Source organism: Rutidosis leptorrhynchoides, chromosome 3, assembly GCF_046630445.1.
Source record: "Rutidosis leptorrhynchoides isolate AG116_Rl617_1_P2 chromosome 3, CSIRO_AGI_Rlap_v1, whole genome shotgun sequence".
Classification (NCBI taxonomy): Eukaryota; Viridiplantae; Streptophyta; class Magnoliopsida; order Asterales; family Asteraceae; genus Rutidosis; species Rutidosis leptorrhynchoides.
The window spans coordinates 310,261,504-310,333,592 of NC_092335.1; the positions used below are offsets into that span (position 1 = coordinate 310,261,504).

General features: G+C 30.0%; 1 protein-coding gene across 1 annotated transcript; it reads left to right on the forward strand.

Moving 5' to 3' along the window:
- The first annotated feature begins 12,697 nt into the window (after nucleotides 1–12,697).
- On the forward strand, nucleotides 12,698–26,427 carry LOC139901071 (uncharacterized). The gene is made up of 8 exons (XM_071883809.1): nucleotides 12,698–12,831; nucleotides 23,328–24,007; nucleotides 24,089–24,135; nucleotides 24,758–24,780; nucleotides 24,918–25,111; nucleotides 25,309–25,504; nucleotides 25,604–25,662; nucleotides 25,916–26,427. Exons 1-8 carry the CDS (start codon nucleotides 12,698–12,700, stop codon nucleotides 26,425–26,427), a joined length of 1,845 nt encoding a protein of 614 aa, XP_071739910.1.
- The last annotated feature ends 45,662 nt before the right edge of the window (nucleotides 26,428–72,089 follow it).

The following is a 72,089-nucleotide window of genomic DNA, read 5'->3' on the forward strand; positions in this document are numbered from 1 at the left end:
CAATCTTCTGCTAAGACAATTTGGTGTGGATCCTGGTGCCCATCTTACTCCAGAGGTTGCTGAGTGGAACAATTTTGCCTTCTCTGCTTCTCAGTCAGACAGTGATCTTGATGCTACAGTCTCCCCTACTATTCACCCTACTGCCCGTGCTGATGACAAAAAGGGGGAGAAAAAGTCCAAAAAGAAATCTAAAAAGAGAAAACAGTATGAGGGGGAGCATGAACATGAAAAGGCTCCTAAACACCCCAGGAGAGATGGAGATGGTGATGGTGATGGTCAAGATACTGGCCCTAAGCCCAGCAACGCTCATACTGAAGCTGGTGGTGCACAGGCAACTGGTGGTACTCAACCCAGTGTGTCTGCCACACCAGTGGATGATATTGGTTCTGGCAGTAAGCCCAGTGATGTTTCTGATATGGCTGTAGCTGAAGCTTTTGTGCTGTCTCAATCTATTGAACGTAAAATGAAGAGGAAGTTAGAGAGACATCAAAAGCGACAGCAGGAACTAGATGATGCCTTCAATGCCAAGTTTGAGGCCTTTGCTGAACTTAAACGTCGTAAGATTATGCACAGAAGATGGCTGAGTCCAAAAGCAATGGCAATCGATGATGACCTGACTGCCTTTGATAAACACAGAAAAGACGCAAGAAAAAGAAATGCCAAGTTCATGGTCAAATACGACAAACAGAGGGCAAAGCTGTATGCACAGAGAGCAGAAAGAATCAGGAACATGACTCCTGCTGAGATGAAGGATTACCTTGATTCTATTGAGTCAACTGGTGGAGTTAGAGCTGATATTTTCATGAAATGGGTTGATGCTATGTTAGAAGCCAGCTCTACTCCTCAACCAGCATCTGCTGCTCAGCCAACTACACAACAAACACAGCCAACAGAAACAATCATCCTTGATGATGATGATGTTATTAGTCAGGGGGAGCATCTTACTATTGTTCCTTACCTGCCTCCTATTCAACCAGTATCGACACAAGAACCATCAGCTGAACCCAGGCCTATTGACAAACACAGGGTGAAATCTGCTCCTAGGGACAATCAGCCCCTGAGGAAAGGACCCCTATTCGAGGCAGCTGAAGAAGGTACTGAAGTGGTTGAGCCAGCTGATACTAATCAGTCAGCTGGCATTGAAGACACAGCATGGAGTGCTGTAATAGAAGACCCAGCCAGAAGTGTGCTGCTGGGTAGTACAAGTGTTGAAGACCCAACAAAGTCAGTTGAGCTGGGTGATAAACAAGTAGATGATGAAACGGTTGATCCTGCTGACTTCACAGTCTGGGGAAGAGACGGCCAAACATTTGTACTATCTCCTCTTCCTCCCCAGATTCTAGCTTACTTTGACAGAACACAGGATAACCGGGTCAATCAGCATCCGGTTAGTTCATCTGGCAGCTATGAATCATCTATGTATCCTCCATCTTCCCCAAGGGTTCATGACAAACATATCACTTGGGAAGATGACTCAGTAACCCATGGTGAGCCGAACATCAGAAAAATGAACCCAGATGAAAGAGAAGCCTACAGACTTCAGATCACTGTTCCAGAGTTGATTGAACAAAGACAAATTGAGCTTAATGAAAGAATTCGTCAAGTCAGGCTGCTGCATCATCCTCTTGATCAGCCACACTATATTGCTGCACTAACCTCTGGCATTGACATTAGGGTGTACTGATGAAAGAATTCATTTTGAAGATGCTCTCCAGCTGGGTATGGATATAAGGGAGTATTGTGCTGCCCTTAGTACTGAAGAGGGTAGAAAGATGGTTGAAGCAGTAAGATCCCTGAACATTTCTTATGATGATTATCTGTTGGGTTTAGCTGCTGAAAGGGAAGCCAGAGAAGCTGCTGATGCTGAACTTGCTGAACGATCAAGGCTTCAGGATATTGAAGATAGATTGGCTGCTGACAGAAAGCAACAGGCTGAGTCCCTCAAACTAGCCAGAGCCATTGTCAAAGAACAGGATACGGTTTTTGATAAGATAGAAGCTGCTGAGAAAGTACCTACCACTGCTCCTGTAGTACCTGATCACAATATTGAGTTTCCTGATACTTATTATAAGAGCAGGTATGGTAATGTGATGAATAGAAGATCTAATCCCTGCAGAATTATCAAGGTAAACAGAGGGACAAAAAGGGCTTTCAATGTTGTCAGGGATAACAATGTTCAAGAAAGGATTAGTTTTGATGACTTAAGAACTCTTGGATTCAGTGAATGGATAGAAATCTTGGAGTATTTCATTGGTAAAGGTGAGAGTGCTATCAAGAGTGCTCTTAAGACTGAACTCCAACAGCTGTTCAAGAAGGCAACTAAGTTTGGGAATGCACCAGTAGTTGATGTTGATGAATTTCTTGCTCAAAAGCCTAAAGGGAAGCAACCTACTGGTGAAGGACCAACTGGGAGAAGCCGAATTGTTCTATCTCCTTTCATCCCTGTTTATGACCTTGCTGAATTACCTCTCCTGTTCCCTGAAGCCTGGAAGATTAAACAAGAGGAGCTATCTGATGAAGAAAGAGAAAGAGAAAGGGATAAAGATAGATAGTCTCCTATGTGCTTAACTTGTATCTTTTGTAATTTACTTTTCATTACGAATTATCTTGTAATTATTGTATATATCTGATGTAATGAAAGTAAAGTGAGTTTATCTTCAAAATCATATCAAATTATAAGATATAGATAACTCAGCAAAAGATCCCAAAATAAACTTAAAGGGACGAATTTACTGTCTACTCTCACTAGGTCCCTAAGTGCTGGCTTTAGTGTTTTCTCTTCAAGTCATAGGTTTTGTCATCATCAAATAGGGGGAGATTGTTGAGTCCCCAAAATAATTAAGGATTTAATTATGACAAAACAATATTTATTTGCACTAAAGTGTTATGTGCAGCCAGCACAAGTTTGTTTATGTATAGTCAGCTAATATAGCTGTGTCGAGTGTTTAGTATGCTGCCTAGTCTATCAGCACAAGGTAGAAATGTATTCTTTGAATCAGCACAGGATGTGCACCCAGCAAATCAAGAATATCAAGTGACTCAGCATATGAAGGACCAGTAAGTCTGGATATCAGCATACAACACAAGACAGCCATGCTCCATTACAAGCATGATAAGTTTCCCTGAGTGGTCTACATCAAATGTACTATTCAACAGAAGTCAAAGACAAAGTTGAACAGAGAAGGACACGCGTCGGCGGCTGACAAGTGACCTTACAAGACCGCATGGGAATGCAGAAGTTTAACTTATGTGCAGACATAAGTTATCTGTTGTCAACACCTAGGGAACACAACATTCTATTTGTTTAATCAAATAATGGTGCCAAACCGAATTGGGGTGTTCCTGCAAATAGCTACTAAAGAGGAAAGAAAGGGAGCACGCCTCCTTACACAATTGTCCCCTCAAGTACAGACATCCTATGTACCAGTGGATAATAGATCAATTACACGGTTAATAGAACTACTATATATATTGTTGTATCCACTATTGTAAAAACTAGTGGTGTGGGTTTATCTGTTAGAGTCCAAACCGTGTAATAGCTTTAGTTTATCTCTTAGCTATAATCTAGGTAATCTGTATCAACCAACTATCATTTCCGCCAAGGATAGTTGTGATTCTTTCTGATTTAATCAATAAAGAATAACCGTTGAAAATTACCTGTGACTCTATCTTATTTACTACAGAATACTAAACGTGTTTAACTGACTAGTTAATTAAGAAAAGAATTGTATTCACCCCCCCCCTCCCCCCTCTACAATACTCCTGTTGTTATTAAGGGACCAACATTATTATTATTATGAATACTAAAAACTGTCTTTTTATTTAAAATTATTAATATCATTATTTTTGTTACTTTTATCATTAGTCTTATTATTATTGGTTTTATTTTGATAATATCATTATCATTTCTATTATTATTGTTATTAAATATTATCATTAGTATAATTACAAATATTATTATTAAAACTATTAGTAATACCATTGTTACTACAATTATTATAATTATTATAATTATTATTAGTATTTCTACTATTATTAATAATATTAATAGTATTATTATTAGTAATATATATATATATATATATATATATATATATATATATATATATATATATATATATATATATATATATATATATATATATATATATATATATATATATATATATATATATATATAATTAAATAAAATTAAGAGACAAATAATTTACGCGAAATCAGTTAACCTTCAACATATGATATGTTTTATTTTTCTCTGCATTCGATTTCCTTGTCGACCACCCACACAAAATAACAAATAAGTTTACTGCTCTAATTATTGATTAACATCATCTTTATTGGTCATATAATGCTTGTATCTGCTACTAATTCAGAAGAAAAAAAATAGAAATTTTTATAAACAAAACCACTATCCTCTGTTCGCCATAACTCGAATTCAAAAACTCAAAATCTGATTCTTTATTTAAAATGTAAAAATGCAGTGTTGTTAGGAATTATTTAGTTAAACTACCTACCAATTTTCAAGCTCCAATTCCTTCTATCAAACGCGAATTTTGGAGTCAAAGTTATTTTACAAAAAGTTAAACTTTTTGTTCATCACGAAATTCGAATACAATTCGATGTTTCAGGTTCATGTGAATGTTTAAATTTCTTTTCTTCTTAATAATGTGAATGTTTAAATTTCTTTTCTTCTTTCTGTTAATTCAACACAATTACAACTGAACGTTTCTGTTTTGATTCTATATCATAATTGAAACCTTGAATTAGTTAGATTTGTTAGTAATTATTTTTGGTCGATTAAAGGTAGGAAGAAGAACGAACAGAAAAAAATAGGTTAAAAATAAATAGGTTGGGTGTTACTATCAGTAAAATGAGGATGAAGTAGTGGTTTTGGGGGTTTCTGTGTGAGCGGGAGGTCCTGGGTTCGAGCCTGGGCAAGGGTAGTATTTTTTTTGGAACTCTCTCTTTGTGAGTTAGTTTCTTATTATTATTATTATTATTATTATTATTATTATTATTATTATTATTATTATTATTATTATTATTATTATTATTATTATTATTATTATTATTATTATTATTATTATTATTATTATTATTATTATTATTTTTATTATTATTATCATTATTATCATTAATTAGCATTATTATTATTGCTATTAATATTGTTATTAATATTATCATAAATCGTAACCTTAATAATAACATAATGATATTTGTATAAAAATGAAACTTACTTTGTTATGATTATGATCATAAATATACTAAGATGAGCATATGGATATAAAAGGTTATAAAAATATTAACACGATGCATTGAAGTATATGTATATAAAAGATCAGGAATACCGATAATATTATGAAAATGATTAAAATTATCATTTTATTATGTTATTATTATTTTCATCAAATATTAGTATTAATTTCATTTATAAGCATTAGTATTATTATTAACATAGTTATAATTATTATTACCATTATTATCATTATTAATAGTATTATAAGTATTATTATTATTAATATCACTATTATTATTAGTAAAAGTATCATTACTATAGATATTATGGTTATTATTATTATTAATATTATTATTATTATTATTATTATTACTAGTATTATAATTATTATTAGTATTATATTATAATTATCATTATAAGTATCATAATCATTATTATGATTATTATCGTTATAAGTATTATTATTTATATTATCATGAGTATTATTATGCAGTTACTAAGATCATTATCATAACTATCATTAACAGTAAATTAATATTTTTACATTTATTATCATTAATATCATTAATATTATCATTAATAGAATTATTAACATTATTATCTTATTAATAATATTAAATATTAAAATTATTATCATTTTTACCACTATTAATATTATTTTGGTATTATTATAAATACTATTATTGATATACAAATGATATATTTATATACATATAACATAACAAAAATTAATATTTTTTATATACAAAATGAATATATGAAACATATATATACTATTAATATAAAAAGGAATATAACTAATAAATTTATATATATATATATATATATATATATATATATATATATATATATATATATATATATATATATATATATATATATTTGTTCAATTTCCATTATGTATATTAATAAATATACAAATGATATAGGTTCGTGAATCCAAGGCCAACCCTGGATTGTTCAATATCGTCATATGTATTTTTGCAACAAAATACAGTATTGTGAGTTTTATTTGCTCCCTTTTTAAATGCTTTTGCAATATATATTTTTGGGACTGAGAATACATGCGGTGCTTTATAAATGTTTGACGAAATAGCCACAAGTACTTAAAACTACATTCTATGGTTGGATTATCGAAATCAAATATCTCCCTTTTTAGTCTGGCAATCTAAGAATTAAGGAACAGACACCTAATTGACGCGAATCCTAAAGATAGATCTATTGGGCCCAACGAGCCCCATTCAAAGTACCGGATTCTTTAGTACTTCGAATTTATCATGTCCGAAGTTGTCCCGGAATGATGGCGAATTTATCATGTCCGAAGTTGTCCCGGAATGATGGCGAATTTATCATGTCCGAAGTTGTCCCAGAATGATGGCGAATTTATCATGTCCGAAGTTGTCCCGGAATGATGGGGTTATTCTATATGCATCTTGTTAAGGTCGATTACCAGGTGTTCAATCCATATGAATGATCTTTGTCTCTATTTATGGGACGTATATTTTTGAGAAATGGAAATGAAAATCTTGTGGTCTATTAAAATTATGGAAATGATTGATTATGATAAACTAATGAACTCACCAACCTTTTGGTTGACACTTTTAAGCATGTTTATTCTCAGGTTTGAAAGAAATCTTCCGCTGTGCATTTGCTCATTTTAAAGATATTACTTGGAGTCATTCATGACATATTTCAAAAGACGTTGCATTCAAGTCATTGAGTTCATCAAGAATATTATTAAGTCAATTATAGTTGGATATATTATGAAATGGTATGCATGCCGTCAACTTTCTATGTGATGAAAGTTTGTTTTTTAAAAACGAATGCAATGTTTGTAAAATATATCATATAGAGATCAAATACCTCGCGATGTAATCAACTATTGTGAATCGTTTATAATCGATATGAATGGGGCATTTCAAAAACAATCGTTCTTAGATCCAGGCTCCTCAACCATTCTCTTGCCCCCTTCTCATTGTTTGCAATGCCTTTTATAAAAACCTCGGCTCCCACCTAAAATTTAGTTTAAAAAAAAACCATTTATGAGCGCTAAAAGGGTAGAAAAACTGTAAGCTATTAAATTGAAAAATACCTTTAAATGTTGAACTCCCGAAGTATGAACAACCAAAACATCATTTTGCACACCCAAACCATTCTGCTTTTCCGCCAACTGGGCTTTTAACCTAACATTTTCATTAGCAAGTTCTGCTTTTTCGGACTTCAGCTGAGCATTTTCTTTGCGAATAGTTGATCGACCAGGTGCACCCCACAAATCTTTGGCGCGAACACCCAGTCCATACGTTTCGGTAGAACCATATTTATGTTGACCCATTATCTTGGCATAAACATCATCTGGTCCAGGTGCATCAGTTGCACCATCACCCATTTTCTTAGTAAGTTTTTTCATTTATTCCTGCATAAAAACCATAATATTTAAACAGGTATATAAAATATGTCATGTAGCATATTTAAACATGTGGTCACTATCAATTCAAGACTCTATTAATATTCACCTCAAATAAATTGGCTAGAAGATTATCAACATCCTTACATCTGTCACTTTTTTATCTTACCCTTAGAAGTGTCAACTACAACTAATTAACTTAAAGATAAAATAACCCACTGAAGCGCAGGAACATATCACAAAAGTGAAAGTCACTAAAAGTCTACTTCAAAAGAAATAAAAATATCACAAGTGGTTTATAGTTATCTACTTTTAATTATTTCATATACAACATAATTGTCTTTGTAAAATTACTTACAATTTCACGAGCAGCTTCACATTCACCACTTCCATTTGAAAAACACTTCTTAAACATATCTACCCTAGTTGGTTCTCTTCCTAAACTCGCCTGCAATGAGTAAAACTGAGGTAACTATTAACGATGTATATTCAAAAGCTATACTATATAAATAATTTCCCAGGATATTACCTTCAGTTCTTCAAGAATTATTGCAAAACTTTTTTTCTCCGTCACTTGCAGCAACTTCCTGTTAGCCCTATTGGCTTTATTTTTTACGCTCATCTCCTGAAAAAGAAAACCTATTAAATATCCTAATATGAAACTAAAACAAAATAAAAAAATATACACCATGTGTAAGAATATTTCATACCATCACATTTTCTATACTCCAATATTCAAGAAGTCTTCTCCAATGTTTTTTGGTGAGTTCTAGAGGTGGTGACTTAAATTAAACCTCCATTGATTTAGACGGGTCATTGTAATAGTCCTTCAATCTCGTCCTCCAATTTTTCATTTTGTGCCCAAATGATAGGAGTATCCAAGAATCAGTAGAAGTTGGAATATCAAACTTTGACTACAAATTACAAAAAGAAAAATTATATCACATGAGAATAAAAAAAGGCTTATAATCACACAGATTTTAAATATATGTACCATTAACTCCTTCAGCAGCTTCTGTTTTTTATTTAACTTTATTCCATGGTGTATAAACTGGACAATAATGGTAACTCCGCGATAAGTGACCAATAAAATGGGCGAGTTGACTAATGTTAGGACCAATTGGCTGTCCATGTTCATTAACAACAATAGGAAGTCGAACAGATGACTTCTGTTTCCAAATTTTTTGCATAACTGTCGGCCCTCTAACTTTGTCGAATTTTTTAGCTAAAAAATATGTGCACTTGATTTACAACTGATATACTAAGCAAGCAACAATACAAATCAAATAAACAAACCAAATTAAAAAAACAAAAAATAACCTGATTCATCTTGTTCTTGTCAGGTTTGATGCTCATCTCTGAAACTTGTATCATTCTCATTTAATTCTTTACTCGCATAATTGGCATGCATATAACAGTAGAAGAAAATGAAAGTTAGAATACATTATTTAATATAATAAAAAGAATCAAGCATCAAGCAATATAGAACAAATAAACCTTCTTCAATTTGTCGTCGTTGATGCTCTTTAAGATCTTCATAATAGCCATTGTCATATATGTTATCCTGGTATTCATCGTTTGCTTCATCTTCGAGCTCCGTATCCATTTCCTTATCTCTAAGTCTTCCTAGTATAACTTCATCATGTCTAGCTCGCTTGGGTTTGGACTCAAAATTGTCGTCTGTATTTTCATCTTCAAGATCCTCCGCAATTTCAAAAAGTTACACAACAAAAGTATTCAACTGAATGTGGAATTAATGATGACTGTTTTAATATGAACTCACCAAATCTGCCCCTTGTTCCATCTTGAACTTTACTTTTTTTTTTTACCTTCGGCCTCGTATCATTTGCTTGGCCCTTTTGCATCTGGGATTTTGAGGTTAATACTTTAGAGACATTAGGACTAACAATAACTCGTTTAAATGTTAAAGTTGCATGTCTCATGGTATTGGGAGAAACAAACTGTTTGGTTTTCTTCGTCTTGGTTGTTTTAATCGTAGTAGCATCAACCTGTTTAGAGGGTCTAAGGTAAGTCTTTTTGTTTCCTTCCATTGCCATAATCTAAAAAGAATGTAAAGAACAATACTTCGCAATTATATGAATAACATCTATTCAGAAACGTTAAGAAAATCAAATACGAATAACCCAATATTGTGAAAAAGAGATATACCTGTGTACTTTGGTGAAAAAAGAGATACCTGAGTTCTTTGGTGAAAAAAGAGTTACAAAATTGTTCAGAAACCTTTTAGCTAGATCCAAATTGATTTGGCACCTTTGAATTTGGGAGGTGATCTTTCCAAACTAGCATTTGATCCATCCACACCAAAATAATTCAAACTTCCTATTTTACCCTTAAACTACTATTAGGTCAACATACTATTTTTAATGGGTAAAATTGGTAATTAATTTGTTTTGGTGTGGATGGATTAAAACTAGTGTGGCAGGATCAACCAAAATTTTTTGAATTTATCATAATTTTGGAATGAAAAAATTTGGATCAGCTTCAAAATTTGGTTTCGTGATCCGTGATATTGGCGGTACTGTTGAGAGGGTACGTTTTAGTGAAAATTAATTGAGGATAACTTCTTACATATATATTTACGTATCTATGGAATATTAAATAAATACTAGTAATATTTAACTAAAAAATAATATAAGTATAAGTTATAAGTTAATATAAGTAAAATAAATAATATAACTTATACTAAATGTATTTGATACTATCAATACTTAATAATTAATGGGTTAAAGCCACAAATTAGCTATATACATTCTCAAATGTCCCGATGTTGCCCATATACACATTTGCGTCTCACTGTCGTCTACAAATTTTCAAAAAATGTACCAATGTCAACATTTCGTTACCGGTTACCTGTTGAACTGGTAAAGTTATTTATTTAACTTATTTTTTTCATTTTATATGTCCTGATGTCGACCATATACTTTCAGTTGTGTTCCGATGTCGCCCATATACTTTCAGGGTTTGTTCCGATGTATCACCGACGTGTCATGACTAATTAGAAGCCACATCGTCAATTGTTTTTATTACATGTAAAAAAAGTACAGTGGGCGACATCGGTACATTTTTTGAAAGTTTGTAGACAACAGTGGGACGCAAATGGTTATATGGGCGACATCGGGACATTTGAGAAAGTATATAGCCAATTTGTGGCTTTAACCTATAATTAATTTATAAACTTTATAGAATAAATGTACACATGATTAATTTAATTAGTCAAAAGATGTATTTTTTAAAAAATTTATATAATTTGCGTCTCAAGAATCGACAATATATATATATATATATATATATATATATATATATATATATATATATATATATATATATATATATATATATATATATATAAGTTCATGTTGGTTAACCTAATTGAACATCGTCTATCATAATAGATCCTAATTGAACATCGTTTATCATATACTATATTAATTTGTTTCCGTACGTACAATACATTATCAATATATGAATCAACATTATTTAGATCGGCGATCACCCGATAAGCGTTCAATTAGACCGAGTGTTAGACACCCCTAAACCATATATATAAACCCTTAAACACGTACCTTAACCCTAAAACCTAAATCCTAAACCATAAACATACCCTACACTAAACCCTAAACCCTACCAATGTATGTAGCAGTAGCTCACCAGCTGATACCTTAGAAGCTGGGACACTGCCATGTGGAAGCTTGACCAAATATGGCGTAGGTTCAATAATCCCCACTTGAGGCAATAATTTGCAACTCTAGATAGTGGGATGGCCTGTCACATGGTTGGGTACCTGGTGGCCCGTAATTTTTTGGCATCCGACCCATTCAGGGTAGGTTTGGTGGTTTCCATAGGAAACAAAGGGTTGTGGTGTCCCAGCCAAAGTAACACCTTAATTTTAACCAAACCCTGAAACCAAAACCCTAAAGCCTGAACATTAAATCTTAAATATACCCAAAACATATATTATATTAAACTATAGACCCTAAAAACCCTAAATCATTAGTGTCGATCTATTAATAAGCTAGCTTTAAGATAATCGATCTTATGAGTATACGACACTCTCAAGATCTTCCGATATGCTTTAACATCTCGTCCGATAAGGTGTGGTATATATATACGATCATGGTAAGATCTATTTGGATCAAGCTTAACCTACATTATTTTTATTATTTTATACTTTTCTTTTTTTACGAGGAACCCCCTAACGAGGAGCCATAATGGCTCCCCTCTAGTTGGTAAACCCCGGGTAAATGACAAGCCAGGCCTCCACCGCTACCAGGAAAAGCATCCTCTAGTCAATCAGTTACTAAATGGAGCTCACCCCAAGGTATTTGCCTTGAAGGGAATTGAACCTGTGACCTCTTGCTTCATTGGAAGTCCTGGTATTTTATACTTTATTAATTATTATTTGAATTTTCTCTTAAACTTATATTACATCTTATTAGATGTATTTCAATAATCATAATTCATAACTATAACTATAATTATTATGTTACTATTAATAATTTATAATAACATCATATTTAATTGCAATCATTATTTGTTATTGAAGATTGAAGATGTGTTTGCAAATCTAAGTTAATTACAATCATCATGTATGGATCATACAGAGTAATTTATAATCAGTTGATATGTAATTGAAGATATAAGTTAATTGCAATCATCCAAAATTTGGGTCAGCTTCTTTCATACGCTTTGTCGATACCCCTTAATTGTTGCAATCTTTGATTTTGAACCAGGTTAATTTCTTTCTCCCGCTTACTGAACACACAAATAGTTTTTTTCTAATCAAATGTGTTTGTTCAATTCAGGTCTATGATGGACTCGACTTGGATGTCTTTATGTAGATCTTTCCATGCATACGAAAAAGGACTTGACAACTTTTAGAACGTATTTTCGCCTAAAAGGAAATGGTGGGTCATAAGTATTATCCGTGCATACATTGCAATTATCATTGACGGGTAGATAGGGTTGAGGCTAAATCACATCTGCTATGTGACGTGTTTTTGGAAGGCTATCAAATTCCTCCTGAAGATGATACAATAATGTGGGATGCTGAAGATGATGTGCAAGGATTGGCCCAATGCGCCTTCCATATGTTAGAAGATGAAGATGAAGATGAAGATGATATCCAACAAACTGAAAATCATCATACTGTACCAAACATAAATGCTGAAAGGTTTTATAGAGTATTGGGATATGCAAAGAAAGAACTATATTGTCACGACCCGGAAAATTTCGACTAATTTTGGAACCAAACTCACGATACGATTTCATGATTCTGACATGATAAGCAAATTCTGTAAAATATGAGTCTCAAACTTTTGAAATGTTTTCGTACATATTCATTTACCCTTCGACCATTTTTGACGATTCACCAACAACAATTTTAATGAGAACACTAAGAACGATTCTAGGCCACTAGGTAATTGATAATTAATAGATAGATAATTTAATAAATATAATTTCTATTATAAATGCAAATCGGTTGTATGCATATATGTGGTGGTGACATACTCCTTGGATCTCCCATTCTCTTAATTGTATTCAATTAAATATATCTTTTATATTTGTTGCATCCTTTTGTATCATGCATATTACAAATTACAAAGTATATATATAATGAAATATGTTTCTTGATGTTAAATTCTTAAATTTGATGCATCCTAATATTAAATATTAACGAACCCATATCCATATAATAAACATAAAAGCAAAACAAATGTGTTACATTCCCATATACGATTCATGGAATGCATTTCACTAATATAGTTAACCTTAAGATTTAAGAACGATCATGATCGTCACTCCATGCGTCATTTGTTTTTTTAGTGGGAATATATATATATATATATATATATATATATATATATATATATATATATATATATATATATATATAAATTTGTATGATTGATATAAAATATAAAATTTACAAAATTGAAAAGTGATTAAAGTAAACCCATGACTCAGATTTAGTTGGATTACACATGATGTCCATTTGTGTGTGGGGCTGCTGAGGGAGCCCACCAATTGTCATTAAAACAGAATTATCTTTATCAACCATCCTTATCTGTATTATTATAATTTTTAATTAATATTATGTAGTCTTGTGATCTCTTGTCTCACTTATGGACCAAAGCATTCAAGAGTTATTATAAGTTATATATATTCAATAAAAAGTAACCGAAAGGTATATTCATGTACCTGCTCCTTTACATTAATTTAAACATATAAATATTATATGTTACAATTATTATTAAACTCAAAATCTTTTGTAACTTCAAGTAATTAGGGAGATGGATTAAATTGGCACTTTACTCATTACTCATAAAGATAATAGCAATAATAAGCTAATGTAATTAATGAGTGAATTAATTAATGATATCTAACTATCAACAAATTAATCGGAGCATAAATGTCATTATTAAATAATATGATCAAATGAAATATTTACTATACTAGTTTATTATATATTATACTTGTAATAATTGTGAAGGAGAATAATTAGTTAATAATATAATAGTTACTGAATAAACTAACAAAAGGTGAAATATCATTTCACACATGAATTTTTATTGAAAATCTTGTAATTGTAGTCAAAAGTTTATCTAAAAGTAGTCAATCTCGGCCAACTAGTTAGTATATCTAATTTATTTATTTTTTTAATTTTTTTTCTTTTCTTACAATCCATATATATATATATATATATATATATATATATATATATATATATATATATATATATATATATATATATATATATATATATATATATATATATATATATGTATATATATATATATATATATATATATATAAACACTTTGACAGCTAGTTTTAAATCCTGAATTTATATATTAGTTTCAACAAATAGCAATTCCACCGTCTAACTCATTTACCCACACCATTCATCATATCACACACACAAAATATTTCTAAATACTTGTACGGGAGGAAGCAAAGTGCAAGTAAGTGGAGAGATTATTTTACTATTCAAATCGGTGTCGATCTTGAAAGGTAATCCTTAACCAAACTTTGGTGTTATTATATTATTAGGCTTGATATATATAATCATACGGTGTTCTTATATCCAATAGAAATAAACAGAAACTAATACTTAAAATTTTGTTTAGTGGTTATATGGAAATGTTTCAGGTTCTATACATACCATTTGGTAACGGATCGACAACTATAATTGTACTTTAATATCTATTACACTTTAGGATTAAAATTGTTAAATAAATCACCATAGTCATTTAATTCAAGAAAATATATATTATGAAGTAGAGGTTCAACACTTTAAGTATAGATACAAATCTAATTAATTACTTTAAAACACGAGAAATTTTGAGACACAAAAAATAGAATTACGGCTACATTACAGATGGGCGAAGAAAATCTATACAATAACTTAATATAAGACTAACAATTAATTTCTAACTTAAACAAATAAAAATATTATATAATTAATATATAAACTTGTTCGATTATGATTATATGTTTTAATATATATATATGAATGATATAGGTTCTTGAATCCGAGGTCAACCCTGCATTGTTCAATATCGTCATATGTATTTTTACTACAAAATACAGTATTGTGAGTTTCATTAATCCCTTTTTAAATGCTTTTGCAATATATGTTTTTGGGACTGAGAATACATGCGCTGTTTTTATAACTGTTTTACGAAATAGACACAAGTACGTGAAACTACATTCTATGGTTGAATTATCGAAATCGAATATGCCCCTTTTTATTAAGTCTGGTAATCTAAGAATTAGGGAACAGACACCCTAATTGACGCGAACTCTAAAGATAGATCTATCGGGCCCAACAAGCCCCATCCAAAGTACCGGATGCTTTAGTACTTTGAAATTTATATCATGTCCAATGGAGGATCCCGGAATGATGGGGATATTCTTATATACATATTATGAATGTCGGTTACCAGGTGTTCAATCCATATGAATGATATTTTTGTCTCTATGCATGGGACGTATGATTATGAGAAATGGAAGTATGAAATCTTGTGGTCTATTAAAATTATGAAATGATTCTTTATGATAAACTAATGAACTCACCAACCTTTTGGTTGACACTTTAAAGCATGTTTATTCTCAGGTACGAAAGAAATCTTCCACTGTGCATTTGCTCATATTAGAGATATTACTTGGAGTCATTCATGACATATTTCAAAAGATGTTGCATTCGAGTCGTTGAGTTCATCAAGATTATTATTAAGTCAATTATATTTGGATATATTATGAAATGCTTTACATGCCTGTCAACTGTCGATGTAACAAAAGTTTGTCTTTTAAAAATGAATGCAATGTTTGTAAAATTTATCATATAGAGGTCAATTACCTCGCGATGTAATCAACTGTTGTGAATCGTTTGTAATCGATATGGACTTCGTTCGGATGGATTAGGACGGGTCCTTTCAGTTGGTATCAGAGCGGTGGTCTTAGCGAACCATGTATGCATTAGTGTGTCTAACTGATGAGTCGTTAGGATGCATTAGTGAGTCTGGACTTCGATCGTGTCTGCATGTCAAAAGTTTTGCTTATCATTTTGTGTCAAAAATTTCCTGCTTATCATTCTTAGAGAATCACTTGCTTATCATTCTTAGTCTAGACACGTCTTACTGCCTCTATTGCATAGACAGTGTATAGATAAATTCATATCTTAGCGTATCTGTTATTGTTACCTTTGCCTGACAGATTCCGTAGATTCCTCCGTAACTTATGGGATTTTAGTATTATATATGCATATGTAAAACTATGTATTGCAGGGTACTAATCTACATCCTATAATCTATTTCTTATCGAAAATCCTTTATCTGATCGTACAAGATGAATCCCTCAACCAGTTTGAGTCCCAAGGATTCCGAAAACTATTCCGATAGTTATCCCGACAGTTATTCCGAATGGATAGTCATCTAAGCTCTGGAAGCAACGTCATCAGAATGAATCAACCAATCATCCATCCCCAATTCATCTGATGGATTCGTACTCGACTTAATCAATGGAGACGCGCAGAAGGCGATCCCTTCCACTAACTGAAATCACCTTTTGGCGAAGAACCTGAAGCACTTACCGGCGAACTTGTTCGTAACACCATTTTCACCCTCATTTCCCGAATATCTCACCACGACTATATCATAACTCAGATTCTAAACCTTATTCATCCGCTCGTTTCGACCGACAATCATCCCGAAATAATATAAGAAGTCAACGAACTTCGCGCTCGAGTAATCAATTTGGAGAACATGGTGCAAAACTTACCAGCTCCAGCAACATCACCGACACCAACAGTACCATCAGTAACATCATCTGTATCATCAACAATCTTTGCCTCAATATCACATTCTGTACCACGAGCATAATCATCATTCTACGTATCGTTCTATCTATTTTATCTTCGTTCGACATGGCAATTATGTAATCTCTAATGTTTTATAGATTATGTATCTTAGTTCTAACGGTAAATCAAATGAGATTAATACTATATTAACTCATTAAATCTATAATTACATCTGAAGAAAATATATATTTAAGTATGTTTTCATAAAAATTGTAATTAAAAATTCTCTTGTACAAACTGTTAATGGTGAAAATATTTTAACGAGTAGGTAATACCCGAAGAATATTTAGATTTGCATTAATAAGTTACACTGTACATTCTTCGAATCTGATTCAACAGTCATTTACTATCCTACTTACAACCCCAGCTATACGAATCCGTTCATCACAGAATAACCATTTTCATTCAATTTCATATTTGGATTTTGACCTATCAGAATCCGACAAGTGGCATAATGAAGAAAATATTGGACAAAATAAAATTTGTTAGAAACAAACAAATTAACTATGAGAAATTGTGTTAAGAATCCACGCTAACTGTTCCTAGCTAATTGTTCCTAGCTAACTGATTACATTTTATTTATCGCAATTTACATTCTCGCAATTTTAATTATCGTCATTTAATTTCTGTTATTTACTTTACGCACTTTATTTATCGTTATTTAATTTCTGTTATTTATTTTTACGCACTTTAAATATCGGGAGACGTATACAAGGTTTTGACATATCATATTGACACATCTATATATATTATTTGGAATCACCATAGACACTCTATATGCAGTAATGATCGAGTTCTCTATACAGGGTTGAGGTTGATTCTCAAATAATATATATACTTTGAGTTGTGATCGAGTCTGAGACATGTACACGGGTCACGATACGTATTAATTAATTCGAATATTATATATTAAACTATATATGAATTATTGAATTGCTAACTGTGGACAATTAAAATCAATTAAAATATTGACTATAACATATGAAACTAAACAATTCTTCAAGTTTGCCACTTGACTTCATCTTAAACCTCATTTGTATCTTGACGATTACAATCTGCGTTCAAACCTTTCGCAAATCTTGGAAACACCTCAATCGATAGGAAGATCCAACTACACGTATATGTGTTAGATCCTTTAGCATTGTTATTACAAAAAAAAAAAATTAACTTTGCAATCCCTTTTCAAATTAGAAAATTTTGTCACAGCTCCAGCAAGTCAACTTCGACGTTTCATTCGAAACAACTCTATTATAACCTCGATATATATGCATGCTCTTTTATTGTTACCGGGGAACCTTTTATATTCCACTATAGTATCAACAGACGTACCAGCAAACTCGTTACTTTTTGGCTTAAATCTCTCTGACAAATCATTATATTTATTCATTGAAACCGTATCATATACTCATCCGCATCTGGTAACGAGAATTGCCATACCAATTACCGGGAATCAGCAATCAGTAATTTGAAATCTCGCAGCATGTCTACATCAACAGTTATATGTAAACATATGACATTTATCTCTTAGAATTATGATCTTTTATTCTGAAATTCTGAAAAGCACCCAGTCTGCAAATTAATGCTCTGAATTTTTAAAAGTTGAATGAAGCAACAAAAACTGTAAATGACCTCAACAGTCAAAAGTTGATGATAAAGAATGGAGTATTGGAAACACTCAATAGAAAATTTAGTACCGAAAATCGGATTATACGAAACTATGAAGGAAACCGTGGACAAATCACAAAGAATAAGTTTGACTTCAAAGAATCCAAATGATTCAATGCCTGCTGAAATCTTTAGTGAATATCTTGCTTCTGACTCCAAACTCTTGCGGACAAAATTTTCTTCATCATCCTTCGATATTAGAAATTCCAAGATATCATAGTATCTTTCATTATAAATATCCTCTATATTTCTGAAGATATTTTCATAACTATTCTTATCTGAAATCATTAATCTCTTTGTGCTATCAGTGTTACATCATATAGAAACTGTTAGTTTCTATATTCTGTAAACTTTCAAACTTAAAATATGAATGCTATTGAAGTAATGTTGGGAACTGATGCATGAGTTAGTATAATATAATGACACTTGATCAACGTGATTATATTACAGTAAGTCATGCTGAGTTTCTGAATGGAACATGATGATTCACAGATTATAACGCCATCATGTGTCATGTTACATAACTTTTTCATTCTGATTAACTTCTGAACATATCAAGAAAATATATTCTTGATAGTTCTATTCTCAGTGATTATGGTAATTTGACAAATCAAATCGTGCTAATACATTCTTTCTTATATAGAACATGATGTTTATCCGAAATTCCATACGTATGAATTCTGGATCGTTACTCGCTTTACTAGAGGTCGGGAGGATAATAAAAAGGCAAAGAGCTCCAAAATATAAGAGAAAATATTAAGCCCAATAACAACACGGAGGTTACAAACCGTGGGTATTAATAAGAATAGCAACATAAAGACACGGTAGAATTAAGAATAGTATCATCCCAAGGTAATAGTAGGAGTAACCAAATCTTTCTGGTAGAAGATTGAAAAGAAGGATGACAGAAATGATAAATAGGAAAATATCAAGGATTAGAATAGTATGAAGCATTTTTACGATCTTTTGGATGTATGAACTAAGAAAGAAAATATAGGAATGGTGAGAATAATATGGAAGAGTTTAATTTATAATGGAAATATCAGAAAGGGTAATCGAGGCAGATCATCGCATTTAATTAAAGAGATCTTAATTTCTTTATTCACCAAAGAATCAAATCTTATAGAGATTTCGAAGATTTTCATTCCTTGAATTTCGAAAATCTACCGAGACTACATCAAAAGTTAAATCTCTATCTCAATCTTTTGCGACAGCATCACTTGAACACTCCACATAATCGAATCGTTTTATCTATATTCATCAATAATGATAACACCCTATTTATCAACTCATATTCGGAAAAAAAAAAGATTTTATTTTTAGCCATGACGACCTCACTCAAATTTCGGGACGAAATTTCTTTAACGGGTAGGTACTGTCACGACCCGGAAAATTTCGACTAATTTTGGAACCAAACTCACGATACGATTTCATGATTCTGACATGATAAGCAAATTCTGTAAAATATGAGTCTCAAACTTTTGAAATGTTTTCGTACATATTCATTTACCCTTCGACCATTTTTGACGATTCACCAACAACAATTTTAATGAGAACACTAAGAACGATTCTAGGCCACTAGGTAATTGATAATTAATAGATAGATAATTTAATAAATATAATTTCTATTATAAATGCAAATCGGTTGTATGCATATATGTGGTGGTGACATACTCCTTGGATCTCCCATTCTCTTAATTGTATTCAATTAAATATATCTTTTATATTTGTTGCATCCTTTTGTATCATGCATATTACAAATTACAAAGTATATATATAATGAAATATGTTTCTTGATGTTAAATTCTTAAATTTGATGCATCCTAATATTAAATATTAACGAACCCATATCCATATAATAAACATAAAAGCAAAACAAATGTGTTACATTCCCATATACGATTCATGGAATGCATTTCACTAATATAGTTAACCTTAAGATTTAAGAACGATCATGATCGTCACTCCATGCGTCATTTGTTTTTTTAGTGGGAATATATATATATATATATATATATATATATATATATATATATATATATATATATATATATATATATATATATATATATATATATATATATATATATATATATATATATATATATATATATATATATATATATAAATTTGTATGATTGATATAAAATATAAAATTTACAAAATTGAAAAGAGATTAAAGTAAACCCATGACTCAGATTTAGTTGGATTACACATGATGTCCATTTGTGTGTGGGGCTGCTGAGGGAGCCCACCAATTGTCATTAAAACAGAATTATCTTTATCAACCATCCTTATCTGTATTATTATAATTTTTAATTAATATTATGTAGTCTTGTGATCTCTTGTCTCACTTATGGACCAAAGCATTCAAGAGTTATTATAAGTTATATATATTCAATAAAAAGTAACCGAAAGGTATATTCATGTACCTGCTCCTTTACATTAATTTAAACATATAAATATTATATGTTACAATTATTATTAAACTCAAAATCTTTTGTAACTTCAAGTAATTAGGGAGATGGATTAAATTGGCACTTTACTCATTACTCATAAAGATAATAGCAATAATAAGCTAATGTAATTACTGAGTGAATTAATTAATGATATCTAACTATCAACAAATTAATCGGAGCATAAATGTCATTGTTAAATAATATGATCAAATGAAATATTTACTATAGTAGTTTATTATATATTATACTTGTAATAATTGTGAAGGAGAATAATTAGTTAATAATATAATAGTTACTGAATAAACTAACAAAAGGTGAAATATCATTTCACACATGAATTTTTATTGAAAATCTTGTAATTGTAGTCAAAAGTTTATCTAAAAGTAGTCAATCTCGGCCAACTAGTTAGTATATCTAATTTATTTATTTTTTTAATTTTTTTTCTTTTCTTACAATCCATATATATATATATATATATATATATATATATATATATATATATATATATATATATATACACTTTGACAGCTAGTTTTAAATCCTGAATTTATATATTAGTTTCAACAAATAGCAATTCCACCGTCTAACTCATTTACCCACACCATTCATCATATCACACACACAAAATATTTCTAAATACTTGTACGGGAGGAAGCAAAGTGCAAGTAAGTGGAGAGATTATTTTACTATTCAAATCGGTGTCGATCTTGAAAGGTAATCCTTAACCAAACTTTGGTGTTATTATATTATTAGGCTTGATATATATAATCATACGGTGTTCTTATATCCAATAGAAATAAACAGAAACTAATACTTAAAATTTTGTTTAGTGGTTATATGGAAATGTTTCAGGTTCTATACATACCATTTGGTAACGGATCGACAACTATAATTGTACTTTAATATCTATTACACTTTAGGATTAAAATTGTTAAATAAATCACCATAGTCATTTAATTCAAGAAAATATATATTATGAAGTAGAGGTTCAACACTTTAAGTATAGATACAAATCTAATTAATTACTTTAAAACACGAGAAATTTTGAGACACAAAAAATAGAATTACGGCTACATTACAGATGGGCGAAGAAAATCTATACAATAACTTAATATAAGATTAACAATTAATTTCTAACTTAAACAAATAAAAATATTATATAATTAATATATAAACTTGTTCGATTACGATTATATGTTTTAATATATATATATGAATGATATAGGTTCTTGAATCCGAGGTCAACCCTGCATTGTTCAATATCGTCATATGTATTTTTACTACAAAATACAGTATTGTGAGTTTCATTAATCCCTTTTTAAATGGTTTTGCAATATATGTTTTTGGGACTGAGAATACATGCGCTGTTTTTATAACTGTTTTACGAAATAGACACAAGTACGTGAAACTACATTCTATGGTTGAATTATCGAAATCGAATATGCCCCTTTTTATTAAGTCTGGTAATCTAAGAATTAGGGAACATACACCCTAATTGACGCGAACTCTAAAGATAGATCTATCGGGCCCAACAAGCCCCATCCAAAGTACCGGATGCTTTAGTACTTTGAAATTTATATCATGTCCGATGGAGGATCCCGGAATGATGGGGATATTCTTATATACATATTATGAATGTCGGTTACCAGGTGTTCAATCCATATGAATGATATTTTTGTCTCTATGCATGGGACGTATGATTATGAGAAATGGAAGTATGAAATCTTGTGGTCTATTAAAATTATGAAATGATTCTTTATGATAAACTAATGAACTCACCAACCTTTTGGTTGACACTTTAAAGCATGTTTATTCTAAGGTACGAAAGAAATCTTCCGCTGTGCATTTGCTCATATTAGAGATATTACTTGGAGTCATTCATGACATATTTCAAAAGATGTTGCATTCGAGTCGTTGAGTTCATCAAGATTATTATTAAGTCAATTATATTTGGATATATTATGAAATGCTTTACATGCCTGTCAACTGTCGATGTAACGAAAGTTTGTCTTTTAAAAATGAATGCAATGTTTGTAAAATTTATCATATAGAGGTCAATTACCTCGCGATGTAATCAACTGTTGTGAATCGTTTGTAATCGATATGGACTTCGTCCGGATGGATTAGGACGGGTCCTTTCATATATCCCGCCTGTAAGTTCTCTATTCTTTCGTTCATTGTTAGACTCTTCCATTCAAAGTGTGTTGGAAAATGTAATGAAAAAGGACTCAACATGATTCTTGACACAATGAGGGAAGCCTTCCCTCATGCTTGCATACCGAAGTCATTTTATGAAGTTAGGAAGACAATAAGAGAGTTGGGTCTTGGTTATGAGAAAATTGATGCTTATCCAAATGATTGTATCTTGTACTGGAAACATAACAAGGACAAAATTAAATGTGACGTATGTCAGACCTCAAGATATAAACAAAGTAACAATGATTCTGATGAGTCAACTAAACAAGCTGATCATAATGATGGTGATTATAAAGGTAAGAAGGTTAGAGAAAATGCATTATGCTATTTTCCACTCATACTACACTTTCAAAGATTGTTTATGTACCCGAAAACGGTTGAGTCCATGAGATGGCATGAAGAGAGTCATATGAAAGATGGTCTACTGAGACATCCCGCATATTCACCAGCCTGGAAAACATTTAATTACCAGAATCATGAATTCGCTAAAGAACCTCGTAATGTGAGGGTTGGTTTGGAAAATGATGGGTTTAACCCTGTTGGAAACATGAGTATTTCACATAGTACATGGCCAGTTGTTTTGATGTCGTATAATCTACCTCCATGGTTGTGCATGAAAAAACCTTTTTTATTCCTTACTTTACTTTTATCCGGTCCATCTGCTCCAGGTAATAATATAAACGTCTATATGCAACCTCTAGTTGATGAGTTGAATGAGTTGTGGGATACTTGAGTTAATACTTATGAAGCATCAACAAAGAGTAACTTCCAACTGCGTGCTGGTTTGATATGGACGGTAAGTGACTTTCCTATTTATGTAAATTTATAGGGTTGGAGAATTAAAGGTAAATTAGCTTGTCCTTCTTGCAATAAGGAAACCAAATCAATACGGTACCAAACTCCCACAAAGAAATCTTCATGGCATATCGTCACTGGTTGGAAATGTTGCATGCTTTCCGTTTGTTAAAATATGCTTTTAATCGCACGGAAGAACATGAAGGACTACCACGTTGCTTAACAGGGAAAGACGTGCTTGCAGAGCTGAATGGTTTTAAAATAAAATTTGGAAAACTAGTGAAGGATAACCTATCCTTACCATATAACTGGAAGAAGAGAAGATATTTTTTTTTAGTTTCCATACTGGAAAAATAAATTATTACGTCATACTATAGACGTAATGCATACTGAAAAGAATGTATGTGATAGTGTCAATGGACGCCGTGATTTGGAAAGACCAAGGATCATTTAAATGGATGCTGTGATTTGGAAGAAATGGGTATTAGACATGAACTTCATCCAGAACCCTTACCAAATAGCAAAGTGTTTTTGTATCCTCCATGTTTCTTAATGGATAAAAAAGAGAAAGAAAATGTTTTGTAATGTGCTTAAATCAGTAAAAGTGCCATATGGTTATGCAGCTAATATTTCTAGGTGCATTCAGGTAAAACCTCCAAAAATTTTAGGCCTAAAAACTCACGATAATCATATTTTGATATAGCAGTTGCTTCCCGTGCCCATAAAAAATATTATACCTAAGAATGTGTGTTCTGTTATCATGAATTTATGTCGGTACTACAGACAGTTATGCTTAAAAGTTCTTAATCCTACTGATTTAGTTAAGATGGAAAAAGATATTGGAAACATACTTTGTGAATTAGAAAGGATTTTTACACCATCTTTTTTTGACGTTATGATTCATCTATCGGTTCATATAGCTTCAGAGGCCGGATTAGGGGACCTGTTCATTACCGTTGGATGTATCCAATCGAGAGGTGACCACTTATGCTGTAGTAAATTATATACTTGTTTAAATATAACATTTTTGAATTAATATGATATAAACTTTTTTTTACCACTCGGGTATTTAGGTACATAAAAATATTATGTGTGAAACTATAGTAAACCCAAGGGTTCAATAGCAGAAGGATATTTAGCGGAAGATGTTTTTCATTTTGTTCTTTGTATTTAGCAAGTGACGTCGAGACTATATATAATAAGACTAGTCGAAATCATGATGGTGGTGGTGATGAGACTGTTTTACCAATATTGTGTATGTCTGGTCGACCCATTGGTGCAACAAACGTAGAAAGACTCGGCTATGACACTTTGGCTATTGCACACTCATATGTGTTGGTAAATTGTAGTGAAATATATTTCTTACGAATGTAAGTTATTTAAATTTACTATGTTATGAGATTTTTTTATGACATTGTGTAATATTGACGATAATGTACATTATTCTCTTTTTGTTACTTTGATTGCAGAGACCATCTGAATATTCCTACTCATGGAAATCAGCATAAACGTAAGCGTGACATTCAATGTTTATATAGTCTGGAGTTTCAGTAGTGGTTGTCGGATTTATTTTGCTACTTATATTACGATAATGTACGTAGTGATGATATAACTGAGCGTAAATTATTAACAAATTCCCTCAAATCAGGTTGATGAGGATATGGCTAGTTGTAGGGATAACAAAATCACAAGTGATATAAACAAGTTGGTAATCGGTCCAAACGAGGTTGTAAAGAAATATAAGGGATATATCATAAATGGTTTCTGATTTAACATTAAAGATGTAGAGAAGAATAGGACAATACAAAATAGCGGAGTTATGCTTGAGGCTATAACAAGTAGATTCTCTAGTGCTAGAGATAACAATCCTGTTACGGGACATGTAACTTACTACGGTGTTTTAAATGATATAATCAAGTTGCTATATGCTGATGACAAGAAAGTAGTTTTGTTCCATTGTGATTCGATATCAGGTAGTTCCAGGATAAAATTTGATGAGAATGGGTTTACGATAATCCATTTTCGAGGTCTGAAGCAAACTAAAGAGCCTTATATCCTAGCTTCGCAAGCACAACAAGTATTTTATGCTAAAGATCATGTTCGTAAAGGTTGGAAAGTTGTGATCAAGACAACACCTAGAGATAATTTTGACATGAATGAACAAATGTGTATCGATGATGTAGAAACACATTTGCAGAGTGACACACCGTTGGGTCCTGAACTTGTAGAAAATGCGACTATTGAATTGGTTGCTGCTACAAATAAATATCAAATTGGAGACGCTTCCAGATGAAATATTAAGGATAACTCTGAAGTTTTGTATTGTGTAGTTTATCATGTAGTTTTCGAGTTCTGTTCCTTTTTCTTTCGTTAAATTGTAACCTTTGCAACATCATTTGACATTTGTTCGTATAGTACAGATAAAGAAATGTTTTGATTGTGTGGTAACTTGTAATTTACTTTATCGGTAACAGTACTAAGTTACATGCGTCCCTATTATGTAGGTAATAATACTCTAGGTCATGATTAAAAGTGTACATGTCACTTCTATATTAATTCTGGTGTTTGGCAAATGAGGTTTAAAAAGTAATTAGGTACATTTTTGTAACACCAAAACGTGGTTATGAAATTAAACAGCACCACATGCGCAACCGTTAGATTACTTTATTATTTTATAAATCATTTTTCTTTTCATTATTCACCTTAAGTGGGTAAATATGAGATTTCTAAAATTAATAAGGATGGTATATGATAAAAAAAACCTAACTCGTAATATTGGAAAATATTGCATTATGTATTTTGTTTGAAATATTAACACATTGATTTTTTTATTTTTTAGTTATAAATATTATCGTAAAAGGCAGTTAATGGATGAAAACAAATTTTGAGTTAATGGATGCGTGATAAACAAAATTTGAGCTAATTTCGTAATAGATTGCTCAAATCACTCAAATTGTCTATTTTATTTTAATCATAATTGAATATTATTATGTAATATTTGAACGTGGATATCAATGACTTTGATCTAATGGTCCTCATCCAAAGTTACTTTTAATCTAAGGGTTAATTATTTTCCATGTAATCCTTTAGTTAACATAATTTTCTAATAAAATTAGAAGTATATATACTGTATATTTTATTTTTACTCTAAATCATCATTTAGTGCACACGTGGAACTTTGACGTCGGTTGAGTATACCAAAAATCAACTTTAAGAGGACTTGGGCATACGGCAAGTTGTCTTTTCTGTCTTGTTATTTGCCATCATCTTCTTCTACAAACCTAAGTACAATTTTCATCTTTTTACAGTATCTTTTAAACAAAATACAAAAATGGATGTTAGGCATCTCGCAAAAAAAATGGATGTTAGGGTTCGACAACAGAACATTCAAGAAGATCTTCCACAAGATATGCTTATGGAAATCTTGTCTAGAGTTGGTCAAAATTCATCTGCTCAGTTGTTCATGGTGAAGTTGGTTTGCAAAGCGTTTGAGAAGCATTCCGAGGATGCTTTGGTTTATAAAAGGCTTTCCTTTGATAGGTGGTGTATCTCACCTTGGGGAAACCATAATTTGGCCCATATTTTCCTTTATTATATGTATTTTGGAAACCCTAATACAATTTTTCGCTATGGTTTTTTGATTCTATATACCCCAATATAGGGCTTCTTTTATTAGAAAAAGCTTTAAATATGCAACTTTTTGAGGCATGTTATGTTTATGGTTTGGTCATGTTTTCCTCTCACCAAATAGAAGAAAAGGACATCAGATTACAAATTCTTAATCAAACATTTCCACCGGTACCGGATTTGGTGGTTGAGGTGAGAACCAAGGTTTTTGATTAGTTGCGATGCTTATGGGTATTATTTAACCCACATCCTTGACGTCGCAACATGCTGCACTATCAAGGGCCACAATGGTTATTTTCCACTTGACCTTGGGTGGAAAATTATATTGACTCAACCGGAATGCATGTCTTGTTTTTGGTCCTATGAGTTCCGTGTTTTTGCTGAACGATTTGGGTTTAACTAGATTTGTTAGTATTTTATGTTTTCTATAATTTAGATTTTGTATAAATTTTACTCACCAGTTAATGTAAATATTAGTAATTATGTCTATTATCATATATCAGTTTATTTCCATTTGAGATGTTATATGTTAATTACGAAGTACTAGTATTTTTCTATGCCTATGTTAATGTTTTTGCAGAACGTTTGTGATGTTACTGTATTTTTATAATCTACGTTAAGTAATATTTTAATATTAAATACTGAGTGAAAAGTAAAATAATCATGACTTTAGATTATTACCTACATAATAGGCCAGGAATTACCTGCATAATAGGCCATGAAGCATGTAACTTACTGTTACCTATAAAGTAAATTGCAAGTTACAACACATACAAAACATTTCTTTATTTGTTGGATTTAGTCACTAAATAACCATTCTCATTATTATCTTGAAATTTAAATTCAAAAAATTAGATCTCAATCTATATACGTATATCTCATAGGGTTTTTATCATATGTATCCCTGTTAACCTTTAAAATTACATATTTACTCACTTAAATATGTTACCTTTAGACATTAAAAATGGACATATATGATATTATTCACCTTAAGTGGGTAAATATGAGATTTCAAAAATTAAGAATATGGATAGTATATGATAAAAAAAACATATCTCGTAACCTTGAAAATATTATATACTTAGATAAAATAAAATCAGCGCATTAAATGCACGTCTATTAAGTATCACTAAAAATCCCCTTTAAAGGTTAAGATGGCAGACAAAAAGTTGAATATTTTCTCAAATACAATATTCTCGATCTTTGTTGTATTTTCCCATCATCTTCATCTACAAAAACCTCTCTCAAGTACACCAAACACAAAAAATTAAAAAAACTTTTTATTTTTTAAAGAATATAAAAATGGAAGAAGTTACTCAAGCGAACATACTCGAAACTCTTCCACAAGATATGCTTGTGGAAATTTTTCTCGAGTTGACCAGGATTCATCCGAGCACTTGTTCATACTCAAGTTGGTTTGCAAAAGCTTTTTGAAGCTTTCTGACGATCCTTTAGTTTGTAAAAGAATGTCTTTAGATAGGTAGGATCTCGTACCTTTGAGAAACCCTATAATAGATCATATTATCTGACATTGTTATTTTTTTGGAAACCCTAATGCGATTTTTCGCAGGGGTTTGATAAATCATTTTGATAAATCTTACACAGAGTTAGGGCTTCGTCTTTTAGAAGAAGCTGCGAATAGCCAAATTATAGAGGGGGTTTATGTTTATGGTTTGATCATGTTTGCCTCTCACCAAATAGAAGCAAAACATGTCGGATTACAAGTTTTGAATAAAACATTCCCACCAGTGCCGGACTTGGTGGTTGCGGTGAGACCCAATGTTTTTCATTTGTTGCATGAATTTTGGTTACATAACTACCGTCCTTTTAATGACTTGCCAATGCGTTGCCCTATCTTCAGCCACAAGGGTTATTTTCCATACATCTTAGTGAATGGGATTGAAATGAGGATAACTTAATGCATGTCGTGTTTTTGGGCCTATGAGTTGGGTGTTTTTGCATACTGATTTGGGTATCTTACCTGGTGAATGTAAATATTAGTAGAAAAGAAAAAATAATTTTATGTTAGTATTTTTTAGATTTTGTATAAATATTACACAGTTAATTAATGTAAATATTAGTAGTAATTTCTATTATCATATATATGATCAGTTGATTGCTTCCATTTTTCCTTCGTATTATGTGGATTGTGATGTTATTTATATTGCTATATCTAACATGACTATTGTCTATGTTAACAAAAGAAAAATAAAGGCTAAATTGTTTTTGTTTATTGAGTGCTTTTTGACAGTTATTTCAAACTAATTAAGTGCCTTTGAATCTTACAAGAGTCATATAAGAGGAAAATAGCCTCTAATAAAACTAATAACACAAAAGAGAACACCCAAAGAGGTGATTCCTTGTTAACGTCTGTTTTTGACTAGCTGCTCTTTTAGCCGTTGTATGTTGGTATGCAGTTTGCTGTTGACTTGTTGTTGCTTAAAACTGTCACCATTAGTCCCTTTCTATACTTGAATATGATGGAGAACACTTTCTTCCTATCCAAACTTTAACTACCTTAAAAGGAAGAATTCCATTTGTTTTGTTTGTTTATGTTATGTCTACTATAGTAATACAACATATTTTATTTTCTTAAATGCATAATTCAAATTTGTGTTGGTAATTCTATCTAAAGTAAATGAGAAAATGGGTAGTATTCAATTCGCATCATTGATCATTAACTAACATCATCAAATACATCATTAAATACGGGTGAGTTACTTTTCTGTAATGGTTGGGTGAGTTACTTTGCAATGTAAACTAAATGTACAATGAATACACATTGAAAGTATCGCAAACCTTTCTTTGTTCATCTTGTTGTAACCAATTTCTGCACTAATTGTCAACATTGAAACACATAATTTGAAGCCAAAATACATTAGAACAAGAACAGTCACATACATTCATCTAACTATCAAAATAGCAACTACTACACATAAGACAACCACAATTGCTATCATAGCTAAAAACAACTTATCATAAACTTCCAGCTTTATTTTGAAAATCGCTAATCCTTTTGTGAGTTTCGAATCTTCAACATCATGAATTCGAGGGTTCAATTTCTTAGTTTGCAAATGCATTTTGTATAACAAATGTTTGTAATGTTGGTTTGGAAGCTCATCATCATGAAACATAAAAAATTTACACTTTTTTTTGTTTATCCTGCCAAAGAAACAATCAATTGGGGAAAAAAATTAAAAACTTAAAATTAGGGCAAATTGAGCACTTACATATATTAGAAACCCGACGAATCTTCTTCCCGGGTTTGGTGGAATCCATGCAATTGCATCAAATATTGGGTAAACACAATCACACTATTTTCTTCCTGGCATCAGATTCATGTTGTTTGAAGAGTACGAATAAGCAGCCAAGATTTGAGACTTGTTAGGTAGGTTGAAAAAGTACGGAGTATATAAATAAAGATAACAAACCATGTTTTTTGGGCCAAACATGAAATGTCCCGTTCATATTGATTATAAACGTTCCATATTAATTGATTTCGTCGCGAGGTTTTGACCTCTATATGAGACGTTTTTCAAAGACTGCATTCATTTTTAAAATAACCATAACCTTTATTTTATCGATAAAGGTTTAAAAAGTATTACGTAGATTATCAAATAATGATAATCTAAAATATACCGTTTACACACGACCATTACATAATGGTTTACAATAAAAATATATTACATTGAAATAAGTTTCTTGAATACAGTTTTTACACAATATCATACAATCATGGACTCCAAATCTTGTCCTTATTTTAGTATGCAACAGCGGAAGCTCTTAATAATCACCTGAGAATAAACATGCTTAAAACGTCAACAAAAATGTTGGTGACTTATAGGTTTAACCTATATATTATCAAAACATAATAATAGACCACAAGATTTCATTTTTATAACACATCTCATATCAGGCATTTCACAAACTGCATAGAGATAAAAATCATTCATATGTTGAACACCTGGTAACCGACGATAACTTAATGCATAGAATATCCTCAAAATAGAACCTCTCGTATGTATAATAATCTCGAAGTACTAAACCATCCATAACTTGAATGGGGGTTGTTAAGCCCAATAGATCTATCTTTAGGATTCGCGTCAATTAGGGGCCATTTCCCTAATTCTTAGGTTGCCAAACTTGAAGGGCGATATTCGGTTTAATAATCCAACCATAGAATGTAGTTTCTCATACTGGTGTCTATTTTGTAAAACATTTATAAAACTGCATGTATTCTCATCCCCAAAATATTAGATTTTAAAAAATGGGACTATAACTCACTTTCACAGATTTTTCCTTCGTCGAAAATAAGACTTGGCCACTGGTCGATTCACGAACCTATAACAAATGTGTACATATATATCAAAGTATGATTGAAATATATTCACAACATTTTATTACGTTTTTATGATTTAAGTTTATTAAGTTAGCAGTCCTCGTTAGTAACCTACAACTAGTTGTCCACAGTTAGATTTACAGAAATAAATCAATATATATTATCTTGAATCAATCCACGACCCAGTGTATACACGTCTCAGGCTAGATCACAAATCAAAGTATATATATTTTTGGAATCAACCTCAACCCTGTATAGCGAACTCGAACATTACAGCATATAGAGTGTCTATGGTTGTTCCAAAAAATATATATAGATGGGTCGATATGATATGTCAAAACATTGTATACGTGTCTATGGTATCCCAAGATTACATAATATATGTTAGATTACATGTATAATACAATATAAGTTAGCTAGGATATGACTAGTGTAGATTTGTTATAAAATTTTCGTAGCTACAACAAGTAAAATTTTCCAATTTTGTTTTACCCATAATTTCTTCGTTTTAAATCAGTTTTGAGTGATTCAAGTTGCTATGTTTTCATAATGAACTATAATTTATGAAACTAAAAAGAAAAAGTATAATTTCATAGTCGAAAATACAGGTTACAAGTCATTTACTAAAGAGGTAGTCATTTCCGTCGAAAGAACGACATCTTGATGACCATTTTGAAAAACATACTTCCACTTTGTGTTTAACCATAATTTATGGATATAGTATCATGTTCATATGTAATATAATTTTTCCAGAAAACAAACTTCCAATTCAAAGATTAAGATTGTTTTTATTTTTCTAACCCAAAACAGCCCCCGGTTTCACTACGACGGCGTATGTCCGGTTTTACAGTGTTCTTCGTGTTTCCAGGTTTTAAATCATTAAGTTAGCTTATCATATAGATATAGAACATGTGTTTAGTTGATTTTAAAAGTCAAGTTAGAAGGATTAACTTTGTTTGCGAACAATTTTAGAATTAACTAAACTATGTTCTAGTGATTACAAGTTATAATCTTCGAATAAGATAGTTTTATATATATGAATCGAATGATGTTATGAACATCATTACTACCTCAAGTTTAGTAGGTAAACCTACTGGAAGTGACAAGAAATGATCTAGCTTCAAAGGATCTTGAATGGCTTGAAAGTTCTTGAAGTAGAATCATGACACGAAAACAAGTTCAAGTAAGATTTCTACTCGAATTAAGATTGTTATAGTTATAGAAATTGAATCAAAGCTTGAATATGAATTATACCTTGAATTAGAATGATAACCTATTATAAATAACAGAGGTTTCTTAATCTTAGATGATTACTTGGAATGGATTAGAAAGCTTGGAAGTAAGCGTTTATGAAGTGTTCTTGAGTAGTTGTTTTGTATGTTGATCTAGGTTAACTAGATTGAGCTAAATTATGAAGATAATGATGAAGAACACTTAGAACAATAAGAGAGGAATTGAGATAGAATAATTTGATGCATAAAAGTTGGAATGAAAATGTGTTTATGGTTGGTGAAGAAAAACGTGAATGAGCACTTGTGATATAGGCTCCATTAGTTTGTATTTTTGTTAGATATTTCATGCTAGATGTTAAATGATGGTTCCCACATGTTTAGGTGACTCACCAAGGCTGCTAAGAGCTGATCATTGAAGTATATATACCCATAGTATATACGTCTAGAGGTTGGGTATTGTACGAGTACGAATACGGATTGAATACGAGTAAATTGTGTTCACTGTAGCAAATAGTATTTTATTGTAGCAAAAAGTATTTTACTGTAGCAAATAGTATTTTACTGTAGCAAAGTGAAAATTTACTGTAGCAAATAGTGTTTTACTGTTGTAAATAGTGTTTTACTTGTACACCTATGATTTAATTGTATTTCTTCTTATATATATATATATATATATATATATATATATATATATATATATATATATATATATATATATATATATATATATATATATATAATAAAAACTTACATCTTAAAAAAAATAAAACGATTATATAATTATCACAAGTTATGACGTTCGTGAATCATCAAGTAAACTGGGTGGTCAATTGTCTACATGAAACTCATTCCAAATAATCAAGTCTTAACAAGTTTGATTGCTTAACATGTTGGAATCATTTAATCATGTAAATATAGTTTTCATTTAATATATAAACATGGAAAATTTCGGGTCACTACAGTACCTACCCGTTAAATAAATTTCATCCCGAAATTTTAAGCTGTTGAAGGTGTTGACGCATCTTCTGGAAATAAGTGCGGGTATTTCAGCTTCATTTGATGTTCACGCTCCCAGGTGAACTCAGGTCCTCTACGAGCATTCCATTGAACCTTAACGATTGGTATTTTATTTTGCTTAAGTCTTTTAACCTCACGATCCATTATTTCGATGGGTTCTTCAATGAATTGTAGTTTTTTGTTAATTGTAATCTCGTATAATGGAATGGTGAGATATTCTTTAGTAAAGCATTTCTTCAAATTTGAGACGTGGAAGGTATAATGTACACCCGCGAGTTGTTGACGTAACTCAAGTTGGTAAGCTACTGGTCCGACACGATCAATAATCTTGAATGGTCTAATGTACCTCGGATTTAATTTCCCCCGTTTACCAAATCGAACAACGCCTTTCCAAGGTGAAACCTTAAGCATGATGTGACGACCCGGAAATTTCCGACCAAATTTAAACTTAACCTTTATATGTTTCTGACACGATAAGCGGAATTTGTAATGTTGAATCTCAAAAAGTTTGGAACTACATTCATGTAATTAATTACCCTTTAACCGTGTTTGATGATTCACGAACAATTATGTGTATATAGATATGTATATATAATATATAATATTAACTGAAAACATTAACAAAGTATTAGATATATGATACTTTACATAAACATATTTGTTTCGATATATTTATCGACAGAATTAAGAGATAATATTAAATGATTGAATTATCAGATACATTATGATATAATTACGGGCCTATGTTATGAGGTCCACTGTGATTTAAGAAATCTATTTATTTTGACAACTCATTACTTAACCAGTATGATAAAGATAACGATATTTATATTTTATTTTATTAAATATATATATATATATATATATATATATATATATATATATATATATATATATATGTATATATATATATATAACGATTTAAATTAATATTATATATATATTTATACGCGTATTATACGTACATAGTTTTATACTTTTACTATACTTTAACTTTACCTTTACTTTACTTTTACTTTACTTTAACTTTAATAATTCATACTTTAATAATTCACTTTAATAATTCATAGTTTAATAATTCACTTTAATAATTCATACTTTAATAATTCACTTTAATAATTCATACTTTAATAATTCACTTTAATAATTCACTTTAATAATTCATACTTTAATAATTCACTTTAATAATTCAAAAATCTATTATAAATAGAATTCAATAGATTTCATTATTTCATAGAAACTTGAAAATATATTTCTCTAAACTCTCTCGATCGAATTACATATATATATATATATATATATATATATATATATATATATATATATATATATATATATATATATATATATTTACTTAGTACTATTTCAAGATATTATTAGTATACATAAAATACTACGACGGAGTTATATTCAGACGATTTCAAAATAAGTTTTCAAATGGGATATAGCTAAGGAAATTATGGGTTATAGCTATTAAGGTTATGGGTATTGATCGAGGGTATTGCTCGTGAGGTCAACCTAACGTTTATCATTTTCGTTGCGTCGACGTACTTTCCTGCAATATTGAATCACAATATTGATACGTGAGCATTCATATCTTATCTTTTATATATTAATAGTGTATCCCTGACTAGTGCTCGAGTATATATGATTATGCATGTTTGTATGCTTAGTTTCGTCGTTAAATAGTTTATGATAAATCACAAATTTGATACATATGCTACTGAGATAAGTTATATGATATGCATGTCGTTGAAAATCTGAAGAAAAAATTAATTACTTTTCATTTAGAAATCGTGTGATTTCGATGAACGGATTAAAAGATATGGTCAATTGAATTATCATTAATTTTAATATTATTATTAAAACGATTATTATAACTGTTATCAGTTGATGTTATTACTAAAATTATCTTTATTACTAAAAATTAATATTTTTATTGAAACTATCATTTTATTATTTTTATCATTATTATTATTATCAATATTATTTTATCAAATAAATATGCGTACAAAGATATTTTTACCACACGTAATGTAATTACATTAATAATACATACCACTATATTTTTATGATATTAAGTGAATTTTATAAATTTAATTATTTGAGATATATAAAAGTATATTTTTATCATATATGAATTTTAATATAAATTTTTATTTATTAATAAATGACTTGTATTATTTAGTATAATAAGATCTGATAAATATATTTAAATATATAAAACTACTATATATAAGTTATATAATAAACATGTATAGATTTTGGAAGTCATTTTGGGTCAAGTTGACTTTTGTTGACTTTTGCATGTCGGTCTCGAGCATTAGGATTGTGATACACTACGACTTGACCTAAATTGTTAGACAGATATTGACCAACATATAAATATATATACTTAATATAGGTTCGTGAATCCGAGACAAACACTGCACTTGTTCAGTGCCGTCATATACATAATTGCTACGAAATACAGTATTGTGAGTTTCATTTGCTCCCTTTTTATATATATTTTTGGGCTGAGAATACATGCGCTGATTTATAAATGTTTTACGAAATAGGCACAAGTACTAAAACTAATTCTATATGGGTTTAAACTGGAAATATACCCTTAGCTTGGTAACATTAAACTACTTGTCTATGTACGGTAGGCGCGAATCCTAAAGATAGATCTATTGGGTCTGACAAACCCCATCCTGACTATGGGATGCTTTAGTACTTCGAGGTTATTTTAAACACACCTGATCTGGTGTACTTCAGAGGGTAAAACATGAACGTTAAGGCTTGTTACCGGGTGCCTACAACTTATAGAATACTTTTATACACTTGCGAGTGTACGAATATTTATAGAAACTGAAATCTTGTAGTCTATTACTATTACAGAAATGATGGATTATGATAAACTAATGAACTCACCAACCTTTTGGTTGACACTTTAAAGCATGTTTATTCTCAGGTATTAAAGAAATCTTCCGCTGTGCATTAGCTCATTTTAAGGATATTACTTAGAGTCATTCAAGACATACTTTGAAAGACGTTGCATTCAAGTTGTTGAGTTCATCAAGATTAATATTAAGTCAATTATAGTTGGATGTAATATGAAATGGTATGCATGCCGTTAATTTTTGATGTAAATAAAGTTTGTCTTTTAAAAACGAATGCAATGTTTGTAAAACGTATCATATAGAGGTCAAATACCTCGTGATGTAATCAACTATTGTGAATCGTTTATAATGTATATGAACGGGTCCTTTCAGTTGGTATCAGAGCTGGTTTAATGCCGTTTATTAGCGGGTTAATCGTAGAGGGGGTTCTCACAGTGTTACCTGTGACGAAGCATTGGCTCTTACTCCTCGCGGTCCCTATTAGGGTTGGCTGTACTGCCGAGAGGCGGGCTGTAAAATCAATGTCTGAGGTACGCTCAGTGGTCACGGGCAGTTAGCTGAAGGCACTGAGTGGGATGCGTTCCCAACTTTCAGTTGGTATCAGAGCAGTGGTCTTAGCGAACCAGGTCTTGCATTAGTGTGTCTAACTGATAGTTGTTAAGATGCATTAGTGAGTCTGGACTTCGACCGTGTCTGCATGTCAAAAGTTTTGCTTATCATTTTTAGTCGGAAATCATCTACTTACCATCCTTAGGAAATTACCTGCTTATCATTCTTAAGTCTAGACGTGTTTTCCTACATTTATTGCATAATAGTGTATAGACGAATTCTTATCTTAGCATATCTGTTACTGTGAACTTTGACTGACATCTTTCAAAGATTCCTCCGTAATTTATGGGATTTTGGTATTATATATACATATGTAAATTATATATTGAAGAATACCAAATCTAAATTCTACAATCTATTTCATACCAAAAAAAATTCTTTCCCTGATCATACAAGATGGATCCCTCAACCAGTTCGAGTTCCTCGAATTCCGATAGCTATGATGTGACGACCCGAAAATTTCCGACTAAATTTAAACTTTATCTTTATATTATTCTGACACGATAAGCAATGTTTGTTAAGTTAAATCTCAAGGATTTTAAACTATGTTTATACATTCATTTAAACCTCGACCAAATTCTAATGATTCACGAACCATTAAATGAACATATATGAATATGTATGTATATGTGTATATGTTATAAATTGAAAATGTCAACAAAGTATTTAAAAGTATAATGCTTTATATGAACGTATTTGTTTCAATATGATTATCGACGAAATTAAAAAATATATATATTAAATGATTGAATTATCAGAAACATTGAATTATGATTACAAGTCTCTGTTGAGAGGTCCACTATGATTTGAGAAATCTATTCCTCTTAACGATATTCGGAATAATTTGTAAAGCTATTTATAAATAAAAATAAAAAGTGTCATTTACGAAAGTTAGACAAAAGCTATTGGAGAATTGGTTTCCATAATATTCTATTAATCTATTTTCAAACGTACAAAAACGTTTTCAGTTTAAAAAGAACTTTATTATTAAAACGTATATAACTTTTATAAATATCTAGAATCACTTTTGACAACTCATTACTTAACCAGTATAATAAATATAACGATATTTATATTTTATTTCATTAAATATATATAACGATTTAAATTAATATTATATATATTTATACGCGTATTATATATACATAGTTTTTATACTTTTACTATACTTTAACTTTACTTTTACTTTACTTTTACTTTACTTTAACTTTAATAATTCACTTTAATAATTCATACTTTAATAATTCACTTTAATAATTCATATTTTAATAATTCACTTTAATAATTCATACTTTAATAATTCACTTTAATAATTCATACTTTAATAATTCACTTTAATAATTCATACTTTAATAATTCACTTTAATAATTCAAAAATCTATTATAAATAGAATTCAATAGGTTTCATTATTTCATAGAAACTTGAAAATATATTTCTCTAAACTCTCTCAATCGATTTATATATATATATATATATATATATATATATATATATATATATATATATATATATATATATATATATATATATATATATATATATATATATATATATATATATATATATATATATATATTTGCTCTGTATTATTTCAAGATATTATTAGTATACATAAAATATTACGACGGAGTGATGTCCGAGTGATTTCAAAATAGCTTTTTTGAATGAGTCGAAGCTAAGGAAATTATGGGTTATAGCTATGGAGGTGATGGGTATGGTTCATGGGTATGCTCGTGAGGTCAATCTAGTGTTTATCATCTCCGTTGTGTCTACGTACTTTCCTGCAATATTGAATCTCAATATTGATACGTGAGCACTCATAACTTAACTTTTATATATCAATAGTGTATCCCTGACTAGTACTCTAGTATATAGGATTATGCATGCTTGTACATTCGATATTGTCCTTAGATAGGTTTGTTGGATCCTGAATTAGATACATATGCTACTGAGATAGGGTATATGATATGCATGTCATTGGAAAGCTAGCGAAAAATTAAGAACTTTTCATTTAGATATCGAATGGTTTCGATGAACGGATTTGAAGTTATAGTCAACTGAATTTTAGTATTATTGTTAAAATGATTATTATTATTACTATCGTCGTTATTATTTTAATAGAAATATCATTGTTATTATAAAATATCATTATTACTATTATGTTAGTATTATCATTTTATCATAATAATATTTTTAGTAAATATAAATATTGTTATTTTTTTTATAGAATAATAATAATTATTATTACAAAATAATACAACTTTTACTTATTATTATTATGATCAATATTATTTTATCAAATATGTAAGGGATACAAAGATATTTTTCACCAAGCGTAATATAATTACATTAATAATACTTACCACTATAGTTTTAAGATATTAAGTGAACTTTATAAATTTTACTACTTAAGATATATAAAAGTATATTTTATCATATATAAACGTTAATATAAATTTTTATTAATAAATGACTTTTATTATTATAAAATCTAATAAATATATTTAAATATATAAAACGACTATAGTTAAGTTATATAATAAACACGTATAAATTTTAGAAGTCATTTTGGGTCAAGTTGACTTTTGTTGACTTTTGCATATTAGTCTCGAGCATTAGGATTGTGGTACACTATGACTTGACCAAAAATTGTTAGACAAATATTGACCTATATATAATTAATATAGGTTCGTGAATCCGAGGCCAACCTTGCACTTGTTAAATGACGTTATATGTATTTTTACTACGAAATACAGTATGGTGAGTTTCATTTGCTCCCTTTTATATATATTTTTGGGACTGAGAATACATGCGCTGTTTTTTTATAAATGTTTTACGAAATAGGCACAAGTACTAAAACTAATCCTACGTGGGTTTAAACCAGAAATATACCCTTAGCTTGGTAACATTAAACTACTTGTCTATGTACGGTAGGCGCGAATCCTAAAGATAGATCTATTGGGCCTGACATACCCCATCCTGACTATGGGATGCTTTAGTACTTCGAGGTTATTTTAAACACACCTGATCTGGTGTACTTCAGAGGGTAAAACATGAACGTTAAGGCTTGTTACCGGGTGCCTACAACTTATAGAATACTTTTATACACTTGCGAGTGTACATATATTTATAAACTGAAATCTTGTGGTCTATTAATATATTGAAATGATTGTTATGATAAACCTATGAACTCACCAACCTTTTGGTTGACACTTTAAAGCATGTTTATTCTCAGGTATTAAAGAAATCTTCCGCTGTGCATTAGCTCATTTTAAGGATATTACTTGGAGTCATTCATGGCATATTTTGAAAGACGTTGCATTCGAGTCATTGAGTTCATCAAGATTATTAGTAAGCCAATTATAGTGGGATGTATTATGAAATGGTGTGCATGCCGTCAACTTTCGTTGTAAAGAAAGTTTCTCTTTTAAAAACGAATGCAATGTTTGTAAAATGTATCATATAGAGGTCAAATACCTCGCGATGTAATCAACTATTGTGAATCGTTTATAATGTATATGAACGGGTCCTTTCAGTTGGTATCAGAGCGGTGGTCTTAGCGAACCAGGTCTGCATTAGTGTGTCTAACTGATAGTCATTAGGATGCATTAGTGAGCCTGGACTTCGACCGTGTATGCATGTCAAAAGTTTTGCTCATCATTTTTGTCAAAAATTACCTGCTTATCATTCTTAGTCTAGACACATCTTATTGCATTGATTGCATGAATAGTGTATAGACAAAATTCATATCTTAGCGTATTTGCTAATTCATATCTTAGCGTATCTGTTACTGTAAACTTTGCCTGACATATTCTGTAAATTCCTCCGTAATCTACGAAACCTTTTGCTATATATAATTAGAATACCACCCGATAGCTAGAAAATCATTTCATATCGAAAAATTCTTTATTCAATCGTACGAAATGGAATTCGTCATTAGTTCAAGTCCCTCGAATTCCGATATGGAATCCCACTCAAGCTCCGAAAGCAGTGTGACCGGAATGGATCAACCAATTAGCCATCATCTATTCTGGATGAATTGGGGATAGGTTCGTAGCCTCCTCAATAATTGGAGACAAGAAGAAGGTAATCCCTTCCATCCACCACATTGCCCTCTTGGCGATGAACCTGAAGCACTTACCGGCGAACCGGTCCGAAACACCATTTTCTCTCATTTTCAGAGTATCTCGTCACGATTATATACTACATCAAATTCTAGATTTTATTTATCCGTTCGTCCGAACCGACAATCACCCCGGTGTAATAGAAGAAGTCAACGAGCTTCGCGCTCGAGTAGTGGCTTTAGAGAATATGGTGCAAGGGTTACAAACACCAACAAATAACGAAGTATTAATTCATAATTTCAATTTTATTGAATAAATACTCCGTAAAAGTTATGTAATTTCTAAAGTCTTTAGGGATTATTCAGTTCTAGTTTCAACCGTAAATCAAATGAATTTAATTTAATATTAACTCATTAAATCTTTGTTACATCTGAAGAAAATATGCACATATATATTTTCATAAAGAGTGTAATAAAATTCTGTTGTACAAAATATTAATTGTAAATTTTTTCTTAACGGGTAGGTAATACCCGAGAGATATATAAATTCACAATTAATATATTACATTTTTCGAATCTGATTAAGTAAATCATCAACTATACTCCCAAAATCTCACAACAATATACATTCTTGTATAGAAATCAAAGCAACCATTCTCACCCAAATTTGATTATGCATTCTGATTTTGACAAATCAAAATTCAAGTCATGATTTAACAGAAGACATCACTCTTAGATTCCTACATCTTTCAAAGCTATACTTTGACTTCAAAACCATGTTAGAACATCATATGTATATTAACGATTACAAACTGTGTTCAAACTCTCCGAAGTTTTCGAAGACACTTCAAACAATGAACAATCGAGATGATGATCCAACCACATATTACCCACATTTATGTACCTAAAAAGCTCTCGAAGCCAAAGTCATAGTTCGACTCGTATCCGTGTCAGATCGTTTGGCATTTATTAGCTAAAATGACTTTTCAATTCCTTTTCAAAGTAGACAGTTTTGTCACAGCTCCAGCAAGTCAACTTCAACTTTTCAGTCGGACTAGTCTTATTATAACCTCGATAGATACGTTGCCCTTTCGTCATCGTTACTGGGGACCTTTCATATCTCGCCACCTTAGCAATAAACTTACCAACAACTTCAATTATCTTTGACTTTTCGAAAAATCATTATATTTATTGAAATCACATCATTTACTCATTCGCATCTTGTAACGAGAATTGTCATACGAATCATCGAAAAACAGTAACCAGTATTTTGAAATATCGCAGCATGTCTACGCCAATAGTTATATGTGTACGTAAAACGTCTATCTCCTGGACTTACATACTTTGAATGTGAAGTTCTGAAAAATATTTTGAACTGCAAACTAGTTCTTGAAATGGTGATTAAGCATCAAAAACTGTAAACGATCTTAACAGTAAAAAGTTTGATGACAAAGAATAGTAAGGTGGAAAAGCTGAGAAAAAGAGAAGGTTTGGAACTGGAAAACGGATTGAACAGACTATGAAGGAGGCTGTGGACAAATCACAAAGACTAAATCTGCCTTCAAAGAATCCAAATGATTCAGTGCCTGCTAAAGTCATTAACGAATACCTTACTCTTTATTCTAAACCTTTACAGATAAATCTTCATCATCATCCATCAATATTAGAAATTCTAAGATATTATCATATCTTTCATTATAAATATCCGCGATATTTCTGAAGATATTTTCACAACTAATCTTATCTGAAGTCATTTATCTCTTTGCGCTATCAGTGTTACATCATATAAGAAACTATTAGTTTCTATATTCTATAAACTTTCGAGTTTAAATTATGAATGTTTTGAAGTAGTGTTGGGAACTGAAGCATGAGTTAGTATAATATAATGACACTTGATCAACGTGATTATATTACAGTAAGTCATGCTGAGTTTCTAATGGGACATGACGATTCACAGACCATGTCGTCATCATGTTCCATGTTACACGACTCTTGTATTCTATTTAATCTCTAAAAATATCAAGAATATATTTTCTTGATGATTCGGTCTTTTCAGGGTATTCTGGTAAATTAACAAATCAAGATCATGCCATTACCATTTCCTTCTTAGAACATTAACTATGTTCATTCTGAAATTCATATCTGCGAATACTGGACCATTACAAACGTTGCTTAATCGCAAGAAGAAGAAACGAAAGGACAAAACTCTAAAATAGAAATTGGAGTATAAATCGCAGCAAATAGAAGGGAGCATTAACTGTGGATGTCAATGATTATAGAAGACAAAAGCAGGGGCTTTGAAATATAAGGGAAGATATAAAACCCAACAACCACCCAAAAATTATAAACCGTATATATCGATGCATATAGCAATATAAAGACACGAAAGAACTAAAAACACTATAAAACTGAGAGTATAGTAGAAGTAAATAGATTCTTCCGGAGGTAGATGAAAAAGAAGAACGACAGATATGAAAGTGAGGAGTATATTGAGAATCAGTACTGGATGAAGCATATTGTAAAATACTTTAAAATATGAGTTGAGGGAGAAAGAATAGAAGGTGTGAGTTGCAAGGAAACGAAGGAGGTGGATTTATAGTGAAATACCCGACAGAGAAATCAAGATGGATTATCGTATTAATTCGAAGAGAATCATAATCTCCTTAATCACCGAAGTATCAAATCCAACATAGATTACAAAGATTTTCTTTAAATTCGGAGATCAATTGTGATGACGTCAAAAGATATGACGAATCACTATAATCTTATTTCCTTCATTTACGATAACTTCCCTCATACGCTTTGAGTAATCGAATTATTTTATCCATACTTCTTAGACATGATAAAACTTCATAATCGTCATAATAACATTCTCATTGTTAGCCATAACGACCTCTATCAAATTTCGGGGACGAAATTTCTTTAACGGGTAGGTACTGTGACGACCCGAAAATTTCCGACTAAATTTAAACTTTATCTTTATATTATTCTGACACGATAAGCAATGTTTGTTAAGTTAAATCTCAAGGATTTTAAACTATGTTTATACATTCATTTAAACCTCGACCAAATTCTAATGATTCACGAACCATTAAATGAACATATATGAATATGTATGTATATGTGTATATGTTATAAATTGAAAATGTCAACAAAGTATTTAAAAGTATAATGCTTTATATGAACGTATTTGTTTCAATATGATTATCGACGAAATTAAAAAAAATATATATTAAATGATTGAATTATCAGAAACATTGAATTATGATTACAAGTCTCTGTTGAGAGGTCCACTATGATTTGAGAAATCTATTCCTCTTAACGATATTCGGAATAATTTGTAAAGCTATTTATAAATAAAAATAAAAAGTGTCATTTACGAAAGTTAGACAAAAGCTATTGGAGAATTGGTTTCCATAATATTCTATTAATCTATTTTCAAACGTACAAAAACATTTTCAGTTTAAAAAGAACTTTATTATTAAAACGTATATAACTTTTATAAATATCTAGAATCACTTTTGACAACTCATTACTTAACCAGTATAATAAATATAACGATATTTATATTTTATTTCATTAAATATATATAACGATTTAAATTAATATTATATATATTTATACGCGTATTATACATACATAGTTTTTATACTTTTACTATACTTTAACTTTACCTTTACTTTACTTTTACTTTACTTTAACTTTAATAATTCACTTTAATAATTCATACTTTAATAAGTCACTTTAATAATATATACTTTAATAATTCACTTTAATAATTCATACTTTAATAATTCACTTTAATAATTCATACTTTAATAATTCACTTTAATAATTCATACTTTAATAATTCACTTTAATAATTCAAAAATCTATTATAAATAGAATTCAATAGGTTTCATTATTTCATAGAAACTTGAAAATATATTTCTCTAAACTCTCTCAATCGATTTACATATATATATATATATATATATATATATATATATATATATATATATATATATATATATATATATATATATATATATATATATATATATATATTTGCTCTGTATTATTTCAAGATATTATTAGTATACATAAAATATTATGGCGGAGTGATGTCCGAGTGATTTCAAAATATTTTTTTGAATGAGTCGAAGCTAAGGAAATTATGGGTTATAGCTATGGAGGTGATGGGTATGGTTCATGGGTATGCTCGTGAGGTCAATCTAGTGTTTATCATCTCCGTTACGTCTACGTACTTTCCTGCAATATTGAATCTCAATATTGATACGTGAGTACTCATAACTTAACTTTTATATATCAATAGTGTATCCCTGACTAGTGCTCGAGTATATAGGATTATGCATGCTTGTACATTCGATATTGTCCTTAGATAGGTTTGTTGGATCCTGAATTAGATACATATGCTACTGAGATAGGGTATATGATATGCATGTCATTGGAAAGCTAGCGAAAAATTAAGAACTTTTCATTTAGATATCGAATGGTTTCGATGAACGGATTTGAAGTTATAGTCAACTGAATTTTAGTATTATTGTTAAAATGATTATTATTATTACTATCGTCATTATTATTTTAATAGAAATATCATTGTTATTATAAAATATCATTATTACTATTATGTTAGTATTATTATTTTATCATAATAATATTTTTAGTAAATATAAATATTGTTATTTTTTTTATAGAATAATAATAATTATTATTACAAAATAATACAACTTTTACTTATTATTATTATGATCAATATTATTTTATCAAATATGTAAGGGATACAAAGATATTTTTCACCAAGCGTAATATAATTACATTAATAATACTTACCACTATAGTTTTAAGATATTAAGTGAACTTTATAAATTTTACTACTTAAGATATATAAAAGTATATTTTATCATATATAAACGTTAATATAAATTTTTATTAATAAATGACTTTTATTATTATAAAATCTAATAAATATATTTAAATATATAAAACGACTATAGTTAAGTTATATAATAAACACGTATAAATTTTAGAAGTCATTTTGGATCAAGTTGACTTTTGTTGACTTTTTCATATTAGTCTCGAGCATTAGGATTGTGGTACACTATGACTTGACCAAAAATTGTTAGACAAATATTGACCTATATATAATTAATATAGGTTCGTGAATCCGAGGCCAACCTTGCACTTGTTAAATGACGTTATATGTATTTTTACTACGAAATACAGTATGGTGAGTTTCATTTGCTCCCTTTTATATATATTTTTGGGACTGAGAATACATGCGCTGTTTTTTTTATAAATGTTTTACGAAATAGGCACAAGTACTAAAACTAATTCTAAGTGGGTTTAAACCAGAAATATACCCTTAGCTTGGTAACATTAAACTACTTGTCTATGTACGGTAGGCGCGAATCCTAAAGATAGATCTATTGGGCCTGACAAACCCCATCCTGACTATGGGATGCTTTAGTACTTCGAGGTTATTTTAAACACACCTGATCTGGTGTACTTCAGAGGGTAAAACATGAACGTTAAGGCTTGTTACCGGGTGCCTACAACTTATAGAATACTTTTATACACTTGCGAGTGTACATATATTTATAAACTGAAATCTTGTGGTCTATTAATATATTGAAATGATTGTTATGATAAACCTATGAACTCACCAACCTTTTGGTTGACACTTTAAAGCATGTTTATTCTCAAGTATTAAAGAAATCTTCCGCTGTGCATTAGCTCATTTTAAGGATATTACTTGGAGTCATTCATGGCATATTTTGAAAGACGTTGCATTCGAGTCATTGAGTTCATCAAGATTATTATTAAGCCAATTATAGTGGGATGTATTATGAAATGGTGTGCATGCCGTCAACTTTCGTTGTAAAGAAAGTTTCTCTTTTAAAAACGAATGCAATGTTTGTAAAATGTATCATATAGAGGTCAAATACCTCGCGATGTAATCAACTATTGTGAATCGTTTATAATGTATATGAACGGGTCCTTTCATATGCCGATATGGATTTCCACATGAGCTCTGAAAGCAGCGTGATCGGAATGGATCAACCAATTAGCCATCATCTATTCTGGATGAATTGGGGATGGGTTCGTAATCTACTTAACCATTGGAGACAAGAAGAAGGCGATCCCTTTCATCCACCACATTGCCCTCTTAGCAATGAACCTGAAGCACTTACCAGCGAACCTGTCTGAAACACCATTTTCTCTCTCATTTCTAGAGTATCTCGTCATGATTATATACTACACCAAATTCTAGATCTTATTTATCCGCTCGTCCGAACCGACAATCACCCCGGTGTAATAGAAGAAGTCAACGAGCTTCGCGCTCGGGTAGTGGCTTTGGAGAATATGGCGCAAAGGTTACAAACACCAGCAGTAGCACCAGCAGCATAACCAGTACCACCATCAATAACATCAACAGTACCATTACCACCACCAACAACAACCGCATCACAAACCTCAACTTCACAATCTGTACCACGAGCATCGATGTCATATGCCATGTAGATACGAAGGAATACCACAACGATGAAGTATTGATTCATAAATTCATTGGAGAAACATTCTACGGTGATTATGTAATTTCTAAAGTTTAGAAATTATCTATCCTAGCCTTAACCATAAATCAAATGAGTCTAATTTAATATTAACTCATTAAATCAATATTACATCTGAAGAAATATACACATATATATTTCCATAAAGACTGTAATAAAATTCTTTTGTACAAAATATTAATTGTGAAATTTTTTTTAGCGGGTAGGTAATACCCGAGAGATATATAAATTCACAGTTAATATGTTACATTCTTCGAATCTGATTCAGCAAATCATCCATTATACTCCCTACTTTCACAACAATATACATTCTTTTATAGAAATCAAAACTACCATACTCATTCAAAATCTAATTACATATTCTGATTTTGAAATCTCATAATTCGATTCAAGATATAACCGAAATCAATCACTCTTAGATTCCTACATCTTTCGAAACTATACTTTGACTTCAAAACTGTCCTAGAACCTCATTTCTATTCATGAAACTCACAAAAATATTTGTATCATTCAAAATCTTAGAACATCATATGTATATTAACAATTACAATATGTGTTCAAACACTTCGAAATTCCTAAAGACATGCGAGATGATGATCCAACCACATATTACCCACTGTCATGCATCTGAAAAGCTCTCGAAACCAAAGTTATAGTTTAACATGTAACCGTGTCAGATCCTTTGATATTTATTACCAAATATAATTTTTCAATCTCTTTCCAAAATAGACAGTTTTGTCATAGCTCCAGCAAATCACGTTCATTTGTTTATACGAATAAACCTTATTATAACAATTACCCCTTCATCATTGTTACCGGGGAACCTTTCATATCTCGCCACATTAGCAGTAAACTTATCAACAACTTCATTAACCTTCGACTTAAGCCTCTCCGAAAAGCCACTATACTTATTCATTAAAACCCCATTATGTACTCACCTACATCCTGTAACAATAATTGTCACACCAACTACTGGGAATTAGCAATCAGTATTTTAAATTTCGCGACAATTTTACGTCAAAAGTTATACATATAACGTCTATCTCCTAGACTTACATACTTCGAATGTGAATTTTCTGAAAAACATCCCAAACTATGAACTAGTTCTCCGAAATTGGAAAAATGCTGATGAAGCAGCAAAAACTGTAAACGACTTTAACAGTCAAAAGTTTGATGATAAAGAATAGTATGGTGGTAAAGCTGAAAAAAAGAGAAGGTTTGAAACTGGAAAACGGATTGAGCAGACCATGAAGGAGGCTGTGGACAAATCACAAAGACTAAACCTGCCTTCAAAGGATCCAAATGATTCAGTGTCTACTGAAAACGTTAGCAAACACCTTACTTCTTATTCTAAACCTTCACAGACAAATCTTCTTCATCATCCATATTATCGTATCTTTTATTATAATATCTTCGATATTCCTGAAGATATTTTCACAACTATTCTTATCCGATATCTTTTATCTCTTCGCAATATCTGCGTTACAACATAAAAAGAAACTGTGTTAGTTTCTAAATTTTAAAAAAAAAATTGAATTTAAAATAGGAATGTTTTTGAAGTAGTGTTGGGAACTGAAGCATGAGTTAGTATAATATAATAACACTTGATCAACGTGATTATATTGCAGTAAGTCATGCTGAGTTTCTAATGGAACGTGATGATTCACAGAGCATACCGTCATCATGTACTGTTTACACGACTCTTACATTCTACCCAATTTTCAAACATATTAAGAACATATCATCTTGATAGCTCTATATTTTCGGATATTATGGTAATTTGCCAAATCAAGATCGTGCCATTACGATTTTCTTCTTGGAACATTAACTATGTTCATCCAAAAATTCATATCTACGAATGCTGGACTATTGTCCGCTTGACTTAAGATCGGGAAGAGAAAACGAAAGCATGAAGCTCCGAAATATAATGGAGAATATAAAGCCCGATAACAACCCCGAAATTACAAACCGTGTATATAAATGCGTATAGCAATATAAAGACACGGGAGAATGAAAAACACAATAACCCCAAGTTAATGGTAGAAGAAAATAACTTCCTCCGGTGGTAGATGAAAAAGAAGAATGACAGATATGAAAGTTAAAAGTATATCAAGAATCAATACTGGATGAAGCATATTAACGAATGCTTTAAAGTATGAATTGGGGAGAAAGACTAGAAGGTGTGAGCTGTGGAAATAAAGAAACGAAGGGGGTGGAATTATAGTAAAATATCAGACAGAGAAATCGAGACAGATTATCGCATTTAATCAAAGAAGATCCTGATTTCCTTAATCGCCGAAGAATCAAATCTTATTGCAAAGATTTTCTTTAAATCCCATGAATTCCGGAAATCAATCATAACTACGTCATCGGTTAAAACGAATATACGTTTACTCATTTCACTCTCTTGCGATAGCTTCACTTATACTCTTTGCGTAATCAAATTGTTTTATCTATATTACTCAATGATGATAAAACTCTATTTATCAACTCATATTCGTCATGAAAACATTTTTATAGTTAGCCATGACGACCTCGATTAAATTTCGGGACGAAATTTCTTTAACGGGTAGGTACTGTGACGACCCGGAAATTTCTGACCAAATTTAAACTTAACCTTTATATGTTTCTGACACGATAAGCAGAATTTGTAATGTTGAATCTCAAAAAGTTTGGAATTACATTCATGTAATCAATTACCCTTTGACCGTGTTCGACGATTCACGAACAATTATGTGTATATAGATATGTATATATAATATATAATATTAACTAAAAACATTAACAAAGTATTAGATATATGATACTTTACATAAACATATTTGTTTCGATATATTTATCGACAGAATTAAGAGATAATATCAAATGATTGAATTATCAGATACATTATGATATGATTACGGGCCTATGTTATGAGGTCCACTGTGATTTAAGAAATCTATTTTTTTTGACAACTCATTACTTAACCAGTATGATAAAGATAACGATATTTATATTATATATATAATATATATATATATATATATATATATATATATATATATATATATATATATATATATATATATATATATATATATATATATAACGATTTAAATTAATATTATATATATTTTTATACGCGTATTATACGTACATAGTTTTATACTTTTACTATACTTTAACTTTACCTTTACTTTACGTTTACTTTACTTTAACTTTAATAATTTATACTTTAATAATTCACTTTAATAATTCATACTTTAATAATTCACTTTAATAATTCATACTTTAATAATTCACTTTAATAATTCATACTTTAATAATTCACTTTAATAATTCATACTTTAATAATTCACTTTAATAATTCAAAAATCTATTATAAATAGAATTCAATAGATTTCATTATTTCATAGAAACTTGAAAATATATTTCTCTAAACTCTCTCGATCGAATTACACACACACACACACACACACACATATATATATATATATATATATATATATATATATATATATATATATATATATATATATATATATATATATATATATATATATATATATATATATTTACTTAGTACTATTTCAAGATATTATTAGTATACATAAAATACTACGACGGAGTTATATTCAGACGATTTCAAAATAAGTTTTCAAATGGGATATAGCTAAGGAAATTATGGGTTATAGCTATGAAGGTTATGGGTATTGATCGAGGGTATTGCTCGTGAGGTCAACCTAACGTTTATCATTTTCATTGCGTCTACGTACTTTCCTGCAATATTGAATCACAATATTGATACGTGAGCATTCATATCTTATCATTTATATATTAATAGTGTATCCCTGACTAGTGCTCGAGTATATATGATTATGCATGTTTGTATGCTTAGTTTCGTCGTTAAATAGTTTATGATAAATCACAAATTTGATACATATGCTACTGAGATAAGTTATATGATATGCATGTCGTTGAAAATCTGAAGAAAAAATTAATAACTTTTCATTTAGAAATCGTGTGGTTTCGATGAACGGATTAAAAGATATGGTCAATTGAATTATCAATAATTTTAATATTATTATTAAAACGATTATTATAACTGTTATCAGTTGATGTTATTACTAAAATTATCTTTATTACTAAAAATTAATATTTTTATTGAAACTATCATTTTATTATTTTTATCATTATGATTATTATCAATATTATTTTATCAAATAAATATGCGTACAAAGATATTTTTACCACACGTAATGTAATTACATTAATAATACATACCACTATATTTTTATGATATTAAGTGAATTTTATAAATTTTATTATTTGAGATATATAAAAGTATATTTTTATCATATATGAATTTTAAAATAAATTTTTATTTATTAATAAATGACTTGTATTATTTAGTATAATAAGATCTGATAAATATATTTAAATATATAAAACTACTATATATAAGTTATATAATAAACATGTATAGATTTTGGAAGTCATTTTGGGTCAAGTTGACTTTTGTTGACTTTTGCATGTCGGTCTCGAGCATTAGGATTGTGATACACTACGACTTGACCTAAATTGTTAGACAGATATTGACCAACATATAAATATATATACTTAATATAGGTTCGTGAATCCGAGACAAACACTGCACTTGTTCAGTGCCGTCATATACATAATTGCTACGAAATACAGTATTGTAAGTTTCATTTGCTCCCTTTTTATATATATTTTTGGGCTGAGAATACATGCGCTGATTTATAAATGTTTTACGAAATAGGCACAAGTACTAAAACTAATTCTATGTGGGTTTAAACCAGAAATATACCCTTAGCTTGGTAACATTAAACTACTTGTCTATGTACGGTAGGCGCGAATCCTAAAGATATATCTATTGGGTCTGACAAACCCCATCCTGACAAACACTGCACTTGTTCAGTGAATTAAGAGATAATTTGTTTCGATATATTTATCGACAGAATTAAGAGATAATATCAAATGATTGAATTATCAGATACATTATGATATGATTACGGGCCTATGTTATGAGGTCCACTGTGATTTAAGAAATCTATTTTTTTTGACAACTCATTACTTAACTAGTATGATAAAGATAACGATATTTATATTTTATTTTATTATATATATATATATATATATATATATATATATATATATATATATATATATAACAATTTAAATTAATATTATATATATTTTTATACGCGTATTATACGTACATAGTTTTATACTTTTACTATACTTTAACTTTACCTTTATTTTACTTTTACTTTACTTTAACTTTAATAATTCATACTTTAATAATTCACTTTAATAATTCATACTTTAATAATTCACTTTAATAATTCATACTTTAATAATTCACTTTAATAATTCATACTTTAATAATTCACTTTAATAATTCATACTTTAATAATTCACTTTAATAATTCATATTTTAATAATTCACTTTAATAATTCAAAAATCTATTATAAATAGAATTCAATAGATTTCATTATTTCATAGAAACTTGAAAATATATTTCTCTAAACTCTCTCGATCGAATTACACACACACACACACACACACACACACACACACACACATATATATATATATATATATATATATATATATATATATATATATATATATATATATATATATATATATATATATATATATATATATATATATATATTTACTTAGTACTATTTCAAGATATTATTAGTATACATAAAATACTACGACGGAGTTATATTCAGACGATTTCAAAATAAGTTTTCAAATGGGATATAGCTAAGGAAATTATGGGTTATAGCTATGAAGGTTATGGGTATTGATCGAGGGTATTGCTCGTGAGGTCAACCTAACGTTTATCATTTTCATTGCGTCTACGTACTTTCCTGCAATATTGAATCACAATATTGATACGTGAGCATTCATATCTTATCATTTATATATTAATAGTGTATCCCTGACTAGTGCTCGAGTATATATGATTATGCATGTTTGTATGCTTAGTTTCGTCGTTAAATAGTTTATGATAAATCACAAATTTGATACATATGCTACTGAGATAAGTTATATGATATGCATGTCGTTGAAAATCTGAAGAAAAAATTAATAACTTTTCATTTAGAAATCGTGTGGTTTCGATGAACGGATTAAAAGATATGGTCAATTGAATTATCAATAATTTTAATATTATTATTAAAACGATTATTATAACTGTTATCAGTTGATGTTATTACTAAAATTATCTTTATTACTAAAAATTAATATTTTTATTGAAACTATCATTTTATTATTTTTATCATTATTATTATTATCAATATTATTTTATCAAATAAATATCCGTACAAAGATATTTTTACCACACGTAATGTAATTACATTAATAATACATACCACTATATTTTTATGATATTAAGTGAATTTTATAAATTTTATTATTTGAGATATATAAAAGTATATTTTTATCATATATGAATTTTAAAATAAATTTTTATTTATTAATAAATGACTTGTATTATTTAGTATAATAAGATCTGATAAATATATTTAAATATATAAAACTACTATATATAAGTTATATAATAAACATGTATAGATTTTGGAAGTCATTTTGGGTCAAGTTGACTTTTGTTGACTTTTGCATGTCGGTCTCGAGCATTAGGATTGTGATACACTACGACTTGACCTAAATTGTTAGACAGATATTGACCAACATATAAATATATATACTTAATATAGGTTCGTGAATCCGAGACAAACACTGCACTTGTTCAGTGCCGTCATATACATAATTGCTACGAAATACAGTATTGTGAGTTTCATTTGCTCCCTTTTTATATATATTTTTGGGCTGAGAATACATGCGCTGATTTATAAATGTTTTACGAAATAGGCACAAGTACTAAAACTAATTCTATGTGGGTTTAAACCAGAAATATACTCTTAGCTTGGTAACATTAAACTACTTGTCTATGTATGGTAGGCGCGAATCCTAAAGATATATCTATTGGGTCTGACAAACCCCATCCTGACAAACACTGCACTTGTTCAGTGAATTAAGAGATAATTTGTTTCGATATATTTATCGACAGAATTAAGAGATAATATCAAATGATTGAATTATCAGATACATTATGATATGATTACGGGCCTATGTTATGAGGTCCACTGTGATTTAAGAAATCTATTTTTTTTGACAACTCATTACTTAACCAATATGATAAAGATAATGATATTTATATTTTATTTTATTAAATATATATATATATATATATATATATATATATATATATATAACGATTTAAATTAATATTATATATATTTTTATACGCGTATTATACGTACATAGTTTTATACTTTTACTATACTTTAACTTTACTTTACTTTACTTTTACTTTACTTTAACTTTAATAATTCATACTTTAATAATTCACTTTAATAATTTATACTTTAATAATTCACTTTAATAATTCATACTTTAATAATTCACTTTAATAATTCATACTTTAATAATTCACTTTAATAATTCATACTTTAATAATTCACTTTAATAATTCATACTTTAATAATTCACTTTAATAATTCAAAAATCTATTATAAATAGAATTCAATAGATTTCATTATTTCATAGAAACTTGAAAATATATTTCTCTAAACTCTCTCGATCGAATTATATATATATATATATATATATATATATATATATATATATATATATATATATATATATATATATATATATATATATATATATATATATATATATATATATATATATATATATATATATATATTTACTTAGTACTATTTCAAGATATTATTAGTATACATAAAATACTACGACGGAGTTATATTCAGACGATTTCAAAATAAGTTTTCAAATGGGATATAGCTAAGGAAATTATGGGTTATAGCTATAAAGGTTATGGGTATTGATCGAGGGTATTGCTCGTGAGGTCAACCTAACGTTTATCATTTTCGTTGCGTCTACGTACTTTCCTGCAATATTGAATCACAATATTGATACGTGAGCATTCATATCTTATCTTTTATATATTAATAGTGTATCCCTGACTAGTGCTCGAGTATATATGATTATGCATGTTTGTATGCTTAGTTTCTGTGACGACCCGGAAATTTCCGACCAAATTTAAACCTAACCTTTATATGTTTCCGACACGATAAGCAGAATTTGTAATGTTGAATCTCAAAAAGTTTGGAACTACATTCATGTAATCAATTACCCTTTGACCGTGTTCGACGATTCACGAACAATTATATGTATATAGATATGTATATATAATATATAATAACTGAAAACATTAACAAAGTATTTGATATATATGATACTTTACATGAACGTATTTGTTTCGATATATTTATCGACAGAATTAAGAGATAATATCAAATGATTGAATTATCAGATACATTATGATATGATTACGGGCCAATGTTATGAGGTCCACTGTGATTTAAGAAATCTATTTTTTTTGACAATATTCGAAAAATGGTAAAGTGATCTATAAGTAAGAACGTGGAGTGTAAATAACTTAGATGTTGGATATCGACAAGTTAAGTAACTCGACATTTTTCATTAAGATGATTTTATACGTTTATTAAACCTTTGGATTTTATCCCATGCTTCACCAACAGACTGTAATTTAAAAACTTGAAACCTATTATGAATATATATAATTCTACTTTTCTAAAATGTTTTATGATATAACGATTTAAATTAATATTAAATATATTTATACGCGTATTATACGTACATAGTTTTATACTTTTACTATACTTTAACTTTACCTTTACTTTACTTTTACTTTACTTTAACTTTAATAATTCACTTTAATAATTCATACTTTAATAATTCACTTTAATAATTCATACTTTAATAATTCACTTTAATAATTCATACTTTAATAATTCACTTTAATAATTTAAAAATTTATTATAAATAGAATTCAATAGGTTTTATTATTTATAGAAACTTGAAAATATATTTCTCTAAACTCTCTCAATCGAATTACATATATATATTTACTTAGTATTATTTCAAGATATTATTAGTATACATAAAATACTACGACGGAGTTATATTCAGACGATTTCAAAATAAGTTTTCAAAAGGGATAGAGCTAAGGAAATTATGGGTTATAGCTATGGAGGTTATGGATATTGTTCGAGGGTATTGCTCGTGAGGTTAACCTAACGTTTATCATTTTCGTTGCGTCTACGTACTTTCCTGCAATATTGAATCACAATATTGATACGTGAGCATTCATATCTTATTTTTTATATATTAATAGTGTATCCCTGACAAGTACTCGAGTATATATGATTATGCATGTTTGTATGCTTAGTTTTGTCGTTAAATAGTTTATGATAAATCACGAATTTGATACATATGCTACTGAGATAAGGTATATGATATGCATGTCGTTAAAAAGCTAAAGAAAAATTAATAACTTTTCATTTAGAAATCGTGTGGCTTCGATGAACGGATTAAAAGATATGGTCAACTGAATTATTATTAATTTTAATATTATTATTAAAACGATTATTATAATTGTTATCAGTTGATGTTATTACTAAAATTATTTTTATTACTAAAAATTAATATTTTTATTGAAATTATCATTTTATTATTTTTATCATTATTATTATTATCAATATTATTTAATCAAATAAATATGTGTACAAAGATATTTTTACCACACGTAATATAATTACATTAATAATACATACCACTATATTTTTATGATATTAAGTGAATTTTATAAATTTTATTACTTGAGGTATATAAAAGTATATTTTTATCATATATGAATTTAAATATAAATTTTTATTTATTAATAAATGACTTGTATTATTTAGTATAATAAGATCTGATAAATATATTTAAATATATAAAACGACTATATATAAGTTATATAATAAACATGTATAGATTTTGGAAGTCATGTTGGGTCAAGTTGACTTTTGTTGACATTTGCATGTCGGTCTCGAGCATTAGGATTGTGATATACTACGACCTGACCTAAATTGTTAGACAGATATTGACCAACATATAAATATATATATACTTAATATAGGTTCATGAATCCGAGACAAACCCTGCACTTGTTCAGTGCCGTCATATACATAATTGCTACGAAATACAGTATTGTGAGTTTCATTTGCTCCCTTTTTAATTGCTTTTGCAATATATTTTTGGGCTGACAATACATGCGCTGTTTTATAAATGTTTTACGAAATAGACACAAGTACTAAAACTAATTCTTCGTGGGTTTAAACCAGAAATATACCCTTAGCTTGGTAACATTAAACTACTTGTCTATGTACGGTAGGCGCGAATCCTAAAGATAGATCTATTGGGCCTGACAAACCCCATCCTGACTATGGGATGCTTTAGTACTTCGAGGTTATTTTGAACACACCTGATCTGGTGTACTTCAGAGGGTAAAACATGAATGTTAAGGCTTGTTACTGGGTGCCTACAACTTATAGAATACTTTTATACACTTGCGAGTGTACGGATATTTATAGAAACTGAAATCTTGTGGTCTATTACTATTACGGAAATGATGGATTATGATAAACTAATGAACTCACCAACCTTTTGGTTGACACTTTAAAGCATGTTTATTCTCAGGTATTAAAGAAATCTTCCGCTGTGCATTAGCTCATTTTAAGGATATTACTTGGAGTCATTCAAGACATACTTTGAAAGACGTTGCATTCGAGTCGTTGAGTTCATCAAGATTAATATTAAGTCAATTATAGTTGGATGTAATATGAAATGGTATGCATGCCGTCAATTTTTGATGTAAAGAAAGTTTGTCTTTTAAAAACGAATGCAATGTTTGTAAAACGTATCATATAGAGGTCAAATACCTCGCGATGTAATCAACTATTATGAATCGTTTATAATGTATATGAACGGGTCCTTTCAGTTGGTATCAGAGAGGTGGTCTTAGCGAACCAGGTCTGCATTAGTGTGTCTAACTGATAGTCGTTAGGATGCGTTAGTGAGTCTGGACTTCGACCGTGTCTGCATGTCAAAAGTTTTGCTCATAATTTTTGTGTCGGAAATTACTTGCTTATCAATCTTAGTCTAGACATATCTTATTGCAATGATTGCATGAATAGTGTATAGACAAAATTCATATCTTAGCGTATCTGCTAATTCATATCTTAGCGTATCTGTTACTGTAAACTTTGCCTGACGTATTCCGTAAATTCCTCCGTAATCTACGAAACCTTTTGCTCTATATAATTAGAATACCACCCGATAGCCGGAAAATCATTTCATATCGAAAAATTCTTTATTCAATCGTACAAAATGGAATTTGTCATTAGTTCAAGTCCCTTAGATTCCGAAATGGAATCCCACTCAAGTTCCGAAAGCAGTGTGACCGGAATGGATCAACCAATTAGTCATCATCTATTCTGGATGAATTGGGGATGGGTTCGTAGCCTCCTTAATCATTAGAGACAAGAAGAAGGTGATCCCTTCCATCCACCACATTGTCCTCTTGGCGAAGAACCTGAAGCACTTACCGGCGAACCTATCCGAAACACCATTTTCTCTCTTATTTCTAGAGTATCTCATCACGATTACATACTACACCAAATTCTAGATTTTATTTATCCGCTCGTCCGAACCGACAAGCACCCCGGTGCAATAGAAGAAGTCAACGAGCTTCGCGCTCGGGTAGTGGCTTTGGAGAATATGGTGCAAAGGTTACAAACACCAGCAGCAGCACCAGCAGCATAACCAGTACCACCATCAACAACATCAACAGTACCATTACCACCATCAACAACAAACGCATCGCAAACCTCAACTTCACAATCTGTCCCACGAGCATCGACGTCATACGCCATGTAGATACCAAGGAATACCACAATGATGAAGTACTGATTCATAACTTCATTGGGAAAACATTCTACGACGATTATGTAATTTCTAAAGTTTAGAAATTATCTATCCTAGCGTTAACCATAAATCAAATGAGTTTAATTTAATATTAACTCATTAAATCTATATTACATCTGAAGAAATATACATATATATTTCCATAAAGACTGTAATAAAATTCTTTTGTACAAAATATTAATTGTGAAATTTTTTTTAACGGGTAGGTAATACCCGAGAGATATATAAATTCACAATTAATATGTTACATTCTTCGAATCTGATTCAGCAAATCATCCATTATACTCCCTACTTTCACAACAATATACATTCTTTTATAGAAATCAAAACAACCATACTCATTCAAAATCTAATTACATATTCTGATTTTGAAATCTCAGAATTCGATTCAAGATATAACCGAAATCATCACTCTTATATTTCTACATCTTTCAAAACTATACTTTGACTTCAAAACTGTCCTAGAACCTCATTTCTATTCATGGAACTCACAAAAATATTTGTATCATTCAAAATCTTAGAACATCATATGTATATTAACAATTACAATATGTGTTCAAACACTTCGAAATTATTAAAGACATGCGAGATGATGATCCAACCACACATTACCCACTGCCATGCACCTGAAAAGCTCTCAAAACCAAAGTTATAGTTTAACACGTATCCGTGTTAGATTCTTTGATATTTATTACCAAATATAATTTTTCAATCTCTTTCCAAAATAGACAGTTTTGTCATAGCTTCAACAAATCACCTTCATTTGTTTATACGAATAAACCTTATTATAACAATTACCCCTTCATCATTGTTACCGGGGAACCTTTCATATCTCGCCACATTAGCAGTAAACTTATCAACAACTTCATTAACCTTCGACTTAAGCCTCTCCGAAAAGCCACTCTACTTATTCATTAAAACCCCATCATGTACTCACCTACATCCTGTAACAATAATTGTCACACCAACTACTGGGAATTAGCAATCAGTATTTTGAATTTCGCGACAATTATATAACGTCTATCTCCTAGACTTACATACTTCAAATATGAATTTTCTGAAAAACATCCCAAACTATGAACTAGTTCTCCGAAATTGGAAAAATGCTGATGAAGCAGCAAAAACTGTAAACGACTTTAACAATCAAAAGTTTGATGATAAAGAATAGTATGGTGGTAAAGCTGAGAAAAAGAGAAGATTTGAAACTGGAAAACGGATTGAGCAGACCATGAAGGAGGCTGTGGACAAATCACAAAGACTAAACCTGCCTTCAAAGGATCCAAATGATTCAGTGTCTACTGAAATCGTTAGCAAACAACATACTTCTTATTCTAAACCTTCACAGACAAATCTTCTTCATCATCCATATTATCGTATCTTTTATTATAATATCTTCGATATTCCTGAAGATATTTTCACAACTATTCTTATCCGAAATCTTATATCTCTTCGCAATATCTGCGTTACAACATAAAAAGAAACTTTGTTAGTTTCTAAATTCTAAAAAAAAAAAATTTGAATTTAAAATAGGAATGTTTTTGAAGTAGTGTTGGGAATTGAAGCATGAGTTGGTATAATATAATGACACTTGATCAACGTGATTATATTACAGTAGATCATGCTGAGTTTCTAATGGAACGTGATGATTCACAGAACATACCGTCATCATGTACTGTTTACACGACTCTTACATTCTACCCAATTTCCAAACATATTAAGAACATATCATCTTGATAGCTCTATATTTTCGGATATTCTGGTAATTTGCCAAATCAAGATCGTGCCATTACGATTTTCTTCTTGGAACATTAACTATGTTCATCCAAAAATTCATATCTATGAATTCTGGACCATTATCCGCTTGACTTAAGGTCGGGAAGAGAAAACGAAAGCATGAAGCTCCGAAATATAATGGAGAATATAAAGCCCGATAACAATTCCGAAATTACAAACCGTGTATATCAATGCGTATAGCAATATAAAGACACAGGAGAATAAAAAAACACAATAACCCCAAGGTAATGGTAGAAGAAAATAACTTCCTCTGGTGGTAGATGAATAAGAAGAATGACAGATTTGAAAGTTAAGAGTATATCAAGAATCAATACTGGATGAAGCATATTAACGAATACTTTAAAGTATGAATTGGGGAGAAAGACTATAAGGTGTGAGCTGTGGAAATAAAGAAACGAAGGGGGTGGAATTATAGTAAAATATCAGACAGAGAAATCGAGACAGATTATCGCATTTAATCAAAGAAGATCCTGATTTCCTTAATCGCCGAAGAACCAAATCTTATTGCAAAGATTTTCTTTAAATCCCATGAATTCCGGAAATCGATCATAACTACGTCATTGGTTAAAACGAATATACATTTACTCATTTCACTCTCTTGCGATAGCTTCACTTATACTCTTCACGTAATCAAATTGTTTTATCTATATTACTCAATGATGATAAAACTCTATTTATCAACTCATATTCGTCATGAAAACATTTTTAAAGTTAGCCATGACGACCTCGATCAAATTTCGGGACGAAATTTCTTTAACGGGTAGGTACTGTGACGACCCGGAAATTTCCGACCAAATTTAAACCTAACCTTTATATGTTTCCGACACGATAAGCAGAATTTGTAATGTTGAATCTCAAAAAGTTTGGAACTACATTCATGTAATCAATTACCCTTTGACCGTGTTCGACGATTCACGAACAATTATATGTATATAGATATGTATATATAATATATAATAACTGAAAACATTAACAAAGTATTTGATATATATGATACTTTACATGAACGTATTTGTTTCGATATATTTATCGACAGAATTAAGAGATAATATCAAATGTTTGAATTATCAGATACATTATGATATGATTACGGGCCAATTTATGAGGTCCACTGTGATTTAAGAAATCTATTTTTTTTTTTGACAATATTCGGAAAATGGTAAAGTGATCTATAAGTAAGAACGTGGAGTGTAAATAACTTAGATGTTGGATATCGACAAGTAACTCGACATTTTTCATTAAGATGATTTCATACGTTTATTAAACCTTTGGATTTTATCCCATGCTTCACCAACAGACTGTAATTTAAAAACTTGAAACCTATTATGAATATATATAATTCTACTTTTCTAAAATGTTTTATGATATAACGATTTAAATTAATATTAAATATATTTATACGCGTATTATACATACATAGTTTTATACTTTTACTATACTTTAACTTTACCTTTACTTTACTTTTACTTTACTTTAACTTTAATAATTCACTTTAATAATTCATTTTAATAATTCACTTTAATAATTCATACTTTAATAATTCACTTTAATAATTCATACTTTAATAATTCACTTTAATAATTCATACTTTAATAATTCACTTTAATAATTTAAAAATCTATTATAAATAGAATTCAATAGGTTTTATTATTTCATAGAAACTTGAAAATATATTTCTCTAAACTCTCTCAATCGAATTACATATATATATTTACTTAGTATTATTTCAAGATATTATTAGTATACATAAAATACTACGACGGAGTTATATTCAGACGATTTCAAAATAAGTTTTCAAACGGGATAGAGCTAAGGAAATTATGGGTTATAGCTATGGAGGTTATGGATATTGTTCGAGGGTATTGCTCGTAAGGTCAACCTAACGTTTATCATTTTCGTTGCGTCTACGTACTTTCCTGCAATATTGAATCACAATATTGATATGTGAGCATTCATATCTTATCTTTTATATATTAATAGTGTATCCCTGACTAGTGCTTGAGTATATATGATTATGCATGTTTGTATGCTTAGTTTCGTCGTTAAATAGTTTATGATAAATCACGAATTTGATACATATGCTACTGAGATAAGGTATATGATATGCATGTCGTTGAAAAGCTAAAGAAAAATTAATAACTTTTCATTTAGAAATCGTGTGGGTTCGATGAATGGATTAAAAGATATGGTCAACTGAATTATTATTAATTTTAATATTATTATTAAAACGATTATTATAATTATTATCAGTTGATGTTATTACTAAAATTATTTTTATTACTAAAAATTAATATTTTTATTGAAATTATCATTTTATTATTTTTATCATTATTATTATTATCAATATTATTTAATCAAATAAATATGTGTACAAAGATATTTTTACCACACGTAATATAATTACATTAATAATACATACCACTATATTTTTATGATATTAAGTGAATTTTATAAATTTTATTACTTGAGATATATAAAAGTATATTTTTATCATATATGAATTTAAATATAAATTTTTATTTATTAATAAATGACTTGTATTATTTAGTATAATAAGATCTGATAAATATATTTAAATATATAAAACGACTATATATAAGTTATATAATAAACATGTATAGATTTTGGAAGTCATTTTGGGTCAAGTTGACTTTTGTTGACTTTTTGCATGTCGGTCTCGAGCATTAGGATTGTGATACACTACGACCTGACCTAAATTGTTAGACAGATATTGACCAACATATAAATATATATATACTTAATATAGGTTCATGAATCCGAGACAAACCCTGCACTTGTTCAGTGCCGTCATATACATAATTGCTACGAAATACAGTATTGTGAGTTTCATTTGCTCCCTTTTTAATTGCTTTTGCAATATATTTTTGGGCTGAGAATACATGCGCTGTTTTATAAATGTTTTACGAAATAGACACAAGTACTAAAACTAATTCTACGTGGGTTTAAACCAGAAATATACCCTTAGCTTGGTAACATTAAACTACTTGTCTATGTACGGTAGGCGCGAATCCTAAAGATAGATCTATTGGGCCTGACAAACCCCATCCTGACTATGGGATGCTTTAGTACTTCGAGGTTATTTTAAACACACCTGATCTGGTGTACTTCAGAGGGTAAAACATGAACGTTAAGGCTTGTTATCGGGTGCCTACAACTTATAGAATACTTTTATACACTTGCGAGTGTACGAATATTTATAGAAACTGAAATCTTGTGGTCTATTACTATTACGGAAATGATGGATTATGATAAACTAATGAACTCACCAACCTTTTGGTTGACACTTTAAAGCATGTTTATTCTCAGGTATTAAAAAAATCTTCCGCTGTGCATTAGCTCATTTTAAGGATATTACTTGGAGTCATTCAAGACATACTTTGAAAGACGTTGCATTCGAGTCGTTGAGTTCATCAAGATTAATATTAAGTCAATTATAGTTGGATGTAATATGAAATGGTATGCATGCCGTCAATTTTTGATGTAAAGAAAGTTTGTCTTTTAAAAACGAATGCAATGTTTGTAAAACGTATCATATAGAGGTCAAATACCTCGCGATGTAATCAACTATTATGAATCGTTTATAATGTATATGAACGGGTCCTTTCAGTTTTGTCGTTAAATAGTTTATGATAAATCACAAATTTGATACATATGCTACTGAGATAAGTTATATGATATGCATGTCGTTGAAAATCTGAAGAAAAAATTAATAACTTTTCATTTAGAAATCGTGTGGTTTCGATGAACGGATTAAAAGATATGGTCAATTGAATTATCATTAATTTTAATATTATTATTAAAACGATTATTATAACTGTTATCAGTTGATGTTATTACTAAAATTATCTTTATTACTAAAAATTAATATTTTTATTGAAACTATCATTTTATTATTTTTATCATTATTATTATTATCAATATTATTTTATCAAATAAATATGCGTACAAAGATATTTTTACCACACGTAATGTAATTACATTAATAATACATACCACTATATTTTTATGATATTAAGTGAATTTTATAAATTTTATTATTTGAGATATATAAAAGTATATTTTTATCATATATGAATTTTAATATAAATTTTTATTTATTAATAAATGACTTGTATTATTTAGTATAATAAGATCTGATAAACATATTTAAATATATAAAACTACTATATATAAGTTATATAATAAACATGTATAGATTTTGGAAGTCATTTTGGGTCAAGTTGACTTTTGTTGACTTTTGCATGTCGGTCTCGAGCATTAGGATTGTGATACACTACGACTTGACCTAAATTGTTAGACAGATATTGACCAACATATAAATATATATACTTAATATAGGTTCGTGAATCCGAGACAAACACTGCACTTGTTCAATGCCGTCATATACATAATTGCTATGAAATACAGTATTGTGAGTTTCATTTGCTCCCTTTTTATATATATTTTTGGGCTGAGAATACATGCGCTGATTTATAAATGTTTTACGAAATAGGCACAAGTACTAAAACTAATTCTATGTGGGTTTAAACCAGAAATATACCCTTAGCTTGGTAACATTAAACTACTTTGTACGGTAGGCGCGAATCCTAAAGATAGATCTATTGGGTTTGACAAACCCCATCCTGACTATGGGATGCTTTAGTACTTCGAGGTTATTTTAAACACACCTGATCTGGTGTACTTCAGAGGGTAAAACATGAACTTTAAGGCTTCTTACCGGGTGCCTACAACTTATAGAAAACTTTTATACACTTGCGAGTGTACGGATATTTATAGAAACTGAAATCTTGTGGTCTATTACTATTACGGAAATGATGGATTATGATAAACTAATGAACTCACCAACCTTTTGGTTGACACTTTAAAGCATGTTTATTCTCAGGTATTAAAGAAATCTTCCGCTGTGCATTAGCTCATTTTAAGGATATTACTTGGAGTCATTCAAGGCATACTTTGAAAGACGTTGCATTCGAGTCATTGAGTTCATCAAGATTAATATTAAGTCAATTATAGTTGGATGTAATATGAAATGGTATGCATGCCGTCAATTTTTGATGTAAAGAAAGTTTGTCTTTTAAAAACGAATGCAATGTTTGTAAAACGTATCATATAGAGGTCAAATACCTCGTGATGTAATCAACTATTGTGAATCGTTTATAATGTATATGAACGGGTCCTTTCACATGACCATATCGCCAATTTCAAATTCCATATCTTTTCTTTTACTGTCTGCGTAGCTCTTTTGTCGACTCTGAGCGGTTTTCAGTCGTTGTTGAATTTGAATAATTTTCTCGGTAGTTTCTTGGATAATTTCCGGACCTGTAATTTGTGTATCCCCCACTTCACTCCAACAAATCGGAGATCTGCACTTTCTACCATAAAGTACCTCAAACGATGCCATCTCAATACTCGAGTGGTAACTGTTGTTGTAGGAAAATTCTGCTAACGGTAGATGTCGATCCCAACTGTTTCCAAAATCAATAACACATGCTTGTAGCATGTCTTCAAGAGTTTGTATAGTCCTGTGACTTTGCCCATCAGTTTGTGGATGATAGACAGTACTCATGTCTAGACGAGTTCCTAATGCTTGCTGTAATGTCTGCCAAAACCTTGAAACAAATCTGCCATCCCTATCAGAGATAATAGAGATTGGTATTCCATGTATGGAGACAACTTCATTCAAGTATAATCGCGCCAACTTCTCCATTTTGTCATCTTCTCTTGTTGGCAGAAAATGTGCTGATTTGGTGAGACGATCGACTATTACCCAAATAGTATCATAATCACTTGTAGTCCTTGGCAATTTAGTAATGAAATCCATGGTAATATTTTCCCGTTTCCATTCCGGGATTTCAGGCTGTTGAAGTAGACCTGATGGTTTTTTATGTTCAGCTTTGACCTTAGAACACGTCAAACATTCTCCTACATATCTTGCAATATCAGCTTTCATACCCGACCACCAAAAATGTTTCTTGAGGTCCTTGTACATCTTTCCCGCTCCGAGATGTATTGAGTATCTGGTTTTATGTGCTTCCCCAAGTACCATTTCTCTCACATCTCTAAACTTTGGTACCCAAATTCTTTCGGCTCTATACCGGGTTCCGTCTTCTCGAATATTAAGGTGTTTCTCTGATCCTTTGGGTATTTCATTCTTCAAATTCCCTTCTTTTACAACTCTCTGTTGCGCCTCCTTTATTTGAGTAGTAAGGTTAGTACGAATAATTATATTAATAGTTTTTACCCGCATAGGTTCTCTGTCCTTTCTACTCAAAGCGTCGGCTACCACATTCGCCTTCCCCGGATGGTAACGAATCTCGAAATCGTAGTCATTCAATAACTCAATCCACCTACGCTGTCTCGTGCTTAGTTTTTTCTGATTAAATATGTGTTGGAGACTTTTGTGATCGGTATATATAATGCTTTTGACCCCATATAAGTAGTGCCTCCAAGTCTTTAATGTAAAAACAACCGCGCCTAATTCCAAATCAAACATCGTATAATTTTGCTCGTGAATCTTCAATTGTCTAGACGCATAAACAATTACCTTTGTTCTGAAATGTCCCATTCATATTGATTATAAACGTTCCATATTAATTGATTTCATTGCGAGGTTTTGACCTCTATATGAGACGTTTTTCAAAGACTGCATTCATTTTTAAAACAACCATAACCTTTATTTTATCAATAAAGGTTTAAAAAAAAAACATTACGTAGATTATCAAATAATGATAATCTAAAATATACTGATTACACACGACCATTACGTAATGGTTTACAATAGAAATATATTACATCGACATATGTTTCTTGAATGCAGTTTTTACACAATATCTTACAAACATGGACTTCAAATCTTGTCCTTATTTTAGTATGCAACAGCGGAAGCTCTTAATATTTACCTGAGAATAAACATGCTTTATATGTCAACAAAAATGTTGGTGAGTTATAGGTTTAACCTATATATATCAAATCGTAACAATAGACCACAAGATTTCATATTTCAATACACATCCCATACATAGAGATAAAAATCATTCATATGGTGAACACCTGGTAACCGACATTAACAAGATACATATGTAAGAATATCCCCATCATTCCGGGATACCCTTCGGATATGATATAAATTTCGAAGTACTAAAGCATCCGGTACTTTGGATGGGGTTTGTTAGGCCCAATAGATCTATCTTTAGGATTCGCGTCAATTAGGGTGTTTGTTCCCTAATTCTTAGATTACCAGACTTAATAAAAAGGGGCATATTCGATTTCGATAATTCAACCATAGAATGTAGTTTCACGTACTTGTGTCTATTTTGTAAATCATTTATAAAACCTGCATGTATTCTCATCCCAAAAACATTAGATTTTAAAAGTGGGACTATAACTCACTTTCACAAATTTTTACTTCGTCGGGAAGTAAGACTTGGCCACTGGTCGATTCACGAACCTACAACAAATATGTACATATATATCAAAGTATGTTCAAAATATATTTACAACACTTTTAATACATTTTGATGTTTTAAGTTTATTAAGTCAGATGTCCTCGTTAGTAACCTACAACTAGTTGTCCACTGTTAGATGTACAGAAATAAATCGATATATATTATCTTGAATCAATCCACGACCCAGTGTATACACGTCTCAGGCTAGATCAAAACTCAAAGTATATATATTTTTGGAATCAACCTCAACCATGTATAGCTAACTCCAACATTACTGCATATAGAGTGTCTATGGTTGTTCCAAATAATATATATACATGGGTCGATATGATATGTCAAAACATTTGCATACGTGTCTATGGTATCCAAAGATTACATAATATATTAGAATATATGTATAATACAATATAAGTTAGCTAGGATATGATTTGTATAGAATTGTTAATATTTCCCGTAGCTACAAAAATCAAAAAATATCCAATCTTGTTTTACCCATAACTTCTTCGTTTTAAATCCGTTTTGAGTGAATAAAATTGCTATGGTTTCATATTGAACTCTATTTTATGAATCTAAATAGAAAAAGTATAGGTTTATAGTCGGAAATATAAGTTACAAGTCGTTTTTGTAAGAGGTAGTCATTTCAGTCGAAAGAACGACGTCTTGATGACCATTTTGAAAAACATACTTCCACTTTGAGTTTAACCATGATTTTTGGATATAGTTTCATGTTCATAAGAAAAATCGTTTTTCCAGAAGAAAAACTTTTAAATCAAAGTTTATCATAGTTTTTAATTATCAAACCCAAAACAGCCTGCGGTGTTACTACGACGGCGTATGTCCAGTTTTACGGTGTTTTTCGTCTTTCCAGGTATTAAATCATTAAGTTAGCATATCATATAGATATAGAACATGTGTTTAGTTGATTTTAAAAGTCAATTTAGAAGGATTAACTTTTGTTTGTGAACAAGTTTAGAATTAACTAAACTATGTTCTAGTGATTTCAAGTTTAAACCTTCGAATAAGATAGCTTTATATGTATGAATTGAATGATGTTATGAACATCATTACTACCTCAAGTTTTGTGAATAAACCTACTGGAAAAGAGACAAATGGATCTAGCTTCAAAGGATCTTGGATGGCTTGAAAGTTCTTGAAGCAGAATCATGACACGAAAACAAGTTCAAGTAAGATTTCCACTCGAAATAAGATTGTTATAGTTATAGAAATTGAATCAAAGTTTGAATATGAGTATTACCTTATATTAGAAAGATATCTTAATGTAAATAAGAAAGATTTCTTGAGGTTGGATGATCACTCTACAAGATTGGAAGTAAGCTAGCAAACTTGGAAGTATTCTTGATTTTATGAAACTAGAACTTGTAGAATTTATGAAGAACACTTAGAACTTGAAGATAGAAATTGAGAGAGATCAATTAGATGAAGAAAATTGAAGAATGAAAGTATTTGTAGGTATTTTTAGTCATTGGTGTATGGATTAGATATAAAGGATATGTAATTTTGTTTTCATGTAAATAGGTCATGAATGATTACTCATATTTTTATAATTTTATGAGATATTTCATGCTAGTTGCCAAATGATGATTCCTGCATGTGTTAGGTGACTCACATGGTCTGCTAAGAGCTGATCATTGGAGTGTATATACCAATAGTACATACATCTAAAAGCTGTGTATTGTACGAGTACGAATACGGGTGCATACGAGTAGAATTGTTGATGAAACTGAACGAGGATGTAATTGTAAGCATTTTTGTTAAGTAGAAGTATTTTGATAAGTGTCTTGAAGTATTTCAAAAGTGTATGAATACATATTAAAACAATACATGTATATACATTTTAACTAAGTCGTTAAGTCATCGTTAGTCGTTACATGTAAGTGTTGTTTTGAAACCTTTAGGTTAACGATCTTGTTAAATGTTGTTAACCCAATGTTTATAATATCAAATGAGATTTTAAATTATTATATTATCATGATATTATGATGTATGAATATCTCTTAATATGATATTGATGCGAAGCGAGGTGTATATAAAATAGTTATTATTTTACTAGGAAAATACTATTAAATACGATACAATTTTACACAAGATATTTATTTATTTATAGAATGGATATACTTAAACCTTGCTACAACACTTATAGGCAGTGTACCTAATCGTACAGTAGTGTAGTTTTTAGTAAGTCCGGTTCGTTCCACAGGGAAATCTTTAAACAAAGCTCAACGCTATATTAGTTTACTTTTATAAAAATACAAATATATATATAAGTAATATTATTGTTATAAAGGGGGTTTTTACCGTTTAATGACCGGTTTGTCGATTTTAAAACTTTAGTCGCAGTTAAAACCTAATGTAAAATATAAAATAAATACAAGACTTAAATTAAAGCGT

Bases quoted from the DNA above. Each gene is read 5' to 3' on its own strand.
- LOC139901071 (XM_071883809.1), top strand. From the start codon at position 12,698: ATGTGGGATGCTGAAGATGATGTGCAAGGATTGGCCCAATGCGCCTTC. The intron at 24,008-24,088 runs GTAATAATATAA...ATACTTATGAAG, and splicing joins ATCCGGTCCATCTGCTCCAG to CATCAACAAAGAGTAACTTC. The intron at 24,136-24,757 runs GTAAGTGACTTT...ATGGTTATGCAG, and splicing joins GTGCTGGTTTGATATGGACG to CTAATATTTCTAGGTGCATT.